At 36.3% G+C, this 72,089-nt stretch overlaps 2 protein-coding genes across 4 annotated transcripts; one reads left to right on the plus strand and one right to left on the minus strand.

Moving 5' to 3' along the window:
* The first annotated feature begins 20,056 nt into the window (after window positions 1-20,056).
* Window positions 20,057-59,041, plus strand: LOC132279460 (exocyst complex component SEC3A-like). Its single transcript, XM_059781442.1, has 25 exons — window positions 20,057-21,332; window positions 22,361-22,431; window positions 33,403-33,483; window positions 33,588-33,655; window positions 33,770-33,872; window positions 33,948-34,099; window positions 35,313-35,430; window positions 35,951-36,055; window positions 37,958-38,059; window positions 38,153-38,290; window positions 40,734-40,862; window positions 40,950-41,030; window positions 41,137-41,211; window positions 45,746-45,919; window positions 46,062-46,215; window positions 46,304-46,353; window positions 47,689-47,859; window positions 47,958-48,037; window positions 49,400-49,481; window positions 51,090-51,187; window positions 51,319-51,427; window positions 51,596-51,664; window positions 57,214-57,279; window positions 57,352-57,441; window positions 58,481-59,041. The coding sequence occupies exons 1-25, from the start codon at window positions 21,155-21,157 to the stop codon at window positions 58,589-58,591; spliced, it is 2,655 nt and encodes an 884-aa protein (XP_059637425.1). The 5' UTR covers window positions 20,057-21,154; the 3' UTR covers window positions 58,592-59,041.
* Window positions 59,042-62,653: 3,612 nt separating this feature from the next.
* LOC132276948 (mediator of RNA polymerase II transcription subunit 18) lies at window positions 62,654-68,516 on the minus strand. 3 transcript variants are annotated; one of them, XM_059778597.1, is made up of 6 exons: window positions 68,349-68,516; window positions 64,933-65,007; window positions 64,072-64,171; window positions 63,493-63,550; window positions 63,049-63,405; window positions 62,654-62,904 (listed from the first exon to the last, which is right to left on the minus strand). In XM_059778597.1, exons 2-6 carry the CDS (start codon window positions 64,966-64,968, stop codon window positions 62,802-62,804), a joined length of 654 nt encoding a protein of 217 aa, XP_059634580.1. In that variant the 5' UTR covers window positions 64,969-65,007; window positions 68,349-68,516; the 3' UTR covers window positions 62,654-62,801. The 3 variants fall into 3 exon arrangements, with proteins under 3 accessions (XP_059634580.1, XP_059634581.1, XP_059634582.1); XM_059778598.1 differs by lacking the exon at window positions 68,349-68,516 and adding an exon at window positions 67,953-68,261; XM_059778599.1 differs by lacking the exon at window positions 68,349-68,516 and adding an exon at window positions 65,716-67,919.
* Window positions 68,517-72,089: the final 3,573 nt, after the last annotated feature.

A 72,089-nucleotide genomic window follows, 5' to 3' on the forward strand; every position in this document is an offset into this window, starting at 1 on the left:
TTTGAAAAGTTGAAAAGTCAAACTAAAGTTAAAACAATGAAATGAAGATTTGTGATTGATCGAAACAAAAGTTCGATCAATCATATAGAGAGCAAAAATATGCAGGTTTTTGGTTCAAAAATTTGGCTTAGTGTTGGAACATGAGATTGATCGAACTTAGAAGTTGGATCGATCGAATGTCTCTTGATCGATCTGAGAATTAGTTCGAACGATGGTACAGAGAGGTGATTTGGATGCAGGTTCTGCAGGCTCAAAAATATTCTAAGTGTCAACACTCAAGATCGATCGAACAGGATAGTTGGATCGATTAAAGGTCCTATGATCGATCCAACTGAGAACTAAGATCGCAGATTTTTCTTGGATCGATGGGACAGAGAGCCTATTTGGATGCAGGCTTAAAAATTTTCTAAGTGTTGGATTCAGATGGAAGTTCGATCGATCGAACTCAGGTATAAGATCGATCGAACTTATGCAGAATGCTCAAAAATGACATGAAAGCTTATGCAATCCTCACCAAAGTTCCTTGAAATGCATATGAACCAAAAACAAGTATCTAGACTTCGCAAGAAATGAAATGAAAATAGAAATGGGGGAGGAATAGGGTTTTGACACCCTACGAATACCTTTTGCTAGTCTTTAACGTCTCTAGCAAGACATTGGGCTCCTTTAGCCCAGATCAAAGATTTTATAATGCATCCCCTCCTTGTTGGGGTGATGGATGCTTTAAACTCTACCCAACAAATGGTTCTTTGAAGAACTTGTTGGATCAAGCTCAAAAGAGGCTTTTGATCCTTTGTCTATGCCATCAAAACTTTTGGGCTTCCATGCCCTTTCAAAGCAAGAATTTGAAACAACACTTTGAGAATGCAAGGTTGAAGATGATTCTTTGGAAGTTTTGGTTTTACATAAAAGTTCATTTCCTTGACATTGAAGATCATGACACTTTTCTACAACATTGACCTCTCCTTCATATTTGTCAAATGAATTGGGTGTGGGATTAAAGATATTCAACTTCACCTTCATGTGGTCAAATGAAATCTTCATTATCCCCGTCCTATAATTTATGTTGGCATTAGCGGTTGCCAAGAAAGGACGGCCAAGGATAACGGGAATTTGGCTCTTAGGATTGGAAATCGGTTCCGTGTCTATGACAACGAAATCAAAGGGAAAGAAGAATTTATCAATCTTAACCAAAACATCTTCAATGACACCTCTAGGCTTTTTAATGGATCGGTCGGCAAGTTATAAAACTATCGACGTTGGTTTCAATTCACTTAAGCCTAGCTTGACATAAACTGAGTAAGGAAAAAGGTTAACACTTGCTCCCAAGTCAAGAAGTGCCCGATTAATGATATGTTCACCAATGATGCATGATGTAGTGGGTGAACCAGGGTCCTTAAACTTTGAAAGAGTGTTATGTTACAAAATTGAGCTTACTTGCTCGGTCAAAACCACCTTTTTTGGTGCTTGGCTTTTGTTCTTTCGCTTTTGGGTGCAAAGATCTTTTAAAAACTTGGCATAAGTCGGAATTTGCTTGATTGCATCCAAAAGTGGAAGATTAACTTTTACTTGCCTAAACATTTCCAAAATCTCATTGGTCTTGACTTTTTGTTTTTCTTTTGAAATGGACCCTTTCAAGGCGTTCGGAAATGGAGCTCTTGGCTCGAAAACATTTTGAGAAATTTCTTTTAAAGCCTCTTCAACACAAGAAGTTTTCAAATTAGGTTTCAATTCACTTTTCAACAAAATTTTCTCAACATCATTTTTCAAAACTTTCTTCAATGGATCATTTTCAAGATCGCTTTTCAAATCACATTTTCAGCTTTCTTATTTATAAGATCATGCACATGCAATGAAGGAGGAATAGAATGTGAAACGGGACGAGTGACAACTTGTGGTTGCACCGGTTCACTCTCTTCATTGGTCATTTCTATTTGATTATCTATAACTCTACTACTCCGCAAGGTGGTCACCACATTAACATGTTCTATGGTACACCCCTCCGATGAGGATTGGGTTTCCACAACACATTATTGCTTAGGCGGGGCATTAATAGGCATCTTTCCCTTCTCTCTAGCATTAAGAGTGCTAGCTATTTGCCCTACTTGGGTTTCTAGCTTTGCAATAGATTGAGAGTGAGAATGAAGCAATTGTGTGTTAGCCTCTAAAGTGCCCAAAGCATTTAAAACTTTCTCTTCAAAAGCAGGACTTCAAGAATTACCTTGGGAATATGATTGGTTGGGAAAATGATAATTAGAGAATTGATTCCCTTGTGATTGGTATGGCCTATAACCTTGGGATCCTTGATTTTGACGTGGAGGTGGAATGTATTTCCCTTAAAAACCGCTTTGGGGAGGGTTTGAGCCTTCCCCTTGGTTTTTCCATGCGAAGTTCGGATGATTTCTCTAACTTGGATTGTAATGAGTACTATAAGGATTGTTCCCTTGGTTCACAAAAGCCGCATTGACTTGTTCATTAGGTTCACTTTGCATTTGTCCATGAGGACACTGAGAAGTAGAATGAAGAACACTAGAACAAGTCATACATGTTTTATTTGATGCACGATGAGAATGGTTAGGGAAGGAAGTTACTTGGTTCGCCGAGTTTTGGTTAATCAAAAATTGATCAAACCTTTGAGACAAAGACTTCATTTCGGCGGCTATTTCATTTGAATGTCGACTTGATGTAAGCCAACACTCTTCCTACCTTATGTATTTCTACCATTCTTTGATGACAATATTCTATGCAATGAATTTTCACTCATGCTTTCATAGAGACATCATACGTCATCCTCATGCCTATCAATGTAAGAGCCACCCATAGAAGCATCAACCATGCCCTTATAATTATCCGATAAGCTTTCAAAAAAATATTGAACCAATTGCCATTTGGGCATGTCATGGTGTGGACACTTCCTTAGCAATTCATTTAAACGTTTCCATGCCTCATGGAATGTCTCCCCATCGCCATGTGTAAATTCTCGAATTGAGGACCTCATAGCATTGGTCTTAGAAACCGGATAGTACTTCTTCAAAAACTCTTGTTGCATTTCTACCCAAGAAGTGATTGAAAAAGGCCTAAGATTGTTAAACCAATATTTTGCCTTGTCCTTAAGGGTGAATGGAAAAAGTTAAGCCTTAAGACTTCTTCCGGCATGTTCGTATATTTTACGGTGGAACATACTTCAAGAAACTCATCCAAATGCTTATAGGGTTCTTCACTTGGAAGTCCATGAAAGTTAGGAAGCATTTGAATGGTTTGTGCTTTAATTTCATAATGGTGTGCTCGAAATGGTGGCAATTGAATGCATATGGGTGCATTATATTCATTTGGCACATAATGGTCTCTCAAAGCAAGTGGTGGGTTAGCAACTTGAGGTGCAACATGAACAACTTGATTTTGAATTCCTCAATTGACAATGGGAGGTTATGGAGCATACATGGGCCTTGGCATTCCGAATGGAACTTGGCCTTATTGTTGTGGTGGTGGGTGAATGCATGGCCTAGGCATGCCTAATGGTACTTGAATGTTCTCATTGTGCACATTTGGATGAAGGATGCCTTGTTGGTCTATATGACCAAGGTCCTCAACATGATCATCATTATGGTCATCCATTGATAGGCGGGTTCTATTTGAACTTCCCCTTCCCCTAGGATTTCTAACGATGGATTCGAGATGCAAATTAAAAGGGACAAGAGTTGGTCTCAATGAACGACGACCATGCATACACAATAACAAATAAGCAAGCACGACAAATGAACAAATACTTTGCCTTCACAACAATACAATTAAACTTCCTCCACAAACACAATTCCCATGTTTGAAACAATAATAATGCAATGACAAGAAAAATGCCTCCACGCGGGCTCACAATTTAACTAGCGAGATTGAGTCAAGAAAGTCTCACAAAGGTCCTATAGCACTTCAACTCCAAATTTAGCTTAGCTTAGCAATTTTTTTTTTAGAATTTTTAGCTTTTTCCCTTATTTTGCTTTGCTTTGCTTTGCTCCTTAGCTTGGATGCTCATTTGCTTGGCTGCTTTCCAACAATACACCTAGTCAAGCGAAAACAAACACAATAAGTAACCAAAAAAAAAGTGAAATCAAAGTAAAGAAAAGACACGATCAAAAGAATACTAATTCCTAATGAATTCCACAAATACAACGTTGCCTAATCCCCGGCAACGGCGCCAAAAACTTGTTGGTCCTTATATTGTAGGTCGCAGTGATCACAAGCTTGGAGAAGCAATCAATTTAGGCGAGGGCCAAGTTTTAAATTTGTAAAAGCCACTACTACCTTTCACTATAAATATAGCTAGGGTGAGTAGGGATCGTCCCAAGGGATTGGAGTCGTACTTGAATGTGGAATCGCTATTAGGGTCAATAGGTCGAGTGATCAAACAAGTGATTGGTTGGTTGTTTAAACTAGAGAGAAACTAAATTAAATTAAGTAAGAATGCAATGCTAAAGAGAGTAAGGGAGAGAGAGATCTTGAGGTTTAGAGATCACCACCAAGCAATGCATTTCTATATCATTGACAAGTGATTAATAAAGGCAAATAGTGGGTTGCAATAGTGGTGTGTATGTATTTGGTTGATTCAATAAGTAAGGATGACTAGTTAAGCATGCATTGTCTAAACATCATGTGAAAGGCACAATATATCTAAGCTATGAAGCATATATTGTCTAAACAACATGTTAAAGGCACAATAAATCAAAACAAGTTATTAATCATTTCATTAAGCTCATAATCCAAATACAACACAAGGATAGAGACATATGCTAATTGCATTCACAAGCTTGGATCATCAAACAACAAGCATAGATTGTCCTCCCATTTAACACTACACTACATCTACACTACTAGCATGAAAATAAACTAGGGGAGAGGCACAATCCATCAAGAGGTAAGCATGAACCATCAAGAGAATCACAAAAGCATTCCTTTAAGTACTATGTTTTGACAACCTCTAGATCTATGGCATCAATACACATAGACATGCATCAATAACACAAAATCTAAAGACAAGAACATGAACATCAATTCTAGCATACATAGACATATGGATAGAATGAAATGATAAATTGAAAGTATTAAACCACATAAATCATTGAATAAACAAGATCTATATACATCAAAGTGTCAAAATATCAATTACAACACTAATCCCTCAATAATACACAAGATTAAGATATAGAAAACATGTTTGGGGCTAACTCTAGCCCCAAGAGGATGTCTAGCCACTCATGGTGATGATGCTCCAACCCTCAAGGGCTAACTCCATGGAAGAGGTTTGCTCCTTGTTGATAAAGATCTCCAATGGTGTCTCTAGCCCCCTCTTTCTCTAAACTTCCTCTCCAATAGATGATATCAAAAATAATGTTGGCTCCTTTTTGAAAACTCAATCCTTATCCTTATATAGGTAGGTCAAAATGACACCCAAAATGAGCTGGGGTCGTGCACACAATATTCCCTAATGATTGGATAAAGGACAACTTTCAATGGGATGAAATTTTAACTTTTTCACACTGGAGGAAGTTCGATCGATCGAAAGGAAGTGAGATCGATAGAAAGTAAGTGAGATCGATCGAATTTAGGCTGGATCGATCCAACTGGCTGAGGTTTTTGGAAAAAGACAAATCCGAGATATTTATGGGAGATATTTATGGGAAAAGGACAAAAGTGGTTGGTGGGTGGTATAGCCGTGGATAGGATCAATCATTTGGATAAGGACAAAGGTGTTCGATAGATTGAAGAATGATGTTGGATCGATCGAACTTTTAGACTTAAGTGCTTTGGGTCAAGGCTTGGATCTATTTTGAAGTGCTGAGATCGATCAATATTCGATTGATTGAACCTTGGACTTAGATCGATCGAACTTGCTGCTTTGCTTCATTTTGCTTCTTTCTTCCTCCACTTTGCTCCTTTCTTTGTTCAATCCCAGAATTGTTTCAATTAAGCTCTTATTTGGCTGAGTTAGCTTATTTTCAGGATAAGTGCCTGAAAATGGAAATAATACGAAATTAATCTAAAACGGTAAAGTAAGATAGATAAAGGTACTAGAATGCCTAAACTTAAGGGGTTTAAATACGCACTTTTCAGTACTCATCAGTTAACATATATTAAATTGGAATTATTTGAATAAGAATTGCACTTTTTATTTAATAATTATCTTTTGTGAAAGTTTAATTATCATAGACATATCTTGCATGAAATTAACTTGTAGCATGCTTTTAAATTAAGTCTTGGCATGTTGGTTTAACATACTTAAATTTGAGAGCGTTTGGTTAAGTATGAAAATCTAGAGATTTTAATTAAAATGATTAATTAAAATCTATTAAAAGGTTCTGTTGGCTTAATTAAGTTTTTAACTTAATATTTGTGATGACTAGGACTTGTACACTAGCATATGTTAAATTGGGACCATTCGATATTGTTTTAGAATCTAGGAATTTAATTATCTTTTTTAATTAAATTCCATCATATTGTTTTAATGACCTAATTAAGTTTTCCATGTGGTATATGTAATGACCATGCTATATTGTCTAACATATGTTAATTAGGGATCATTAAATCGAGACTTGAAACTTACAAAAATTAATTAAGTTGTGTAATTAATTTCCGTCTCTATTGTGTTGAAGATTTAATCATGTATATAACAGTAGTAGTATGTTTGAAGCATGATTTTAGACTTGTAATGGATTCATAAGTTATGCTTTCAATATTGAATTATATTGTTATAGCGTGTAACGAATCGCACACTGAAGATTCAATATGTGATGTTATTATAGCGCGTAATGAATCGCGCTCTGAAGATTCGACGTTTTTCATCCTATAGTAGTTGTGGATTTAGAGCATGTATTGTGTGGTTTCAACCTAATTGTGCATGAAGGTAGTCTTGTGTACCATTTTATACATATATAAGTTGTTAACTTATTTATTTTGGAGTCACTTGGGACATGGTTACTATGACATGGCTAGAGTTTGGCTCTAGTGCGGGAGGTATGAGTTCTCCCCGTCGAGATAGTGCGTACTAGGGGTGGTATTACCAGCGGGTTAGTCCCCAGAATAGCCGTTGAGGTCTCAGCAGAATTCCGAGCTTAGATGTCCAAGTGTTCCACTAATTGATTTCGCACTTTTAGATTTCTAGTTGATAACCTAGAGAATCTATGTCTTGATGTGTGGTATTAGATATTCTAATTATACTAAATTGCTATATTTAGTTGATTTCGCACTTTTAGATTTCAAGTTGATGACTTTGAGAATCTATATCTTATTGTTTGGTATAGCATGCTTCTATATTGGTTAAATTGCATAGATATTGTGATTGTGTTTTGTTGTTCAAATGTAGCTTAGGAGTGATCCTATAGAGTCATTTGGAACATAGACGTTAGGTGGCATGACCCACTTTGGTTATTTTCGCACTTTAGATTTCAAGTTGGTAACTTTGAGAATCTATATCATATTGCTTTGTATAGCATACTCCTATGTGGTTTGAATTGCATGGATGATGTGATTGATGCTAGAAATGATCTAGGGTAGCTTAGGATGCTCCCTGAATCTCATCTTGACATAGACATTAGGTGGCATGAGCCCCTTTAGCATGTTTCACCTTAAGGTGATAAAATTGTAAAACGTTAGGTCGATGTATGCTCATTTCCTACGAGTAGCTTTATGTTGCTCACCCCAAAGTTACTGGGGCATATTTCAGGTACAGGATACAAGATTGGAGATTCGCACTTGCTTTGGTGATTTATAGAATTGAAGTTTCTTTAGAAGCATTCTTGTTCACATGCAAATGTTAGCATGTTTAAGTTTTGCCTATAAAATGTAATTTTTCTAACTTGGAGGTTTGACATGCCAAATGTTGTAAATGAATTATAATAAGGCCATAGGCCATTTCAACATGTTTAAAATGTTATTTTACACTTACGTGTATGTCCACATCATCACACACTTGCATACAATTCATTTTGATCATGCAATGGGGGATCCATTTGAGACTTAGGAATTTCTTTTCAGTTTTGGTGCTTAACAGGTTCATTCTTTACATTTCTACCTGTTTCGATCGACCAGTGGCTTGTTTCGGTCGACCGATGGCCTTTGAATTTCAATTGAATAGTAAAAGTCCAATTCCAGTAGCCATTTTTCACTTCGAGCCACAAACATGTCGACCGGTTTGTCATTTCAGTTGACCGAAATGAAGGCTCATTTCTCTTCTCTTCCTGGTCCATTTCGGCAGACCGAAGCTCCATTTCGGTCGACCGAAATGGAGCTGTTTTGTGGGTTTTGCTTGGTCAATTGTTTCAGCTGGTTGGCTTTATTTGTTTATTCCAACATAACCTTGTCGATCTCGTTTAAGCCATTTAATGGTGTACGTAGTCTAGTTTGAACTAGATCATATTCCTTTGGTCGTCATTGGTGCCATAGGGTATCATTTGACCTTTTTATTCTAATTCCGCTTCTGGTTATTTCTTTGAGTTTCATAACTTCATGGAAAGTCATTTGGGTGTCTTAGGGATAATTGATTTCTCTATAGGTCTTGTTTTTGGTTTCGCTTCTGCATTTCAGATCCTTTATCAGGTCAACTTTCGGTTCATCACTGATATACCGGGTTGAAAAACTTGGGCCGTCATAAGTGGTATCAGAGCTCCTCGGTTCAAAAACCTTAGGACGATGGGTTTTGGGTGCATATCATGCTTGTGTTGCCATGCTCTATGTATTTATATGCTTCATGATAACATGGTTTGGTCTGATAACATGTTTATGTGCTTATGTGTTACGTATGGTATGCCGTTTGTTTAGCATGATTTAAATTCTATGTAAAGAGCATGACATATGATGTATGCTAGATCTGATTTGTATATGCATGATTGTTTTGCATATTTGGCAAGACTTGGGATTAGTAATAGGATATTTGAGTTGAGATTGAGTCGTTTGGTGAGTTTTCACTTAGTACGATGGTTGATGTGTTTGGTTTTGTTTAGGCACTCTTCCTTGAGGTTGTTGGTGATTGTCCACATGGTTTTATGGTAGTGTAGGTGGTGAGACACCTTTTGTTTAGGCTCTCGTGAGGTGAGTCATTTGGCGTTGCCATAGTGCCGGATTTGTTGGTTTTGAGCCATGATGAGGTTATAGGCCTCTTAAGATCCTTGATTGTTTGGGATGATTCCTCTGGGATTGCAATTTTCGTGGGCGGGTACATTGTGGGCAGGTGCATGGCACTGTCATGCTACCGTACTGGCTAGCTACAAGTGCAATTCGGATGGAATCAGTGTTGGTTTTGTTTTGATCGGCGTTGTCCTTATGATCGATGATGATGATGGTTGTTTTGGGGGTCAGTCATAATGATTGATTTGGTTGTTGTTAATACGGTTATAGTTACCATTTCTTTGAGTTCTCCTTACATGATGACGCTTTTGGGATCAAGTCGATTAATTGATGCTTTGGGTAGAAAGAGCATTGCACTATTAGTATTACTTGTAGTGTCACCTTTAGATTCGGAGATGGATTGTTAGAGTCTTACCATTGTGATAAGGGCTCACATTTGTTTTAAGATAGGTTGTTGTCGCATTGGTTTTTGGAGTCAATTTATGGCTAGGACTGGTCCTTCCTTTCACCTAGACACTCTAGGACACGATGTTCATAGGGTTCATTGTTGCATCATTTTTATTTTCTGCAGTTTCGTTTACTACCATGTTAGTAGTTTGATATATGATATTGCGATGCATGAGTAGGTGCAGGTATGTCCACATTTGCTTTCTCGTTGCGTGACATTAGCATGCATTCCTTATATGCTTAGAGATGCCATATTGTTACTGTATTTTAGTGACATGATTTTGTGCTTACATGGAGACGTGCCGCATGTACCCTTAATTTTATCTATATGAGTAGATTTACTTTCTTGGTAGTTGCATTTCCTTGTTATTTGCATGACTTCCATGTTCAGTTTTTCCCTTTTGTTTCCCCCTCGGTCGCACGTAGTGTGTATGTGGGTTTCCGTAAGGGTTTCGTTGTGAGATTCCTTGTAGAGGAGTTGTCACACTTGTTTTATCTTGAGCTACCCACTTCTTTAAGGTGGGAAGAATGCTCCCATTTCTCATTTTTCGTGTTGACACTTGTGGGAGGGAATAGGGTTTCTCCCCTTTTCTTGGTTTGAGTAAGGGGCTTCACAAGGAGTGAGTCTCTTCTCTTCGTTACGTTGTGCACAGCTTTAGGGTTGGTTAGTCCGTAAGGACCACTATCGTTGTCTTGAGTCCTAAGTGAGGATTTGGTGGATTTTGGTCGACTTACTTCCATGTAGGGGGTGAAGTCTTTGACATTGTTGTCTTTCACTTCAGAGATGAAGTCTTGGTGTTGTCCTTCTTAGGACTGGTGGTTTCTTTTCCTTCGTGTCTTCCCTTGGGGAGTTTTTGCCGTAGTTGTTGATGGGTTGTGGTGCTTAGAGTAAGTGGGTTGGTGTGAGATCATTTTACGGGGACTTGTGTCCGTATCGTTAAGGATTTATTTGATTCGTGAGATAAGTTCGATGCTCTTTTGGGAATGTCTTTTAAAGACTTGTTTTCGTTTTGGAGACCTAGATGTGTTTGACTCTTAGGAGGAGTTTTGGAGGATCGCTATTGGATATGACTTGTTTACGAAGTTTTCTCGTCCTAGTTATGACTAGGCGTGGTCTTGAGGAATTATAGTTCCAGTGATTGTTCTTAGATTGAAATTGAGGGATTTTGATTTAGCTTGGTGTTGCCGAGCACGGTTTTGAGAGATTCACTTTGTAACCTTGGTTGTTGACATTTTGATATGTGCGCCACTTAGTGGACTTGTATTTTAAGGATTTAGTTATCCATGATAGGGATGTGGATCTGATGTTTGATCATGGTGATTGGTCTTGTAGTTGATTTGTTTCAGGGAGAAATGTAGGACTTTCGATGAAATGTCTTGTGGTGAGGTTCGTTTTAATTTTTTGAGGTTTTGATTTGCTTTTCAAGTTTTGGATTCTCGATCGATGTTGTTGGTAGTAGCATTTTGAGACATTAGAGATGTTGGTTTTGCTGTATTGAGGATTTGGGGCCTTAAGCATAATGGTGCCTATGACATTGTTGTTAGAGTTTAGGATTAATCGGGATGGTCCGGAACGTCCTTGGACCATATTTCAACTCTCACAGATGCTTAGTTCCCATATTGCCTTTGGCCATGATCATTTTACGACATTGATGTCATTTGAATCGAGAGTTTCATGGGTAGACCTAGTGGGGGGCAGGTTATGAACTAGTACTTTATACTGTCATGCTACCGTACAAAGTTGTGTATTGTGGGCGAGTGCTAGTTGCCATCGATGCTACTTTACTGACGAGTAAGTGTGGGCAGGCGTTATGCACTGTCTTTGCTACCGCACATTTAAGTACGCCGTGGGCGGGTTCTAGTCGTTATTCGTACTGCCATGTCATCTTTGTTCTGTACCCTGATTTGATATGTGGTTATCTTGGAGTTCCTTTGGTGGTTGTTTTTGAATTGGTATGATAGTTCAGCGGGAGGGATGGTTACGGTTGTTGTTTTCCATTCCTTTGTCTGGCCTTGGGTTCAATGTGTGAGTTCTGACTTGTCGTGTGGCCATGTGGTCACTTTTCTTTTGAGAGGTTGTCTTGTCATAAGCACGTGGGTGCAGATGACACTAGTTTATGTGTTCCTTTCAGCTTTGAGGTCGCTGGTGTGGCGTGTTGTGTGGGGTACTCGGAGATGTACTCCGTAGTTATTCTGGTTTCGCCTTTTGTTTTGTTTGGGGCTGGATTTTGGGGACGAAATCCCTTTAAGGTGGGAAGGTTGTAATGACCCGGTCATTTCCATTCCTTTCCCTTTCTCAGATTTTCACGGATATTTTTTTTCCGTTGATCTTTTCCTTTCTGAGTTCAGTTCCTCGTCACTTAGTGTCGTCTCGAGTGCTCTTGGGTGATTTCTGAGACTCTTTTCTTTGGATTGACAACATCCTTTGAGGGCCAAGTCATTTCCACATTTTTCATTTTTCGACACTATTCATTTTTCGTCCTTTTCGCTATTTCGTCTTTTTCCCTATTTTGTCTTTTCCCCGTTTGTCATTTTGTTTGCAAAGCCACACTTCTTACGTTCGGAGTTAGTTTTTGACTTCATGTATCTTCATTCTAAGTGGTTTTCACGAAATACGTATCTTTACTTTTGTAAGAAAGTACTCTGGTTGTTCCCGGTGTCCATAGGGGCATGGATGCATAATTTTTCAGAATCTTTTTCTTTTCTTGGTGTGTTTTTCGTAAATATCTTTTGAAGATATTTTATTTTAGGGGTTTTTAAGAAAATGTTTTTGGAAGATATTTTCATTCTGGGCCATTAGTGCAGTTTTCACTTTTTGGATGGGCCATTGTGCAATTAATGAAAGTTATTGCTAAATGCCTTGTTTTGAGCCTGGATCCTCGTAAGGGATTCATTTTTACTTTTCGTCGGGTCATGTACTCATAGAAATTCCTCCTGGTCGTTGTTTTCCAGTTTCAAGGTTTCTAGCCCCTATTGCCGCCGAACTTGTTTGGGGCATAACTTTCTGGTCAAGACTCAATTTTTGACGTCGTTTCTTCCGTTGTTCATCTATTCTCATTTTGAATCTTTTTCATTCATAAGGTTTTGCCATTTGAGTCCGTCTACTCAAATTTCACTTTTTCGGACCTGGAGGGGCCCGTTCGGGGCACTTTTTGAGATTTCTACAAAAAAGGGATGAGATATTTCATTTTTCATCTTCCCCACTCTCCTTGCACAACCAGTAGCTCCCATGCTAGCCCAAGGGAGGCTGCCACCTTCTCTTTCCTCTTTTGAGCTTCATTCCTTTGTCAAAACATAATAGGGTCTTTGTGTTTATTGCTCGTCTTGGCGATACGCATCTTTCACCCTTATTAGAACCCATTTCTGACCAAATTTCGAGTTTGGTTTTGAATTCAAGTTGTGATTTTGATGGAGCTTCTTGGGGGTTCATGTAGATCATGTTGTCCTCGACAAAACCCTTCGGTATCGTCGGATTTGGAGCACTTTTTTTTTTTTTTTTTTTGTGGGCTTTTGAGATTTTCATCTCAAATTGAGGTAGGAGGTGTTTTAGGATTTTATATGTGTTGTATGGAGTGTTTTCCATGATTATAAAACTTGTATGCATGCTTTTGTTCAAAATCTAAAATTTAATTTAATTAATTTCTATGGGTAAGATTTAATTCTCATGATGTTATATGAATTAGAAATAAATTGTGACATGTTAGAAAATTAAGTTTTGATATGTTTGTTAACATATATTAAATTGGAATTATTTGAATAAGAATTACACTTTTTATTTAATAATTATCTTTTGTGAAAGTTTAATTATCATGGACGTACCTTGCATGAAATTAACTTGTAACATGCTTTTAAATTAAGTCTTGGTATGTTGTTTAACATACTTGAATTTGAGAGCATTTGGTTAAATATGAAAATATAAAGATTTTAATTAAAATGATTAATTAAAGTCTATTTAAAGGTTCCATTGGCTTAATTAAGTTTTTAACTTAATATTTGTGATGACTAGGACTTGTACACTAGCATATGTTTAATTGGGACCATTCAATGTTGTTTTAGAATCTATGAATTTAATTATCTTGTTTTAATTAAATTCCATCATATTGTTTTAATGACCTAATTAAGTTTTTCATATGGTATATGTAATGACCATTCTATGTTGTATAATATGTGTTAATTAGGGATCATTAAATCGAGACTTGAAACTTACAGAAATTAATTTGGTTATGTAATTAATTTCCGTCTCTATTGCGTTGAAGATTTAATCATGTATATAACATTGGCAGTAAGTTTGAAGCATGATTTTAGACTTGTAATGAGTTTATAAGTTATGCTTTCAATATTGAATTATATTATTATAGCGTGTAACGAATCGCACACTGAAGATTCAACATGTGATGTTATTATAACGCATAACGAATCGCGCTCTGAAGATTCGACATTTGTCATCCTATAGTAGTTGTGGATTTAGAGCATGTATTGTGTGGTTTCAACCTACTTGTACATGAAGGTAGTCTTGTGTACCATTTTATACATATATAAGTTGTTAACTTATTTATTTCGAGATAGTGCGCACTAGGGGTGGTATTACCAGCGGGTTAGTCCCCGTAATAGCCGTTGAGGTCTCGACAGAATTCCGAGCTTAGATGTCAAGTGTTCCACTAATTGATTTCACACTTTTAGATTTCTAGTTGATAACCTAGAGAATCTATGTCTTGATGTGTGGCATTAGATATTCTAATTATACTAAATTGCTATATTTAGTTGATTTCGCATTTTTAGATTTCAAGTTGATGACTTTGAGAATCTATATCTTATTGCTGGTATCGCTTGCTTCTATGTTGGTTAAATTACATAGATATTGTGATTGTGTTTTGTTATTCAAATGTAGCTTAGGAGTGATCCTATAGAATCATTTGGAACATAGACGTTAGGTGGCATGACCCACTTTGGTTGTTTTCGCACTTTAGATTTCAAGTTGGTAACTTTGAGAATCTATATCATGTTGCTTTGTATAGCATGCTCCTATGTGGTTTGAATTGCATGGATGATGTGATTGATGCTAGAAATGGTCTAGGGTAGCTTAGGATGCTCCCTGAGTCTCATCTTGACATAGACGTTAGGTGGCATGAGCCCCTTTAGCATGTTTCACCTTAAGGTGATAAAATTGTAAAACGTTAGGTTGATGTATGCTCATTTCCTACGAGTAAATTTATGTTGCTCACCCCAAAGTTACTGGGGCATATTTCAGGTACAGGATACAAGATTGGAGATTCGCACTTGCTTTGGTGATTTGTAGAATTGAAGTTTCTTTAGAAGCATTCTTGTTCACATGCAAATGTTAGCATGTTTAAGTTTTGCCTATGAAATGTAATTTTTCTAACTTGGAGGTTTGACATGCCAAATGTTGTAAATGAATTATAATAAGGCCATAGGCCATTTCAACATGTTTAAAATGTTATTTTACACTTACGTGTATGTCCACATCATCACACACTTGCATACAATTCATTTTGATCATGCAATGGGGGATCCATTTGAGACTTAGGAATTTCTTTCAGTTTTGGTGCTTAATACCTGTTTCGGTCGATTAGTGGCTTGTTTCGGTCAACCGATGGCCTTTGAATTTCAATTGAACAGTAAAAGTCCAATTCCAGTAGCCATTTTTCACTTCGAGCCACAAACCGGTCAACCGGTGTGTCATTTTCGGTCGACCGAAATGAAGGCTCATTTCGGTCGACCGAAATGAAGGCTCATTTCGCTTCTCTTCCTGGTCCATTTCGGCAGACCGAAGCTCCATTTCGGTCTACCGAAATGGAGCTGTTTTGTGGGTTTTGCTTGGTCAGTTGTTTCGGCTAGTTGGCTTTATTTGTTTGTTCCAACATAACCTTATCGATCTTATTTAAGCCATTTAATGGTGTACGTAGTCTAGTTTGAACTAGATCACATTCCTTTGGTCGTCATTGATGCCATAGGGTATCATTTGACCTTTTTATTCTAGTTCCACTTCTGGTTATTTCTTTGAGTTTCATGACTTCATGGAAAGTCATTTGGGTGTCTTAGGGATGATTGATATCTCTACAGGTCTTGTTTTTGGTTTCGCTTCCGCATTTCGGATCCTTTATCGGGTCAACTTTCGATTCATCACTGACGCACCGGGTTGAAAAAGTTGGGCCGTCACAAAAAGCAAATGGTGTCACCATCATAACTCCTTTCTATGGAGACTCGAGAATCTAAGTGGAATGGCAATGAAATCAAGCCTATAAAGCTTGTAGAACAAAAAGAAAAAGAAAGAAAATAGGGAGAGAAGAGAGAGTCGGAAAGGGAGGACATAAATCTAAGGGTGGCAATTCGTGTTCGCGGGTCATAATTGTGTCATGTACAACTAAAGATATTCTACTAAATAGCTCAACCCTAACGCGACCCGTTTAATATTTGTGTCAGGAACCTTTAACACTAACACAACCTATTTATTAAATGGGTTAAATGTGTAACCCGTTTAACGACCTATTTACTAAAAATTAAAAATTATATTATTTAAATTATTAATAATACTCAATCAAACAATAAATACTAAAAAAATATAAGTTCAATCCAACTAAATTACTAAATTGTCTATAGTCTATAAAAGAGTAAATTATAAGAAACAAGTTTTGATTGTTATTTTAAAACTTAAATATAAATTTGTTTATGACACATATAGTTAAATAGGTATAAACGGGTTACACGGGTTGAATCACCTTAATCCAAATATGACACGATTAACTAAAGGGGTTCATCGTGTCAACCTGTTTACAACCCAAATCCATTTAAAGTCAAGCCAAACCTGTTTAACTCATGTTGCATTCGAATCGTATTAGCGGGTTATGTTAAACTTTGCCACCCCTACAAAAATATGATGTTTCTTTCCTTCAACACACAAATATGTGTGTGTGTGTGTGTATAACTATACAGAAATCCAAAAGTCTCCCGTGGATCCCGAAATTTTATAAAATTGCAAAAAAGCCCCAAAAATAAAATATCTTAGAAATAATAATGCCAATGCCTCAAAATAAAGAAAATAAGTCCAATGTGTCCCACATAAATAAATAAAAAGTGTTAGGAATAATTCCAGAATACTTGACCCGGCCCGGTCCCACTTAACTCGAAACTTGAAAATGTCAATATATATATATATATATATGGAAAAAAGGAAAAATGGGGACAGGTCCTCAGAACATGTAGTTGTCCACAATACAATAAGTGAGAAATCGTTTTTAATTTGAGATTGGCAAATTGAATTTGTGAATTGACTGAATTTGCAAATTATGAGAGAATTCGATCTCATAGTGCTAATTTGCGCCTGGAGCATGAAGAGCGACACACCTTTAGAAGGATTGTGTAACTTAGGTCTTTTCTTTTCTTCTTTTCTTTCTCTCTCTCTCTCAAATTAGTAGAAGAGGAGAGAGAGCGTCAGGAGTTATAAGTAGGGATGGCAATGGGTAGGTTTAGGGCGGGGAGCGACATTCCCATCCTTATCTCCGTTTAGAATAATTATCCCCATCCCTGTCCAAAACTGTTTATTAAACGGGGCGGGGTGGGGATGGGTTTTGAAAATTTTGTTCGTACTTTTATTACGAATTTAATAAAAGTAAATAATGAAAACAAAATTTCAAATATGGTAATAATCTTTTTTGTCTCATGCGAATAAAAATAAGATTTAACTTCTCAATTTGAACTTGATGCTCCATTTGGTTGGAATGATAGAAGAACGGATTGAAGGGACAGGGGAAGGCATGGATGCTACATCCCTAGGGAAGGGAAGGTATCTCCCTCAATTTTTTTTTATTATTATTATTATTATTATTATTTTTGTTGAATTGAATGGATAGTAGAAATGATGGATGTGTGACATTTTTTTTTTCTTTGGTTGAAAGGAAGGGAAATAGTGTTTTATATTTTTTTTACTAAGGCCTTATTATATAAAATTATAAAAATTAGATATCTATTCTAATTTTTTGGGAAGGTTAAAAATGAAAATTAGTAATTATTCCTTCTTTCTTTCTCCTCTTCCCCCAATTTTGGGCGGATAGAAAAATAAAAAGCAACTTCATCCCTCCTTGTTTCCTCCTTCTTGTTCCTTACTTCCAACCAAAATTAGAAAAACTCTTTTGTCCCCAATCTCATTCATGCCTCCTCAATCATTTCCTCCAACCAAATATAGCATGAGACTTAATATTATTGTAGGAAAATGTAACGACCCGAACCTGAGGATCCGAATCACTAATCGGGTCCTTACCCGAACCTAAGGTCGTCTAAGGGCATTATGGTTAATTCTAATGTCGATACATAATATACGGGCCACCCCAAGGCTTTTACCAAAAAAAAAAAAAAAAAAAAAAAAGAAAAAAAAAAAAAAAAAAAAAAGGGATCACAGCCACAAAAGATGTCAAAATAGTCCACTAACCCATCTAAACTTATGAAGAAGTGTCGTCCGCCACTTCCTTCCCATGACTTGAAAATAATAAAGAAATGGATAAGCACAATGGCTCAATAGGAGGTGCCTAAGACACACCTTTTAATGACCCTGTGAATCCACACAAAGCATAAAGTAAAGATATACAGGATCATGCCATAGGGGAAAACACAATAACCATAACAACAACAACAACACTAGAGGTCATCCAACTATATGTATACAATGCATGCCAATGTAATACAATGACATGCCAATGTCCCTCCCCATTTCCAAAACATTTCCGTTTCACCATTCCAAACCATTAATGCAATCTGACCCATGGCAACTCTATAGTGTCACGAGAGAAGGATTGGTTAGTTTTCCCTGACCACATGGCAACTCCAAGGTGTCATTTCAGGCCTAGGTAGCTCAACCACGCTAGAATATCTCCTTAGTTCCCTCTGGGCCACATTAACGTCACAGACCACTAGGCAACTTCTCGGCGCCTGGGTTTTCGCAAACCATTTCAAAACATTTCCCCAAAAATCAATTTCTCTTCTTTAAAAAAATAATTAAAAAAAACAACTTTTTCCTTTCTTTCCCAATGAAATGCGTGAATACTTCATACCATACAAAACCATGACAATATATATACATTTCCACAATTCACATTCGACCACAACAATATAGCATGCTTTAAAGAAAAACTCACAACGAATTACATCATGTCTTGACATAAAGAAATTTCAGCATTTATAATTATACAAGGCAAACAATAATTTCAGTTTAGCATGTTTCATCACATCATTTCAATTAACATACAATTTCAGCCAAATAGTCACATAAATCACATTGGTGCATAAAACCCTCAATCCCATGAGCAAAATAATCAAATAAAGCATACTTAAAATCAATTTAAAGAGAAAAATTCACTAAAATCAAAGAAATTGTGTATTAGAACACCCCTACCTCAAATAGAAGAGCAATTCAAGTAAACCCCCCAAACAACCCCAAATTCGAGTTCACCCAAGTGCTCCAAATGGTGTTTTCTTCCTATCAATACGAAGCCCTCAATGCGCTCATCAACTTTGCCTTTTATAACAAGATCAAATTCTTAATGGTTTACTCTAGATCTGAGTTTGTTTAAGGGAAGAAAAAGAAAATAAAGAAACTGAGAGTGAAGAGAGAAAATGGCATGAGAATTGAAGCTATAATGGTTATGTAATGACCGGCCCCTTGGTCATTATAAAAATCAAGTCACAAGTGGGCCCCATGTGATAAACTATTACCACCATTAATTATTAATATATATACATATGCACTAACTAAATCACGACCACATAATAAATAGATAACTAAGTAATTGTACACAAAATAAATATGCATGAAATGCAATGGACCCGAAACACAATCTCCGTATACGACAATCCCGATAGCGAGTCCCACTTGGGACCTTCAGGTTCAAAAAACGAAAAAATGCCGAAGTAGTAACTAATGTATTTCCAAGAGTCCTGAGCTCAAGAAAATGCCCCAACCAACTTTCAGAACACACCTGGCACACCTCACGGTGTTCGACACGCAAAACGAGACAAATCCAAAATAATCCCAAAAAATCAAAAAAATCCAGAAAATGAAAAAAGGAAAAAATCAAGATCATTACAAAAAATATCAAAATAATATAGAAGTTCTTAATATATAACTAATAGTATTGAATATAAAATATAGTATAAGAATAAAATTGTAATTTATTAGTATAAACACGTGGGCACGGAGTGACCTTTTCCCATCCCGACACAGTATTTGTAATTTATCATTATAAATAGGCCAGTACAGAGCGACATTCTCCCCCCCAAATTATTTTAATCAGTTCCATAATCGTTTAAAACTGGATGAGGTGGCGCAAATATCCATGGTTATAACTGGACAATGCTTGTGTCTAACCCAAGTTGGATGAAATTCATCCTATCCAGTGATGTGGCTCAATAGAATTGTGACAAGTGTCAAAAACTAAATATAAAATTAAGTTGGGCATTGCACATCTATATAAGGGTGTAACCATGTTTTTTTCATTTCTTTTTATGTTTTCCTTCTCATCTTTTCTAGTCCGCCTCCGCCGCCTTCTTCCTCTTCCCTGTAACAGACAAACTGTGGCCGATAACAACCTAAATACTCACTCTGGCCCTGCCGATGCTGAAGCTTCGACCTCTTGGATCGACCTCCGAAACCTGGCTCCACCTGTGCGACCCACTCCTTAAGCTCTTTTATTCAACGAACACGATCGAGTTTGCTCGCCGCCCACTCGCCGACGTCGGAGTGCGCTTGCCTCTCAAAATCCTCTTTAGCCTCGCCTCCAATTTCTTTCCCCAAGGCCTGGGATTCGTAAAGCTTGAGTTCAAGCTTCCGGTCCGACGATACGACCGCCATAACCTCTCCAACGCCAATTGATGCCGAGTCCGACTCAGTGTAGTTGTTGTGTTGCTGCTGCATCAACGTCCTCGTAGACGGATTGTAGTGCCAGTACGCTCCTGACGCCTTCAATGCCATATCCTTGATCTGAAAAACCAAACATTAGCCCTAATTCACGCAGACTACACACACACATAAAGTAATTAGGGTTTCAGAGGTCGATCCAAGAGGTCGAAGCTTCAGCATTGGCAAGGCCAGAGTGAGCATTTGGGTTGTCATCGGCCACAGTGGTCTAGTCGTCGGTGATGGGAGGAGGAGGAGGAGGAAAAAGAAGAAGGCGGCGAACTAGAAGAGATGAGAAGGAAAATAAATAAAAAGAAAAAGAAAGATGGGTTATACTCGCAAAATAGATGGGCAATTCCCAACTTAATTTTATATTAGTTTTAGACAGTTTTTGCAATTCTATTGGACCACGGCGAACTTCAACCAACCTGAGTCGGACACCAGCATTGCCGATTATAACCCATGTTAAAAAAATAAAATAAAAAATAAAAAATAAAATCATTTGATTTTGTGGACCCACATTAGACGGTCATGTCACACGACCCGCGTCCCAGCAATTTCGACGACGGTTACACATTTCTGTTGAAAAAAAAAAAAAAAATCTCTATATTTTTCTCGCTTATGAACTGATCAATATCACATTTCTGTTCAGAGTTGGACCTCTGCGAGTAACGCAGAGAGAGAGAGACAACAATGGCGAAATCGAGCGCAGACGATTCAGAGCTTCGTAGAGCCTGTGAGGCCGCGATTGAAGGCACCAAGCAGAGGATCGTAATGTCTATTCGCGTCGCCAAGAGCCGCGGGATCTGGGGGAAGACAGCCAAATTAAGCCGCGGTCATATGGCCAAAGCTAGGGTTCTCGCCATTTCCAGTACGCCATTTCTCTTTCTATCATTCTCTTAATACACATTTCACAATTTTCGTAATCTGTGTGACACAACCTTTTCATTTGATTATCTATATACAATTTCGGTTTGATATGCATTGTTAATCTTCGTTCTCATCGCTAATCAATAATCTCTTGTAAAATCTTGAATAACAAGTTCTGAAATTCATTCATTCCACATGAAAAGCGCGGGGAAGATTAAGCTCTTGGAAAGTGATGTTACTTTAATATTGAGTAATGGTTATATTGATTTCTGAACAGTCAAAAAATTGAAATGCACGATTCCAATGAGTGAAATTGGTGACCACTGTTCGCTTTCAAATGTTGATTATGCAAGAGTAGAGGAAAATGGTTGTTTGTTTTTTTTTAAAACAAAAAATAAAAATCAAAAATTAAAAAAATTTGCAAAAAAGCACTGGTAATTGATTGTTGGAAAAGGTTGTCCAAAAGGGGCATGAAATCCCAGTTTTTATGGTCAGTAACATATGAAAGTCACTCCCCATTATGGATTTCTGCAATGAGAGCCTAATGCCTTTTGGTTGTATCAATTGATGGAAGTGTCATGATTCAGTAAGCTATAGTATACCTCTACATTAGGATTTTGTTATAATGCCGACGAGATTTTTCCTGCGCTGGGAGAGTGAAGGGTCATATTGTGACTCCTTAAAGGGCCCGGTCCTGTCAAATTACGTTTATTACTGATGTTGGGCTTTACACTTCAATTATATTTAGGGTCAATGGTATTAGACAATCTCAATTCTAATTGAGTATATAACTTAACAAGACCACCCCCTCCATGTTGTTTGGTGTTGTGAGATTCATTTACTTACTTATCTCTTTAGGTGCTGTAGTAGCTGTGTGCAATCAAATATTGGAGATGGAGAAACATTAGCCTTTGGTTTGATTGAATCAAATAAAATTTGAATTTCACAACTCTGTTGGATGATTCTTCTGACTCCTTAGTTATTGTCCATTAGAGTGGGATTTTTGGTAACAGCCTGTGGTTTGTGCAGCGAAACAAAAAGCTAAGCGGACTAAAGCTTTTCTTCGTGTCTTAAAGTATTCAACTGGAGGAGTTCTCGAGGTGATTCACATATTTCATGTTTATTCTTTGATTCTTTATTTACTTTTATGAATTCCAATAAATCTTCATTTAGAAAGAAAATATTTGCAGTGCTACTTAGCTGGGTTAAAAAAATAGGTGAATTCTTCCATTGGAAAAATTTTGGACTTCACACAACCATGGGTTCTTTTGTATCTTCATAGGATACAACTGTTTTTGCTTTGTGTACAAGGTTTTCACCCCTGCTTAGCACCTTCTAGTGAATCGGTTAGTTTACTATCAAAAAAAAAAAAAAAAGAGAGTGAAAATCACAGCCACGTTATACCTGTATTGTAGCTTGAGTGCTATCATATTCAACAGGTTATTGGCAGCTGCAACTTCTTTCAGTGGGGAGATCAACTAATAAGTGGCTCTATTTGTGGACAGGGTCACAAATTCGGATAGAATATTAGTTTATGCAGGAAACTGAAATAATGCATCAGAACTTAAAAGAGTGAGTATGTTATATATTTTACTTTCAAAAGCATGAATGAAAAAAAAAAAAAAAGCAGCCTTATAGCCAATACTTGATGAATGCATAGTGAAGAATAGTATTTTTTTTTTTTTTTGGTAAGTACATAATGAAGAATAGTATTGTAATTTGTACTCATATCATCATCCTTGACTCATAGCAGTGTCGGCCATCTGTCCATTCTATTCTATTATACACCATGTCTCCTCTAATTTTTAATGTTTTAAAGTTAATTTTAACTACTTTAATCCATGTTGGCCATCCTCGCTTTCTTTTACCTTCTATGCAAACTACTCTTCCCTTTCCAACAGGTGCACCACCTAAGTCTATTTTTTCTTATTTTGTCAATAATAGACGCTATTCCTAGAATCTCCCTCACGCTTTGATTAGTAACTCTATCTTTCCTAGTCGCTCCTATCATCCACCTCAACATCCTTATTTTAGTTATGTGACTGCATTATTCTTGTTTCTTTTTGAACACCCAACACTCGGGCCCCACATAATATAACTGGCGTAATGACCGTCCTATAAAAATTTTCTTGTAACCTATTTGGTACTTTTTTATTACATAAAATACCACTAGTTTGTCTCCATTTAGTCCAACCAACTCCAATCCTACTAGTAATATCATCATCTATTTTCCCATTTTCTTGTATTAGTGAAGTGTTGAAAATGGTGATTTTTAGTGACCCTATGATCTTGAATTGCTATTGTTATATTATTACTTTCTGATTCTTGTATAAATTTAAATTCGACATATTCTATTTTAGTCTTACTTATTTTCAGACCTTTTGTTTCTAGTGCATTTCGCCACGTTTCTAATTTTATACTTAAGTTTTTCTTAGAGGTATCCACAAACACTGTGTCATCCGCAAACAAAATGCACCATGGGATGTCTTCTTGTATATCTTTTGTTATTTCATCTAAGACTAGTGTAAATAAGTATGGGCTAAATACTGAAACATGGTGTAAACCCAGTTTTGTAGAGAAATTGTTAGTTTCTCCACAAAAAGTACAGACCCTAGTCTTGGTACCCTCTTACGTATCCTTAATAATGTTAATAAGATTTAAAGGTACTCATTTTCTATGTAAGGTCCACCAAATTACATACATTGGAATTCTATCATATGCCTTCTCTAAGTTTAAACTACGTGCAAATCTGATTGCTTACTTCTTTTCTTCTAGCAACTGCCTAAGTAAGTAAATGGCCTCCATAGTAGATCTTCCTGGCATAAAACCAAATTGATTCTTGGACACTATAATTTCATTCCTTACGCTTTGTTCTACAACCTTTCCCTCATTTCATTGTATGGCTCATTAATTTTATTCCTCGATAGTTACCAGAATTTTGTATATGGCCTTTATTTTTTATATTGGGACAATCGTACTTTTACTCCATTCATTGTGTACCATTCTTCCTTTTAAAATTTTATTGAATAAATGTGTTAGCAATTCTGTTCCCACATTACTTAGAGTTCTCCAAACTTCTATTGGTATGTTGTTAGGTCCCACTGCTTTGTTATTTATTTATTTTTTTTGATAAGTACACTGCTTTGTTATTACCCATCTTTTTAAGTGCATCCTCTATTTCTCTCTTACTGATCCTATTTATCATCCCATATTATGTTCATCGTATATAATTTCTTCTTTAGAATGTTCCTCATTCAAGATTTGTTGAAAATATTCTTTTTATCTATTTAATATGTCCATCACTTTAACTAATATATTTTGATCCATATCCTTAATGCATCTAATTTAATCCATGTCCCTAGTCAACCTATCTCTACTTTTTGCTAATTTATAAATATCTTTGTCACCTTCCTTGCACCCAATTTTTCACACACACTTTAGCTTCACCTTTTTATTATTATTATTATTAGTTTTTTTTGGTGCCATTGTTTAAAGTTCTTTCTCTTATTTTGAACATTTTGTTGTATCCCTTCCACCACCATATTCCCTTTTTAATAAATTTCTTACTTTTTTTTCTCTCCTAGAGTCTCCTAAGCTACCTTCTTAATACGATTTTAGACCATAAATTATTTATATTTTCATTCCAATTCCATTGTTTTCTTCGTCCAAATTGCTCTCCAAACGCCATCTTTTTATCTCCTTTCAACTCTTTCCACTTTATGGTTTTGTTGGCCACTTATGCTTTTCGACTTCAAAGTCCTTTGATCAACAAAGTCTAATACTAATAGGGTATGCTGGTTTGTTAGGCTCTCACCAGGACAATTTTTATTGTTAGTAATCTATCTCCTTGTCTTCTAACTTTTGCATTGTTACCTCTTATATAATGATTAACCTCTATGCCTACCCCATTCCTATGATCATATTTTCCACCTGAATAATAAAGTTTCCTCCACCAATTTCTTTAGCCTTTTCACCTTTCCATTTGATCTCTTGACGACAAGCTATGTTGATTTTTCTCCTTTTTAATGTATCTAAAAGTTCATTACATCTTCCCATTAAGGTCCCTATATTCCATGTAGTAGAAATATAAAAAGAAGAAAAATGAGAGAATTGTGTAAAGGCTTGAAATGAGATGAATCACTCATTCACAGCTCTAGTATTTATAGATAAAAGGAGCACATGCTCATATTACAAGAAAGGAAACTAAATCAAATCTAAATCAAATCACAACATATTCTAAAGCATATTCTATGGCATATTCTATAGCATAATCAAAACTCTGCTATTATGGTAAGTCATTCCATAAATCGTGGATATCATATATGCTAACACTCCCCCTCAAGTTGGTATGTGGATATCTGAAACAACCAACTTGGACAATGCATTCTCAAACACAATTTTGCTGACACCCTTTGTAAGAATGTCTACAAGCTGCTGAGAGCTTGTGACAAATGGAGTGCAAATTTAACCAGAGATGATCTTCTCTCGAATGAAGTGACGGTTCACCTCTATATGCTTAGTCTTGTTATACTGAATAGGATTTGTTGCTATGCTAATTGCAGACTTGTTGTTGCAGTAGAGTGAGAATGGAAGCGACATTGGAAGTCATCAAGGTTTTCAGCCATAGCAACTCACATACCCCAAGAGCTATAGCCCTATACTCTGCCTCTGCACTAGATCAAAAGACAACATCCTGCTTCTTACTGCACCAAGTAACCAAGTTACCACCAATAGTGGTACAATAACCCGGAGTTGACCTCCTATCTGAAATTGATCTTGCATAATCAGCATTTGTCCAAGTCTCAACACGTAAGTGACCATGATTGGCAAACAAAATACCACAACCTGGACACCTTTTTAAGTAGCGAAGGATCCAAATAGCTGCATCAAGGTGAGGGGCACGTGGAGAGTGCATGAATTGGCTCACGACACTCACGGCATAAGCAATGTCAGGTCGAGTCATGGATAAATAGATGAGCTTCCCCATAAGTCGTTGATACTAACCAACATCTGGCAACAACTCCCCCTCAGAATCAGCCAACCGATGATTCTGCTCAATTGGAGTATCAGCACGACGACCGCAAAGCTAACTAGAAGCAAAAAGCAAGTCAAGAACATACTTGCGTTGAGAGATGAAAATGCCAGCCTTGGAGCGAGCCACCTCAATACCCAAGAAGTACCGTAGGGGACCAAGATCCTTAATCTCAAACTGTAATGGCCCGAATTTCAAAGAACCCGGTACATCAGCGAGTAACTCGAAAACTGACCCGATAACGAGTCTGAAACGCGGAAGCAACAAAAGAGAAAAGTTCTCTAGAGATGGATACCACCTCTAAGACGGCAAAGTGACCTCCTAAGAGATCACGAGACTAATAAAGAAGCAAATGCAGAAGCTAGGGTTTAAAACGGTTAAAGATGCCATTAGGGGTAAAATGGTCATTTCAAACAGAAATGGATGCTACCGTGCATACCATTGGATAGAGAACGAAAAATTAATAAACTTTGACTCAAAAATCACTTGATTTGGAGTTAGAACGAAGAAGATATGAATTTATGAAGTTTTACAAAAACGTTGCCAAAATGTGCCCGGTACAATCGATTTGGCTACGAGCAGTCATTTTTTCGAAAACACGTGATTTTCAAGGCTAAAATGGGACTTTTTGGAAAAAGTTTGTGAAGAAACCCCCCCTAAAAATGAGTCCTCTGATCAACCAAGGTCCAAACCAAGAATGAAAAGCAATATAAAATGACCTAAATGCCCCCGAGTGCAAGGTATGTCAAGAAGATAAAAACATGCTGAAAAATGACATCCTTTACATACATAGAAAGTTCTTGGCCCTTGGCCTCATTATATACAAATTAAAGTAGCATCAAAATAGAGTACTTAAGTTCATATTACATATCCAAAAGGAAGCAAGGAATGCTTCTAAACAAGTTATACATTAAGAACTTCAAAAGAGCAAAATCATGCCAACACTTGCATGTCAAAAATATACAAAAGGTATCCAAATGAAACTCAAGCCAAGCTAGGGATGTTGTGCATCCAAAAAGAGAGTCTCCTTGCCTGAAAAACAAATATCAACTAGGGTGAGTAAACAAGTTATAGATGAAGCGTATGCGTATACCCTAAAGTTTCAATGGTTTTTATAAGTGTAATATAAACCAAACATATGTGGATCATGCCTCCTAATGTCTAGTTTCAATGGGGGAGCTAAGGGATCATCCTAAGATATATTTGAAACATTTTGAAAGCAATCCACAATAGGTAATGTACTTAATAATATTGGAATCTCCAATGAAATACAAGTTACAAATTCAAAGTAATGTCAACTTGTAAATTAAAATGCGAAATCAACAATAGGGAAAACTTGGAAATGGCGTCTGGTTATGAACTTCACAATGCAAGACAATTAGTTGTTTTGGGCTACTCGCCCTTAAGGAACCACCCAAGTGCGCACTATATTGGGGAGAACTCGTACCTCCCGCACTAGGGCCTTCCCTAGCCATGTCAATGTTTCATTGCCCCAAGTATTTCCAAAATGAACAATAGTGTCACAACAATTACATAGTTATACAATGCATTTAACCACCTTCCATGCACACCCAAATTCGAAATCCACACAAGTCATGCCCTAAGTCCTCAAGCTACAATGGCATTTGCAATATCAAGTTTACAATGTGGATACAACTACACTACTACAAGGTTGTCAACATAGGCAATTTATTCATGCTATCAAAGTATGCTTAAACCCATAATTTTAGACAACAACATATTTTAATTTCACACATAATCAATGACAAGAATAATCCTATAATATTGTAGTTATAACAACAAAATAATACTAGAATTTAATTCTCTACTAAATGAAACAACAACTACATAAGAGATTAATAATATACAAGTCTTGCACAAAACGAAACCCTAGGTTAGATATAACAACATTCATCTAAATACAACCCTAGAACTTCATATAACATGCATACAATGTATATCAACCTCAAAGAACACAAGATACACAAAGAATAAAAACATAAGGCAACCCCTACCTCACTAGAGAAATGTATCTCTAGAAACCTCAAGGAAATGGATGCAAAATGGGAAACCAAGCAAAGGTGTGGTAGAGATGGATGTGAGCAAGCTTTTGTCTTCAAGGTGGAAGACCAAAAGCCAATGGGAAGAGGCTTGAAAATGAGCTACAAGGTCTAGGTTCTATGTCATCAATGGAGCTTTGGTGAAGAAGACAACAACTTTTCTTTAACTTTTCCACTTACTAAACACATTGTTAGTCACATATACAACACCAACACTACCTCTCTTTCACACACACACATCCACCGTCCACTTGTCACCATCCTAGGCCTCCTCACATGGCTAAATCTAAGCCTTACACTTGTCATCATCCTAGGCTAACAAGTGTCCCAATGAAAAGTCAACAAGTGAACCAATCTTGTCACACTTTCTCAAAATTGCAAAAGAGTCCTCCTTCAAAATATCTCAAAGAATAATTGCAAAAAGGTACCTAAGACAAAATATCTCAAAAACTTAATTACGCAAATAACCCCGAAAAACGAAAATGTTTCCAAAAAAACTATGCATCCATACCCCCAGAATTTAAAACTAAACGAGCATGCTTTTCTGTGAAATTAAATCATGTTTTGACAATAAAAGGTAAAATAATGCAATACGCGTGGTGTCAGAAATCGGTTCCGGACACCGTACCCTACCTCGGTTTCGACAAAACCCTAAGGCGACGCGAAAAAGAATTAAACAATTAAATAAATAAAAAAATAAAAAAATGAATGTCGGAAAATGGGAAAAAAGAAAAAAAAAGAAAAGGAAGACATGGTCTTCACACAAACTGAGGCCAAGATAACTCTTAACCTCAGCAATTTCGGTAGTATCATCTCCGGTAAGAACAATATCATCAACATACACAATGAGAGCAACTGTCTTACTCCCTGAATGACGTAAAAACAAGGTATAATCAGCTACACTTTGATGGAAACCAAAATTGAGCATGGCAGTGTTAAAGCGATCAGACCAAGCTCGAGGAGACTGCTTGAGGCCATACAGAGAATGACGAAGACGACATACCATACCAAAATGAGCAGGAGAACGAAAGCCTGGAAGAGGAACTATGTACACCTCCTCCTACAAATCACCATTGAGAAAGGCATTCTTGACATCTAACTGAAATAGAGGCTAAGATCGAATCGCAACAACGAAAAATAATACATGGATGGTATTCATCTTGGCAACAGGGGCAAAATTCTCCTAATAATCTATGCCATAAGTCTGAGCATAACCCTTGGCAACCAACCGGTTCTTGTAACGAGCGACTGACCCATTTGGATTATGCTTAATTGTAAACACCCAACGACAACCCACAGCCTTTCGTCCAAGAGGAAGCGGAACCATGCCTCAAGTCTGATTTTTCTCAAGTGCTTGTAGTTCTTTTGTCATAGCATCACGCCATTGAGGTTGTGCTAGTGCATTTGCAACACTAAAAGGAAGAGGAACCGAGGCAACAGAAACAAGAAAACTCTGATAGGAGGGTGAAAGAGCATAATCAGAAACGAAATTAGAAATAGGGTATGTACAAGAACGTTTACCCTTTCGAAGAGCAATGGGGCGATCATTAAGCGAAACAATAGCTTGAGAAGGAGGTGCTGGTGCCGAAGGAACAGGGCAATCGATCGTGGGAGTAGAAGCTTGTACCTGTTGTCTTCAACTATAAACCTATGAAAAAGGAACAAATCCCCCTGGTGGAGGGGTATCACGAGAAGGAATTATTGAAGACGAAACAGGTAACGGTAGAGGCGTTGAAGACGGAAGAAAGTGATCATCCATTATATTCAATGGGAACCATTCACTTTGAGAACCAACTGAACCACTATAGTATAATGTATGTTCAAAGAAAGAAACATCCATGGATATAAACCGCCGACGACTGGGAGGATGGTAACACCTATAACCTTTTTGAGAGTGAGAATAGCCCAAAAACACACACTTCAAAGCCTTAGGGTCAAGCTTTGTTTGGATCTGCCCCAACTGCTGAACAAAGCACACACACCCGAAGACTCGCAAAGGAATCAAAAAAAGAGATGAATTGGGGTGTATGATTGAGAGTGGGGCTATAATGTTAAGAACCCTAGAAGCAGTCCTATTAATGATGTAAATAGCTGTAAGAACTGCATCTCCCCGAAATGACTGGGGAACATTCATGCCAATGCAGATTGCTCTGGCTAAGTCAAGGATGGGCGATTCTTTCTCTCAGAACGACCATTTTGTTTAGGAGTTTTAACATTAGCCATCTGATGCTCAATCCCAAATTCTATACATAACCGTTGTACCTCCCCATAAGTGTACTCCGTACCCTGGTCAGATCTGAATTTTTTAATGGTACGACCATATTAAGTCTAAACCATTCTCATAATGTTTTTTTAAATGGTGTATACCTCATTTTTGGCTTTCATAGTATAAACCCATGTAACACGACTATGATCATTAATGAACAACACGAAATATCGAAATCCAAGACTTGAAGTAACTCGGCAAGGACCCCACACATCTGAATGAACAAGTTCAAAAGATGTTAAAGCAGATTTATTACTACTAGCAGGATAATTGGAACAAACATGTTTAGTCATATGACATATCTCACAGGATAAATCTGATACTGCCATGTTACAAAATAAGGGAGGAAATAAATGTTATAAATAACCAAAAGAAATATGTCCTAAACGCATGTGCCAACGCATAAGTTGGGCTTTATTAGTTGAAACAATATTAGAAAATGAAGCTGAATGTACTTAAGGTGACAAAGGAGCATCCAACAGGTATAGACCATCCATTTCACGCCCACTGCCAATCGTCCGTTTTGACACCAGATCCTGAAAACTACAATGAGAAGGAAAGAATGTTACCCTACAATTTAATTGTTTGGTAACACTACTAACAGAAATAAGATTTGTAGTCAACTGTAGAAGACAAAGTTAATGAAGGAGTAACTGATATGTGACCCTTCCGAGCAATGGAAGATGGAGAGCCATCTGCAAGGCGTACCTTGCGATGGCCAAAGCAGATACTATAAGATTGGAAGAGTGAGGACATACCAGTCATATTATCTGAAGCACCAAAATCAATGATCCATGGTATCGAAGATGTAGATACGCTATATGCAGACGCAATAGTACCTGAGTGGGCATAAGTGGAGGTTGGTTGAGATGATGCCTCCATTTGGTTGAAGAATTGCTTGAACTTGTCCACATCAGCTTGAGTCATTGTGGCAGAAGATGTAGAGGCAGAGTTGTTAAGAGTTGACAACGAGACTGGTTGTGTAACAGAATGTGCTGAGGATCGAGGCTGTTGTTTCTGTTGCGGTGGGCGTCCATGTAGAGCATAACAACGAGATTTGATGTGACCAATTTTTCCGCAATGGTCACACCGTCCGCATTATCGTCTCAGAGGAGGACTGGTGGTAGAGCTCTGGATTGATTGGGATGGTACAGTTCCTGAAAAGTTGGGAACCAAACTTCCATAGCAGAACGATCAACAAAAGCAACACCTAACGGTCAACAGAAGCAACACATAGGAGTATGCATCCTCAAGAGTAGGGAATGAAGATAAGCCCAATAAATGAACACGAGCATCCTCAAACTCGTCGTTCAACCCGGCAAGAAACTGAAACACTCGATTCTTTTCCACAATCCTTGCAAATAAAACTGCATCATCTAGATCCTTCCAAGAGTGGAAGGAATCATAATATGACATCTCCTCTCAAATAGCACGAAGCTTGGCAATGTAACCTGAAACTGTCAAGTCACCTTGAGAAATCCTAGTGATATCTCGCCCCAACTGGAAAATTCGTGCATTATTCTGCTTCTAAGAATAAGTGCGTTGAACTGAATCCCAAATCTGCTTAGCAGTCTTCATAAATATATAGCCAACAGCTATGTTTGGTTGCATTGAATTGACTAGCCAAGACATAACCATAGCGTTATTTGCAAACCACTGTGGATATGCTTTCTCTGACTCAGCTGGTTTTTTCTCAGAACCAGTAATATAGTCAATCTTGCCTTTGCCACCAATGAACATCTTGGCAGACTGTGCCCAAATCAAATAGTTGGAACCATCTAACTTTACTGTGGTGATTTGAAGTCCTGGATTTTCTGATGAGTTGGTGGGAAAAATGGCACCACCACCCACAGAACTTGAGCCAAGAGAATTAATAGTCAAGGACCCTGAATCTGCCATAATCTGTCACACAACAATAAAAAACTCCAAAAACACCACAAATTCTGTTAATAAATCAAAGGGTCTCCTCAGACTATAAACAATAACAATGTCTCCTCAGACCATTCCCGAAAAATCCAATTACAAACCTTTTTTAAGGAGCGCTTCCCGCTTACATATAGCCAGACAGCCTCCTTCTTAATATCCGGAACCTCTTTGTAGACTAATTTTTTTTACCCAAGCCCTTCTAGGTATTGGAGACCATCTATCCCAATTTATCCAACCCTAGAAGAGTAAAAAAGAAATTGTAAAACTTAAAAATACCTATTTTCGATCACAAAACAACAACATAGCAAAACATGTGTAGGCAACGTCACAAGATGTCACAAACAGCCTAAGGTGGTTGTCACACAAGTAGCAAGGCTGCTGAAAGGTGTGGAAAGGTGTTGGCTCTGATACCAAGTAGAAATATAAAAAGAAGAAAAAGGAGAGAATTGTGTAAAGGCTTGAAATGAAATGACTCACTTATTCACAGCTCTAGTATTTATAGATAAAAAGAGTACATGCTCATATTACAAGAAAGGAAACCACATCAAATCTAAATCAAATCACAACATATTCTAAAGCATATTCTATGGCATATTCTATAGTATAATCCAAAATCTGCTATTATGGTAAGTCATTCCATAAATCGTGGATATCATGTATGCTAACACATGTTAATCTTATTTTTTGTCTTTTATTATTTTTATTTTTACTATTATAAGATCACTATAGCTTGCCTTTAAGGTCATGTTTTTAGCTGATATGTTCTTAGTATTCCTTGCTCCTGTAGCCTGCTAAATTATACAAACTGAAGCATCTTTCAAAAGTGGAGGTTGTAACTAATGACCCTAGTGGATGTACATTTATGCTGGTAATCTTCTTCTTTCTAAGTGCTACATTCAATGTGAGTTTTGATGGTTAAATATAGTTTAGTGACGGCCTATATATCTTTGCTTCTAACTGAACTGCCTATAGGGATTTGATAACCTTAGAAGCCAGAGTGTTGCCCCACCTCAGTGGACCATGCGCAACATTGATGACAGGTAATAATATAGGATAGCTCACACACTTGCATATAACTTTCATACTGTGAAATTCATTATATCTTTCTTTTTAATCTAAAATAAAATTTCTTTATTAAATTTGTCATGTTGTAGGAACCGCCTTCTGCTTTGCATCTTAAACATCTGCAAAGACGTACTGGGTCATCTTCCCAAAGTTGTTGGTATAGATGTTGTGGAGATGGCTCTTTGGGCTAAGGTGTGTGTGATTATATTCTAGTACTACAGACTGATCATTATTTTCATTCTGTTAATTTAAATGTATCTATTGTAGGAGAATACACCCACGATCACTAAGCAAAGAACTGTTCAAGACGGTGATGGGCCTGTTGTAGCTACAATGACAGAAAGTGACTTGAAAGTGACTGTTGAAAAGGAACTTGTGTCCCAAGCTGAGGAAGAGGATATGGAGGCTCTTTTAGGCACGTATGTATTATTTGTCCTTGTCTAGCTGAAAAATGTATTTTTTATATGTAATATGATAAGAAAATACACAACCACTTACACGCACACATCTATATATATATTTTATACGGTTTATTTATTTATTTTTTATTTTTTATTTTTTTTGACTTATGTTATATGGCAGGTAAATGTATTATGTGTGAATATGTGTATCTGAATCCCAAATCTTAGGATAGAACTTACATTTATGTCCTGATGTTGGGATTCCTTGGTGGCATTGTCAGGAACATAGGCATGACATGACATGGATATGCAAACAAGCCAAACCATGTAAAAAGTAGGACATGGACAAGGCATCAACAAGGCAATATCTAAATATATTTCCTTATGGAACAGGATCAACTTACCCCTATCCTTGCGTGTCTCAATAATTTGTAGAATTTGTATTTTATTAAACTGTTGGATTACATAGTGTTATAGTGTCAATCATGTATGACGAACAATATACACTAATGTCATGTCAATGAACTCATATTGATTAGTGAAATATTAAATAGAACTCTTTCTTCTTCTTTTTTTTTTTTTTTTGGTCTAGAATATTAGATAGAACTCTTATTAAGCATTATATAGATGAAACAGTTCCGAATCTCCAATTAATTTGATTTTCAGATTACATGATAAAATATGAGAGGACATTCAATTCAGCGGTTGGATGGCCAAAATAATTAATTTTACAGATTATTGGCAGGTGCAAGTTTAGTTGTAGGTGTAAGATTGATTGGATATAGATGGACCTGTCCACTTCCCTATATTATACTAAAAGGTTCTTGGGATAAATTGATAGTTTGAAAGTTCATGGGAAAAATATATTAGTTTGGTTACTTTGTATGACTTCTAAATTAGTAGTTCCATGACTTGGAAAATGATGCCCTCTTTAAGCTTATGTATGTATATTTCTTTCGAACGAATTTGATTCTAATTATTCTCTCCCAGCATAATAGGAAAATAAGATGTTGAGGTTGCTGTTGACTGGAATGGATTAAACCCATTAAATCATGGTTGTTGGTCCTATTTGCCACACCTCATTTGCCAAAATTTCCCCCTGTTTTGGCTGTTTTTTGAATCACACAGATGCAACTTGATAAATCAATCATCAAGCATCAGTCTCTTATTTTACTACTTGTTGGAACTATCTTACTCCAGTTCTGATGGTTCATGAATGCACTGCTTGCAGTTATGTCATGGGTATTGGCGAAGCAGAGGCATTTTCTGAGCGGTTGAAGCGAGAACTTCAAGCTTTGGAAGCAGCAAATGTGCACGCCATCTTGGAAAATGAACCTTTGATAGATGATGTAACCCTTTTATTTTGCAAGAACATGCTTATGAATCTTATTTTATATCTGGAAAATTTTTTGTTCATTATATTTTTGTTTCTTACGTTTTCTTTCACTCAATGAGGCTTCTACTTGTAAATAGGAGTCACAAAAGTATGAGAATCTGACTGACCTATTTTCATTCTGGCCCTTCCCTCATTATATGGAATCCCTAATTTGCATTTGCACAGAAAAGAATTTGTTAATGATCTTTTGATTTAACACACCATGGCCAATCTTTTGATTTAAGACACCATGGCCAACTCCACTATGTAATGTCCCTTGGCGGTACACACAATTCACGTAGGGGGATCAGCTATATTCCTGAAACTGAGCCAATGTTTGGTTTGTGTTCTGGATCAATAAAATTTTAACAATTTTTATTTTTCTGCTTAGAAACAATTCTTGATGAATTACCAAGTTTTATTTTTATTATCTGAAGTCTTTTAAGGTGATAGCTATGCTTGGCTCTTGTATTGATAGTTTGTGGGTTGAGCAGGTATTGCAGGGGCTAGAGTCTGCCACAAACTGTGTTGAGGATATGGATGAATGGTTAGGAATTTTCAATGTAAAACTTAGACACATGAGAGAGGACATCGAGTCGGTAGGGATTTCATCATCTAATACTGTGATTATTAAGTGTTTCTGTCGTTTTGCCATATGGATTGAGTTTTATTGCATTTCTTATCATTCATTCTACATGAATGCATATATATACAGCTATGCTGCTTCCCTCTGCTTATGTTTCAGCTATGATAATTTGGAAATTTAACAGGAATTTCAATGTTACTTATTCAAATTATTTTAAGTTATCTAAGATTTAATTAGTGCACATAATTCTGTTTTGTTCAGACCTTCTGATGGATTTGGTCCTCAGAAAAGCACTTATTCTTATTACCTGAAAAAGTAGCTTGTTTGCTTGCCGCTAACAGATTAAGAAGCACTGAAACAGAACCGGCAACTGCTTACATAATATACGACAAGCATTTAACTTTAGTTTTATATGATTCTACAGAAACAATTAAATAATGTACAAAGACGAAACTCCACAAATATAATATATATAATTATATTATGTATACTACTAAGTAAATATTTTATTTCTTTCTTTACAAGTTTATTCCTTTCCTACATTAGAAATTGTCTAATACATGCTTGATTTATGATGCCAAGTTTTTTTTTTTTATTATTCTTTTTCTCCAAAACAGTTGAAAATTCCAGGTGTGTTCTCTTCATATCCGAGAGTGTGTACAAGCCTCCTATTAAGAAGTGTTGAATCGTAAGATCTTTACCCAAGGTTCTAATGTGAGAGTGTGAGCAGTGAGTTAGACCCAGAGAGGGGAGAGGGGGAGAGATGGGCCCGCGGGGGGGCGGGCGGCGGGGGGGGGGGGGGGGGGGGGGGTGGGTGTTGGGAGTGGTGGTTTGTTGGATTTAATATTAGTTTTATATAGTTATTCTTAGTTAGATTAGATAGTTATGTTGATTATAATTTTCACATATATTGGTGTCTATGGGAACCCTAGATTGAATAATTTGGAATTTAATCTCTCAAGGATTTTCGCTCTCTAGATGATTCGAGGATTCAAATCATAATGTAGATGGACTATAATCCCATATTTATAGCCAACAAAGGTAGCGCTTATGTTTTGGTAAGTTAAATCCTCATAGAATACTTTGGAAGAGTTTCCAAAAATAGATCAATGCCCTCAAGAGTTGCTTTGATCGATGCTCTCAGACTTTCAATCTTGCAGTCCAGGCTTCCCATCAATCAATCGACACTTTTGGACTTTGTTCGATTGACCATTCAATTGATGCATCCTGTTTTTCAGTAATAATGCAATTTTGAAAAATGTATAATTTTTTTCTTTGAAAAGCCATTTTTCAAAAGCACATTTGAAACAAAAATTTGAGACTTTTCAAGATCAATTTAGGTCATTTAAGATATTTCTGAGGTCAATTTACCTCTGCTTCTAGTTTGAGGTCAAGTATTTTTTGCCATGTTTTTTTCAAATCACTCTCTGCCTTGTCTTCAGTGGTTGTAGTCAAATGACTCAAGACATTTTGAAACACTAGAACCCAACTTTTCAGTAGAAATTGCCAACACATGACTCTTATGTCTAACAAGAAGTGTTTGCACTAAACTGGTCATTTGTTAGGCACTCACTCTTTAAGAAGCATCGAATAAGTGTCTGAAATTGATTCAAGTCCATGAAGTGTTGGGTACGTGTTTAGGAGTGTCAAGAAGTGCCGGTGTCCAATATATGTTCTTCAGAGGTGTTCTTGCTATTTGTCTAGTGACTAACTGATTTGGATTTCCATTTGATCCTTCTAAAAGGGAATTTTTTGATATTTATAGTTCTAGTTGCTATTTTTCCGTGTGGTTTTATACTTTATATTAGATGAGAGGATTTCTTACAGTAAGGCAATTAAAATTTGTCACAGATTAGCACATTACCTTTTTAACTTTTTTTGTTGACCTGCACTATATTTCTGCTGTGATATGCAGATAGAAACCCGCAATAACAAGCTGGAAATGCAGTTTGTGAATACCAAAACATTAAGTGAGGAACTTGATAAGCTTCTTGAAAGATTGCGTGTCCCTTCTGAGGTTTCCTGCATCAGTTCCATTGTGGAATTTTATTTATGGTTGGTTAACTTGTTTATTCTTTGTACCTTCTAATCATTTTTTTGTTTGTTGCAGTATGCAGCATGTCTGACAGGAGGTTCATTTGATGAGGGACGCATGGTTAAAAATATTGAGGCAGGCGAATGGTTAAATGGTGCTTTACGAAGTCTTGAAGTACCTAATTTGGATCAGAGCTATGCAAATACCCGAGCTGTATGTGCCCGTCTGTATTTCTAGTTTCTGACTGCAATATGATTAGGCGAATTCTTAATATAGGAAATGTGGGACGTGACAGGGATATGCATCTATTCCTCTACCAAATATGTAATTGATGAAGACTAGAGGTTGACCGTGACTAGGGATTGGGTCCAAATATTAATTGCACTATGAAATACATAAATACTATATTCTTAATATTACTGCATGCTGTGTTCTTAAATATGCATAGTTTCTTGGTATGCCTTAATGGCCATTTTTTGTTTAGTGTAAAACTTTGGGCTGCCATGTGTAAGAACATAGAAATCTTGTCTAATGGCCCAAAGGGTCACTTTGTGCAAATAATAGTAAATGTTAGATCTGTATTTAATTCGCCCCTCCCAGCACCCTAGTTTAACGGGGACCAGGATAATAGTCTTATGTATTGGTTTGTATGCACATCTTTGGATTTTTTAATTTATTTTTTGTTATGGTTTAGAAGATAAAATGTTATCTACACAAACGAATATACATGTTTGTTTATCCATACGTGTTTATATATATTTTCTTTTAATATATTTAATATTTTCTGGATATAATTAATGATTAGTTATACAAGTGACTAAGTTACAGCATAGCATACAATTGCAGCTCAGCTATAGTAAGAGTTTGTTTTGAAGAGTAAATGAGTGCACTTCTTACCAATCTTGTGCACGTGTAGGAATTAGTTTCGACTCAAAATTGATTGGGCGTGAGGTAATTTAAAAAAAAAAAAAAAAAAAGAGAGTTCAATTGCTACCCTTTACACAATTATGCCCTTGTGGAAGGATCTAGTGAAACAAATTGACCACGCTTGAGTCTGTTATGAACATCCAGGTTGTTCGAGTTAGTGAAAATTAGGCAAGATGTAAGGTTTCTGCGTTTTACAACCTTGTATGGCTTGACAGACTTAAACATAAGCAACCAATTCTCATGTTGCCTAGGATCAAACCAACGGGTCGGTGGCCTAGAGGTATTACGGTCCTACTTTCCAAAGGGAGGTCAGGGGTTCAAGTCTCAGTGGAGGCATGTGTGTGTGAATACCAACTAAGAAAAAAAAAAAAATTATCTCTGGTTTACCAGATTTAAATGTTATACGGGTGATTTCATACATAAATAGGAACTAATTTTGGCTCAAAATAGGTTAGGAGCATGAGGTAATTAAAAGAAAGAGTACAATCGCACTTCAAGATTGGCACGGAATATGGATCATACTAGTTAGATGGAGATCTCCCATTTGCTTTTTCACGGACGACACCATTATGATTTGTGATGCAATCAAGCGTCAGTTGAGGTATTTGAGAGGAGTCTTGGTGTGTTTTCAGGCAGTCTGGTAGAAAATTAATATTGGGAAGAGTGAGATAGTTCCAGTGGGGGAGGTGCAGGAGATGGATCATTTGGCCAATATCTTGGGTTGCAGAGTTGGGGCCTTTCTGATGACTTACTTGGCTTACTGTTGGGTGCGCAGTTGAGGAGAGTTGCATATTGGGATCCAGTGGTGCAGCAGTTTGAGAGGTGGTCAGCGGGTTGGAAGAAGCAGCATCTTTCGAAAGGAGGGAGGTTAACTCTGCTAAAGAGCTCCCTTTTGAGTCTTCCTACCTACTTATGTTGTTATTCTCTATTTCGGCCGCTATTGCGAGAAGGATCAGGAGATTACATAGAAACTTCTTCTGGGGTGGCATGGGAGAGGGATTCAAGTACCATCTTTTGGGATGAGAGAAAATTTGTGGGCCCATTCAAGCTGGAGGGTTGAGTGTGAGGAGATTGGACTTGTTCAACAAAGCTTTGTTGGACTTCCCATTTTCTCTTCTCTCTTCATGTCACCGAAGCAATTTAAAAAATCATTAATCTATTTGACAATAGAAAATTTAATCCTGTAAATTTTGAGAATAAGAAAATCATATGATCATGCAGGCAGACCACCCACCAAAGATTTTTTAAATGTTGAATTGCTTCTACAAGATGGATGTGTTGTGGTTCTTCAGTGTCCTTATAAATGGCATTTTTTCTACTTCAGTATAGCACACAGTTCCCGTGGGTTGAGGTACCTGAATTTTGATTTTTATTTCCAACTATATCTTTAATAACCAGAGGGATCTACTTTTTTTCCGATCCCAGCATGCAGCTTTCTGATGCTGAACTTACCCGTTTCAGTTAATGGTTTAGAAGTCAACCTGAACGTGCTATCACATGCCTCAATGTTCTTTTGCTTGTTAAGGGTCAGGAACCTTGTTCTGTACATATTGATTTAGTAATATGCAATCTTGGAATACCAATTGAAGGTCCCTTTTTATTCACTAGGATTTTCTTGCTTAATCATGAGAATTTAGCTATTGCCATTGAAGCAGATTGCAAATTGGCATAAAGTGTGAAAATTATGAGAAAACATCTCTTCTTAAAAGTGGCAGATGAACTCTTACAGGTTAAAGAGAAGCGGGCAGAACTTGAAAAGTTAAAAAGTACTTTTGCCCGAAGAGCATCTGAATTTTTGAGGAACTACTTTTCTAGTTTGGTGGATTTCATGATAAGTGACAAGAGTTACTTCTCTCAGGTATTTCCGCATGATGTTTTATTCTTTATAATTGTCAGTCTTATGGAATGAGAATGCTGAATTTTGCTCATCTTTTGGATTAAACAGCGGGGACAATTGAAGAGGCCCGATCATGCTGATCTGCGTTATAAATGCAGGACCTATGCTCGCCTTTTGCAACACTTGAAGGTCAAATTATTTAGAAACCGCCACAATTATCAATACTCGTCATCGTTAGGCCTTTCTTTACTTCATTGTTCTCTTAATTCCTTTGCCTTTGCCTTTGCCTTTGCAGAGTCTTGATAAGAACTGCTTGGGTCCAATGAGAAAAGCTTACTGTAGTTCCCTTAATTTGCTTCTACGTCGGGAGGTCTGGGGATAACAAAAACCTCTATTTAATTGTCTTGCAGTTTATTTTTCTCATTATGTTCATGTTCCATTGTTAATTTGAGTTATTGCTTGTCCTGAATTATATTTCATTAAATGTATTAATTGTTATGTGATGGTTTGCTGGAGTTTGTCATACATTTGACCATCTCATCGTCATTATCATCCTTGCCTTAATCCCATACGAATGGGGTCGTCCACATGAAGTTTCTCTCTCCAATCTTTTCTATTACATGTCATTTCTTTATTATATTTAACTTTTAAAGTCATTTTTTATAACCTCATTCCATGTTTTTTTTGGTCATCCTCTCCATCTCTTACATTCTATTACAACTAGTCTTCCTCTTTTGACTGTTGCATCTCTAGGTTTCTGATCTTTGTGTCCAAACCACCTAAGTTTACTCTCTCTAATTTTCTCACCAAGGGGTGCTACACCTAATTTTTCTCTCACACTTCCATTAGCGATCCTATCTCTCCTAGTCACTCCACACATCTATCTTAGCACTCTCATTTCCTCACATTAAGGCGTTGTTCTTGTTTCCTTTTTAAGGCGCAACACTCCTCTCCATGCATCATAGTTGGTCGAATAATGGTCCTATAGAAATTTTCTTTTAGCCTATGTATTATTTCTTTATCACATAAAATCCCACTAGTTTGTCTCCATTTTATCCAACTAGCTCCAATCCTACTAGTTATTTCGCTATCTAACTCTCCATCTTTTGTATTATCGATCCTAGATCGCAAAAGTGTTTGTTTTGAGTAATTTCTTGGTTTTTAAGAGTTATCAATATATTATCAATGTATGAATCTTTATTAAATTTACACTCTATATACCCGATTTTAGTTCGACTAATTCTCAATCTTTCGATTCTAAGGCATTTCTCCACATTTCTAGTTTTATTGCTAAGTTCTATTTTGAGATATCTAAGAGCACGATATCATATGCAAATATCATGTGCCAAGGTATCTTGTTTTAGAATTCCTTTGTTGTCTCGTCTAGGATTCTTGCAAATAGATATGGACTTAGCATCAATCTTTGGTGCAATCTCACGTTTATGGACAACTCACTAGTGTCTTTACACGTTGTACGAACTTTAGTTTGTGTATTCATATACATATCTTGGATACTCTATGATTTGTAAGGGAATTTGTTTTCTTTGTAGGGCCCACCAAATTATATCTCATGGGACCCTATCATATGCTTTTTCTAAGTCTATAAAAGCCCTGTGTAAGTCTTGTTGTTTACTCCTACATTCTTCAACTAGTTGGCTAAGTATATAGCCTCCATTGTTGATCTCCCTAATATGAATCCGAATTGGTTATCGGATGTCATGGATTCCTTTCTTAGTCTATGTTCTATTACCCTTGGCGATATTTTCATTGTATGGTCATTGCTTTAATTCCTCTATAGTTGCCACAATTTTGTATATCCCTTTTATTTTTGTAAATAGACTATTGTACTTTTTCTTCACTCATTTGACATCATGCCTTGTGTTAGGATGTTGTTAAACAACTTATTTAGCCACTCAATTCCTACATTTTCTAATGTTCGCCAAGCCTCTATGGGTATATTATCCAGGCCTACCACTTTGGTACTCCCCATCTTCTTAAGTGTGTCCTCTACCTCCTTAGTGGTGATTCTGTTTGACATTATATTAAATTCAAGTCCTTCTACTATTTCTCTAGGGTATTCCTCATTTAATATTTTTTGAAAATAATTCTTCCATTTAGTTAATTTTTGCATTCTTTGATAAATATTGTGTTATCTTTGTCCTTAATACATCCAGTGTTATCAAAGGCCCAATGTGCCCCAAGGCGCTAGAGGTCCTTTGGAGCCTAGGCGCAAGGTGAGGGGCATGCTTGAGTGAAGCAAAGCGCACAATTGAAAATTTAAATTACTATTACAGCCTATTCATATTCCATATTAAAGGCGCACATGTCGTCAAAGGTGCACATGGGCACACAACAGGCGCAAGTGTTGCGTCTGTATGAGCCTAGAGCCTAAATACATCTAATGTGGTTTAAGTCTTTAGTTGATCTATCTCGTTTTTTTGCTAATTTATAAATGTTTTTTCGCCTTCTTTTGTGCCTAATTTTTCATATAGGAAATTTAATAAGCTTTGTTTAGCTTTACTTACTATCTTCTTTGTTTGACTTTTGAGTTAATTATGTGTGTCTTGGTCTTCTTGTAGCTTACTTTTTTGTCATGCTTTAAAAAAAATTTCTCTTTTGTTTAATCGTTTGTTGCACTTCCTCACTCCACCACCATGTCTCTTTTTTAATGAATTTCTCCCCCTTAGTTTCGGCCAAAACTTCTTTTGTCTTATCCTTAATATAATTTGCCATTTTGAGCCACAAGTTATTTAAATCATCATTCTAATCCCATTGCTTATCCTTTAGTATTTGTTCTTTAAAAGCGGTTGCTTGACAACTACCATTTAATTTTTTCCACTTAATGTTTTTGTGTCCCTTTTCGCTTTTTTATACTTAAACCCTTTGATTAATATGTCTAAAATTTGTATGCGATGTTGGTTTGTGAGGCTCTCCTTGGGAATCACCTTACAATATTTACATTGAGGCCCATTTTCTCCTATGTAAGCATTAATTAATTTGTGTTTTATTTATTCCACTTTTAAATATTTTTAGATTCTCCTCTCTTTTGTTTAAAAAAAAAAAAAAAGAAGAGAAGTGTTAGCAATAGCCAAGTCATATGCTTTTGCAAATAAGTGTTTCTCCTATCTCATTTCAGTCTCCAAAACCGTATCCCATGGATTTGTGTATATCCTATCCTATCAACACCTACATGTCCATTAAAATCACTGCCTACAAAAATGTTCCTTGAGGAGCATATTCAAGATATGCTCATCATGGACAATTTTACTAATCAAAAAAAAAAAAAAAAAAAAATCTAGGACAATCTTAATAAATATTAAGCTATCTCCTTCTCTTCTCACCTCTACTACCTTATCCCTCATGTAGTGATCTATGATTCTCTAACTATGCCCACTCCATTTCGTGGGTTGTCGTTCCCTCTTGAGTAAAAAAGTTTATATTTTCCCCCAATATTGTAGGCAAATTATATTCATTTTTCATTGTTTTAACCATCTGAAGAACCTTTTGTCTTCAGAATCTCTCTGTTATGAACATCAACTTGGTAATTCTCAGTTTAGCATCAACCTACAGTTGAACCAACACTAGCTGGTTTACTTTGGGTGAAGGGCCAATTAGCACCTGTATGTTGTCATATATGCTTAAAATTTCGTCATACTATCAGTTGGAACTGTGTTGTTACCTAAATATATTACTGATTTTATGTTTTTATATAGTCTGCAAACTAGTAATACAATCCTCTCTAGTTTAGTTACTTGACTACATTTAACTTTACTATGACAAACATTCTACCTGCTAGTCCCTTGCTTTAAAGATTGAAACCACGGTATACAACTTAATGCTATGTTAAATAGACTGAATGGCCAATTTAATAAAATTTATTGCAATCATATATTTTTCTAATCATGGGTGATGCTATCAATACCGGGTCATAATTAAGGATGCATTATCACAGGCAGTCATGGTTATTACTTATTACACTAGATCTGGAAACTGAATTGATTCTAGGGGAAAGGTTTCTCAAGTTTGGTTGACAAAGTGGGCTGTTATTTGTGTTCTTTTTTTTTTTTCTTTCCCTTCCCCACACACCCACCCCTCCCCCCCCCCCCCCCCCGCCCCCCCCCCCCCCCCCCCCCCCCCCCAGGCGGGGGTTCCCTCCAAGGAATTGTTTGCACCCAAGAGGATTCGAACCGTATTTGTGTTCATTCTCTCCCCACATGCAGAAATTTATGTGTTTTCACTATTTTTTTTATGTGAATGTGATGTGTGTATGCATGGGTAAGTGTCCTAACTTGGTCAGGCTGTGCAGTCTTCTTTTTGGCTAGTTGGTAATGCACACACATCTGCACACGTCAAATGGCTCATTAATGAAAATTATAACTCCATATACATCGTAAAATTTAGTCGTATAAATCTTTTGACCATTTGATTCATATGGATTGCAATAACAGTTGTGCCCATGTTTGTGGCTTTTCTGGTAACTATTGCAACTTACATGTACTGATACTCTACTAAATTTTAAGCTGAAAATGTGGAACTTTGACACCCTCTGCCCCCCAACCCCTCCCTTCCTCCTCCCTCTTCCTTGCAAAGATTCATCTGAAATATGGTGTGTTTAAACCTAGCTTCATCGAGCCACCATATTTCGTATCTGGTTTCTTCTTACTGCACTAACTGTAAAGAATATCCGGTCATGTTATTTGCTCAACATGCACTGAGGTAACTTTTTTTCATTTCATTTCTATATATGACTTGGTGAGACACTAGTTGTAATGCTTTCTGAAATTTTGCAGTATTTTATTATCTAATACCTGGAAAATCCATTGGAGGTTGTAGAACTTCTGACATTTTATGAATATCACAAGTTCGAATTTGTGGCAACTGAACATTCCCTTAATCGTCTACAGGCTCGTGAGTTTGCAAATGAGCTTCGTTCTAGTACTAAAGCATCAAGAAATTCAACTGTATGGCTTGAAGCTTTCACAGGTTCCAGTCAAAATATGAGCAATGCAGACACTTCTACAGTTTCAGAGGCCTACGCCAAAATGCTTACAATATTTATACCACTCCTTGTAGATGAGGTTACAAACTAATTATCTGCTCCTTTTGTTTTTGAAACAAAATCTAATGTTATCCCAAACACCCTTCACTCCCCCCTCCCGCATGGCATCCCTCTTCTCCATCTTGTAACAAAATTCAGTTCTTCCATTTCTCAAACTGCAGAGCTCTTTTCTTGCACACTTCATGTGCTTTGAAGTTCCTGCACTTGTCCCACCAGGAGGTCCTGCCAATGGTAACAAAACTGGAACCAACGATGATGACACCAATGATGATAATTTGGGCATCATGGAAATTGATGAGAATGAAAAAAAAAAGGGTAATCCTTTTCCCAATGGTAATCTGGTTCAGCCTGTTAAAGTTGACTCATCACTGTATAATTAATTATGTTGGTAAAAATTCTGCAGAGCTGGGAATACTAAATGAGTCACTTCAGGATCTGCTGAATGGAATACAAGTAATATACACAATATTTTGCGAATTTTATTATTTCAGTTACTGGACTTCTAGTACTGGATTTTTTTATGTAATGACCAAGTGCCTCTTTAATGCCCTACTCCCCTCCTGGCTAGGTAGGCTAAAAATGGTCCTCATGAGTTGGAATCAATCAGGCTGAGATTACTATGAAAAATTACATTTGATTGTTAATTTTCTCCAAGTTTGGATGATAATTGCAAGCCAATAATTGTACCTTTTCTTTTTAGGAAAAAAGTGATTTAAGTTCATATCATGATTTGAATGGATGACTACATCTAGTGAAGCGTAGAGTGCTAAAATTTAGTACTCGGGGTGAATAAGTTTTGAGTGTAGTACTAGAGTCATCATTCCCTAAAATGTTTTATATAGACTCCATCAATGAGTTTTTAATTGACGACCATGTCAGGCAGAACCGTTTGTGTTAGGTTGGAGATTTTACATCCCAATAGATGGTTTTGGGATAAAAATCAAGATTGAACTGCAATCTATTATATATGCGATGATGCATGGTTTGTTATACCCAAAAAAATACCCAGATTGATCTAGAAGCACCTTAGTCTCCAAGGTCTGCTCAAGGATTCAGAAGCTTTAACTCTGGGTTCTTCTCTGGAGGTAGAGTAAGCTGCCTTGTCAAACCAGAAAGAATGGAGGGAAGGGTAGAGGAACTACAAGTATAATTCCTTCAAAATGCACCACAAATGAATAATGAAGAAAACTAATAAAAGCGACACACACACCCAGCCTTTTGAGAACTAATCTGCGAATGGGTGTTTATTGCCCTCATCAAATCAAAGACTCAGGATGAAGGCCAAGCACACGTGGGTAGAAGGAGGCCAGAGAATGTTAAAATTAAGCTTAACAATCCAAAAAAATTCTTCTGTTCTGCTGCTTCGCACCTAATGTGGCATATGTCGCATATGGGCAGCTTTTGAAATTATTTTGTTGCTTCTATAATTCCATTGCCTTATTACACCACCAATTTCAACAACTCTGCCACTGAATTAAACTTGGAGAAGTACCAAGTATAGAGTATAAAAATTCCTAAAGCTACATCGTATCATCCCAGTGGTCTCTTTTGATTATTAGATTGCTATTCAAAGAAGTTAACTCACTTTTTTTTTACCTAATCTTCTTGGTGCTTCTGAGTTTTATTTATGGATTGGTTTCATTTTTTCAGTATATCATTTTATTTTTCAATTGCAATTTCTTTTTATATTTTTTCTTTCTTTCTTTTAAACTGTTGCAAAACAGTCGGCATTGCTGTTTGACTAACTTTGATTAGTACAACCTTTTCTTTCTTTTCTTAAATATTTAGGAAGACTTCTATGCTGTGGTGGATTGGGCATACAAGATTGATCCACTGCGCTGCATATCAATGTACGGGATTACAGAGCGGTATCTTTCTGGTCAGAAAGCTGATGCAGCAGGATTTGTGCGTGTCTTGCTCGATGACCTGGAATCTAGAATTACTATGCAGTTTGGCCGTGTGAGTTATAGACTTATAACTTCTGTTCCAAACAATTTATTGCAATTTGCATTCTTATGATGATGACATTCACCACCCACTTTACGTTGATATTGCAGTTTGTTGATGAAGCTTGTCACCAGATTGAAAGAAATGAGCGAAACGTTCGGCAAACAGGGGTCTTGTTGTATATACCAAGGTGAACTGGATCTCACAGGTTTATTCTTCGTAAATTGATAGACTTGCATTCTTTTTGTGGTCTTGGCAATTGTCGGATTGAAGCGATCCAGTTTTTTTTTTTTTTTTGCAATGAATAAGGGGCAGATATACTTAGGGTGTGCAACAACAAACTATTAATTTATATATTAACAGTGCCAAAAAAAATAAAAGCATTATTTGAGACCTCAGAAATCAATGACTGACATTTTGAATCGGCAAGTTTCTTAGATAAGTAGTAAGCTGTACCTGGAGATGTGGTAGTTCACTTTGATGTTTTATATATGCATGTGCTTTGAAATATCTAGACTACCAAATTCTTATTGAAGGTCTTACAAAAACTTTTGACTGCTATATGAAGCCAAGCTAAATCCCTTGCCTTACATGGAGATCTCGCCTCTTTTATTGAATACATATGCTTTTATTACTCTTTTCCGTTTATTTATTATTGATCAGTAAAGTGTCTGAGAGCCATGGTTAGTTTAATGTTAAAATAAGATCTTGGAGACAACTCTTTTTAGAGAAGGAAGTTGGAGGTGAGTGTTAAAGAAAAGGCTAGTCTGGCCCATGGATCATATAAAGATGATCTTAAATTTGGATGCAGAGAGGTTTGTTACTTAGCTCTAAAGTCATACACAGTTCCTTTTTTTTTTTTTTTTATGTATATATATAGCAAAGATGGGTTACTCGGGCAATGCTGCAATTTGATAGGAAATCATAGAACACATTTTTCCAAGTTCATTAGTAACACTTGCAGAAAAAACAAGAAGTTTAATGTAATAGAAGTCTAGTTCTAGGATGTTTGACTATTTATAATCCAACAAATTCAATAGACTTTGTTGGAAGCTCATATATATGACTTAAACTTGGCAATGGATGAAAACACTATACAAGGGAAAGTGCTACCAGCGATTATTGGAGCATTGCTAGAATGCTTTGATTGAGGGACATAAATGTTGTCAAAACACTCTTGTGCTGCTTCCTTATGGTAGTTCCTTGCAAATGATGTTTTCTTACTTTGAGTTATTATTCGTTCCAGCTTATAATTTATTGTTTTTGAAATTTTGTTAAAAATAAAATATTTATTCATATATATATATTTATATGCCTTTTATAAAAGAAAGAAATGAATTGACCAAACTATGCCATCTTGCAATAGTGTTTTCTTACAGTTTTATTTCATAACGGTATCCCATGAGCGTGACATGGAAAATGGTTTCTAAGTAGATTTATTAATCAAGTCCTTTTCTATCGTGCTTTACTACAATTTTATCTTTCTCTATCAAGTACTCCATTTTTTGGTTATAAATCATTTCAAAATGTTGTTTATAACACTTCCACGTAGATTTGCAACTCTTGCAACCCGAATGGAGCAGTACATCCATGGACAATCAAGGGATTTGGCTGATCAGGCATACACTAAACTTGTGAGTACTCTTGTCCCATAAACATGTTGTTATTGTTGTGTTGAGCAGTGCAGTGCATGAAGCTGGGAACATGAGTTGAGTTGAGTTGATTTTATTCTTATCATATTGATCGAAATAGAACTCAAGCATTGTGAGATGATTTAATATGTGTGCCTGAACTCTCTAACACATACTCCTTGTGCAATGATTTGTACCTAAACACACAAGGGATGGAAAAACTTATTTTGAATCCTGAAATCTTCCCAAGGACTTCTGTATACCTCATCTTGGTTATAGATATTGTTGCAATATAAATATAAAAGTAAACAAAGAAATCCGAAACTTCTGGAATCTGATGGAGATTTAAACCCCATGAAATCTGCTTTGAAGTTCTTCCAAGTAAAAGCCTATTAAAGAGATGACCTTCTGCAATGGTGATTAGTATACAGCATTGGTCTATATATTTAAATTTTTACCCGTCCATTTAGAAAATCTACATGGACAAATAAGGGGGTCCTCAACGTCTCAATCTGGATCTGTCAGAACTACCAGAATGTTGTTCCACAGATAGTACAATGACCAGTAGTTTATTGTGTTCTAAACCATCTGTCTTCTTGTCCAACCTGTTCCTGTAATATAGACATCACTTCTACAGTAGAATAGTGGGAGGATGACTTCTAGTAACATGATTAGGCTTCTGAACAAACCGCCAAGCCACCTGATTTCAGTACAATCTTCAACTAGTACAAATGGCTATTGTGACAACAGTCAATGATACATATTATGCTTTACTATGATTTTGTATTTCTATAGAAATTTTGCAATTGTTATTACTGGATATAGTTATTCATTTGAGGTATTTACTCTCTTCCTTCTATAATTTTTTTTTTTTTTTTTCAAAGTATGTCAAAGAATATATGCCTATGAATTTAAACCGTGTAATGGTAATATGTTTTCATTTATTATAATTTTTAATACCAATTATGATGTTTTGGCCCGAATTTGGTGCCGGGTCACATCCATGTACGACCCGACGACCCAATATATAAGGGCATTTAGGGTTTGGAGTGGGTTATGAGAGAGAGACTGAAATTCGTACATAGTTGAGAGTGGGGCTGAAAATTGTAATCTCTGATTTTACACATAGTGAAGACTTTCGCCGGATCTCCACTGTGGACGTAGGCTTTGCTGAACCACGTATAAATCTTTGTGTGATGTGTTTATTTTTCTGTCGTGTTTCGTAATTGTTGCTTGGTTCGTTGTATTTGTCGTAACACCAATATATGTCATTCATAAGTACTTAGTTTTGATCAAGGATGGACATCCTCACAAGTAAAGAATCAAGGATTTAGAAGTTTTCCATTGAACTTTGCATGCTTTTTAATAAAAGGTGACCTTTTAACTTTTTCAATGACTAGTGTCGGGGTGGGTGTCTCCCTCTACTAACGTCTGGGTTGTCCACTTGGCATCCTTATGCTGAGACATTTATAATCAGCCTGTGAACAGTAACATATTTATCTTTTTTTTAACTTTTCTGTACTGGTTACTGTATGTTATAAGATTGTAGATCTCTTGTTGTTTATCTAGTGTATGGTTTAAGCTTAAAACATGTGGATGGTTGTTTGACAGGTTAGCATAATGTTTGCAACTTTGGATAATATTGCTAACACAGATCCAAAATATGCTGATATTTTGCTAATAGAGAACTATGCTGCATTTCAGAACAGGTATACGTGGATATGGGTTACATCATATGCTTTTATAAGTTAGTCTTCATATCTATGTTTGTTAGAACAGCACATTTGAGTTATCAACAATTATCACCTTCAACATGCTGACTAGGAGCAGTTGCATGCAGTATGTATGACCTAGCCAATGTTGTGCCCACTTTAGCAAAATTTTACCACCAGGCAAGTGAAAAATATGAACAAGCTTGCACACGTCTTATCAGCATGATCATATACTATGTAAGTTATCCATCTATAAAGCTTAGCGTTCTCATTTCCTGTTGATTCGATTAATTACTTGAAACTTCTATTTTGTTTTTGCTAAAAGTTTATCAAGTTTTTCCTCATAATGTATTGTTCGAAAGTATGTCCTGAAAGTGTACGTTGTTACTAAATTTGTTTTTCCAGCAATTTGAACGACTTTTCCAATTTGCTCGAAGAATTGAGGATTTGATGTTCACAATCACACCAGAAGAGGTTTGTGTTTGAATGATAGCTGATTGCATATAGTCTCTTATTCTTTACAGAATCTTTGCATATCTTTTCAAATAGATGCTCAGAATGTCTAAGCATTCGTCAGTGATTATATAACGGCATTGCACACCATGGGTCCAAAATTAGCATCTATGCGTGTGGAACTATCTTTGGGGTGCTGACTCTTGTTGCTGTGACTCAGGGCACTCTTCCTGTTTTATGTAGTTAAATCCACATTAAAACCCTTTAAATGTGTTTGAGGAACAATTTTTGCATTACCACATGCTTTTAACCATGACCAAAGTGCTGGACAGGAAAGAACATTGCTAGAACTATGCATAGTTAACATGCTCCCTGAAGCTTATGGTAGGGACTTCTTTAGAGAACTTACACCTTGGTTTCCATCGAATCGGATATCTGATGCATTGTGATCCTTGAAACTATGTCAATTGTCGTGGTAGTGTGTCTAACAATCTCCGAGATCATGTCCACCATCCTTGTTTGCCTGGGATCTTTAGCAGAAATTCCCTATTTGATGTGGAACTTGAGATTTTATTTAAAATAGGGTTAATTGCAAAACATTCCCCTGAACTATGCCCAAACCAGCAAATAGCCCCCTTGAACTACATTTGAGACACAAAACCCCCTAAATTATAACATTTTGTTTCAAAATGCCCATACCGTCTATGTGTTGTTGAGGTGTTGACGATATGTTATCCCGTGACTGTCATGTGATGGGCTTAATTTTATTAGATGACGAAAACACCCTTCTAAACATGAAAATACAAAGATGCCCTTGTTGACCATTATAAATTCAAGATACCACATTTATATGCATTGACTGTGTACATGTATATGTATACACTGTATAAAAAATGAATCCAAATTGTTGTTCAAATGTTCACCGTCTCCTCTCTTTATAGTCTCTTTCTAGAGATCATTCTGATGGATCCAAACCCTAAAACCTTCCCAAATCTCTCCTATGTCTTGTCCAAACTCCCCTGTATCGGACCCAAGCACTCCACCAATTCACCTGACTTCGAAAAGTTGATGCTCTACTTAGGTTATTCAATAGTTGCTGCTCTCAATCTTGCAATCCTTTTTTTTTTTTTTTTTTGATAAATAAATAATTCATTAAAAAAAAAGCGTTCAAAAGGGGAACAGAGCTGAGTGTAACTTGTAAAGTGTAGTGTATATTGAGAGAGAGAGAATTAGATATCTATCATTCCCAACTTGTTACGTAATTCTGAAAATTGAGACTTTCCCAATGCCTTGGTAAATACATCTCATAGCTGGTCTTTGGATCTCACATAAGTGGTAGCTATCCTTTTACTCATCACCAAGTCTCTCACAAAGTGACAATCTACCTCTATATGTTTAGTTCTCTCATGAAACACTGGATTACTAGCAATGTACATATTAGCCTGATTATCACAATTCATTCTCATAGGCTTGTCATTGGAAAACCCCCTCTCTTGTAAAAGAGATTTTACCCACATCATTTCACAAGTTAGATGGAAAAACCCATCACTTGCAAAATTCTGTGGGGTTCTCTATGTTGAGAATACCCCCAAATATTACATCTCTCTCTCTCTCTCTCTCTCTAATTCTCTCTCTCTCAACGTGGTATCAGAGCATTGATCATAACCTCGTATTGTTCCTGTTCATCGTCTCAAAGCGAATGTTGTCATCGTGCCTGTGAATCCTTCGTTGCCACCGAGAGATTGTTAGATCGTTTTCTCAGATCGTTCACCATCGCTGTCTTTAATCGTACGACCAGTGAAGAGCCACTGTGTGTTCATCGTCGTTGTCCTCGTCTTGTGGCCGTCGGTGTGATATTGTAATCGTGGGTTAATTGCTGTCACGTTGTAGTTAGGGTTTTCTTTCTGAATTGGTACAAGTGCAGGTGGTACTGTCATCTACCCATCTGCAGAAATATGCTCCCCCTAGATTGTGGATTCGGACCGAACACCTATTTGAACTGATTGTGAATCCGATTTGATTTTACAAACTGGATTTTCGGATCAATCCAGCACGTGTAACCTGTTGGAATCTGGTTTGGGTTGTTTTCTTTGCTGTGTGCAGTTCTGTGGTTCTCAATTTTGTGATTTTCTATTTTCTCTATTTTAATTCTTCTTCCAGCAAGCTACTGGACTCATGGCAGATTCCAGTGACAATAAATTAAGCTATGATGCCATGTTTAGAGAGAGAATTACAGAGAGAGAGAGACATAATATATGGGGGTATTCTCAATACAAAGAACCCTACAGAAGTTTATATATATATATATATATATATATATATATATATTTACAAGTATTGAGTATTTACAAGTAGACCCCAAACTCTGTGACTAATTATAATATTACCCAATAGTGTATATTTGTGGAAATTACATTTTGAAAATTGTGTTCGCTTGCCCCTATTGTCATATTCCAATTCCTTTATCTTCATTTGATAGGGTTTCTATAATTATTTCCACTTTTCAACAACTAAAAAATTGCTTAAACACTGCAAAGGCCTATGCCTTTCTCCCATATGGATGCGGTCCACCACATGAATTCTCTCTTTCCATTCTTTCCTATTATATGACGACCTCCGTTGGCGGGTGGGAGACACTGGTGACCTACCACACTGGCAGGCTATGGGTGTCATGATCCCACATCGCCTGGGAAAGGTGAAGGTGAAGTACTATATGTAGGTTTAACACCCTTCTATACACAATACGTTTTAAAGTCATGATGGCCGTGAACCCATCAGAACTCCGCAGTTAAGCGTGCTTATGGTAGAGTAGTACCAGGATGGGTAACCTCCCCAGAAGTCTATTCTGGGGGAGCCAAAAGCGGACAATATTATGTTAGGTAGGGTGTGGCAAACGAGGACATTGGGTCCCATGCAGGCTAATTGTGACAACCTCTGTGGGGTGGGGGGGGGGGGGGGTGCGAGACGCTGGGTGAGCTACCACACTCATAGGCTACGGGTGTTATGATCCCACATCGCCCGAGGAAGGCGAAGGTAAAGTGCTATATGTAGATTCAACACTCTTCTATAACAACACATATTAAAGCCGTGATGGCCGTGAACCCATCAAAACTCAGCAGTTAAGTATGTTTATTCTAGAGTAGTATCAGGATGGGTGACCTCCCCAGAAGTCTAGTCCGAGGGAGCCAAAAGCAGACACTTGTCAAGTAGGGTGAGGGTTGTAACATATTATAAACCATGTCTCTTACAAAAAGCATCTTGATATAATCCATAATTTTCCATTAAATAATTTCAATTTTAACTCACACAAAATCCATGGACATATTGAAGTTAACCCAAGATCTATCCCCATTATCAATCATGGCATTACAAGAAGATCAAAACCCCAAATCCCATATTGACCTCTCCAAATCCCATATTGACCTCTCTCTCTCTCCTAAATATCAAGAAGATCAGAACCCCCAATCCTATATAGACCTCTCTCTCTTTCCTAAATTTATATCACTTACCTTTTAATATTTAGCTAGCGCTTTGCAATTGCTCACCCAAATCGTTTAGAATCTCTCGAAGCAATATGAAGTATTGTGTTGTTTCCGCAGCCAGCGATGGTCAACAGTCTCAGGTGGCAGTACCTATTATGTCACTAGACCTTTTTTAATGTATCGCACTTGGCGGACAAGGAGAGCTCCAGCAAGCCACAGAGAGAGAGAAGCAACTCGTTTGGTTTTGAGAGCTTTGTAAAAATAACTCAGTTTTACAGATGGATTTCATTTCGTTTGTAAAATGAGGTAGCTGTGTGTTAATAAGGTTGTCAATTTTTTATTGATTCTTTGGATTTTTTATTCATTATCAACTTAAGTGAATAATTTTCCAGACGGCATTTTTGAAGATGGGTAAAATTGTTAATTTCAATTAAATTAAGGGGGTAGTTGTAGTTTACGGGTTTAGTTGCAAAAGGGTCAGTTTTTTTTTCTTTTCAATTAACCCTTAAAAATATGGGAAGTGTATCCTCCCTCCCATGAAAAACAATATCAATTTATATTTAAATTTTTTAACAAGACCCAGCTGCACTGTATGTTTTTTTCTTTCTTGTGACTGCATTTTTTTCTGGTGCTTTTATGTTGATCTTAGGTATCGCCAAGTATCTTGCAATTTTAACATATTTGTCAGCTTGTAACTTCAGTCATGTAGGAGATAATTGACAAAATGATTAATATAACTAGCATGCTTGAAATATTGGAAATAGAAGAAATATTATATTTTAGAGCATATTCTATGGCGTATTTTATAGCATAATCAAATCTCTGCTAATATGGTAAGTCATTCCATAAATCGTGACTATCATATATGCTAACACTCCCCCTCAAGTTGGGGCGTGGATATTTGAGACGCCCAACTTGGATAATGCATCTTTAAACACGGTCTTGCTAGCACCCTTCTTCAAAATCTACAAGTTGCAAAGTGCAAATCTAACTAGCAATGATTTTCTCTCAAATGAAGTGCCGATCAACAAATCAAAAATGTCTCCTCAGACCATAAACAACCAACAATGTCTTCTCAAACCGTAAACAACCAACAATGTCTTCTCAGACCGTAAACAACTAACAATGTCTCCTCAGACCGTTTCCCTTCACATTTTTAAAACATGTAGATGGAAGAATCAACAATGTCTCCTCAGACCATTCTCCTTCGTACATATGTTTAAACAATGTCTCCTCAGACCATTCTCCTTTGTACATATGTTTAAACAATGTCTCCTCAGACCAGGAAAAAACAAAGCAAACAAAAAAAACAAAACAAACAAACAAACAACTATGTCTCCTTAGACCGTTTCTGAATGAGTGGGCCCTCATTGAGATCGGACCACCCTGCCTACCCAACACCTCCCGGATGGGCGATCTCACCTTAGATCATTCCCTAATGGGTGGTGCCGAACTCGCAATGTCCTCATTGCAGTTACCACCTTGACTCTGATACCAAGTAGAAATATTATATTTTAAAACATATTCTATAGCATATTCTATAGCATAATCAAATCTCTGCTAATATGGTAAGTCATTCCATAAATCATGGCTATCATATATGCTAACAGAAACATTAGCAATTTTTATTGTAGAGATACATAAAATTTTAGAACTGTTTATTATAATTACTAATTTCTGTTTTTTTGTAATAAATTTTATTTGTTATTTTTACCATTAGTGTCAAATTGATAAAAAAAATATGGACTTGTAGAAAATTGAATATTAAATGAAAAAAAAAAAAAAAAAAAAAAAAAGGAACAATGCTTGTGTGATCAAAGTTCGTCTCAGTGACAACCTAGGTGGCTTGGTATCAGTCTGACCACTGCCCTATTCTTGCCTGGGATTAGTTGTGTTTGGAAAAGAACTTTTTGGAGATTTATTTGGTATAGCAATTATTAGATATTGAACTGGCTACAAGTAGTTCAGATACTGATTTTATCACATAACTTCCAATATCTGAGATTCATTCAGTTACTATATACCATCTTCACAGTAACTAAGTTGCCCAATGTTTCGCTGAGAATAATTTTTTTTTGACAATTTCAGATACCATTTCAAATTGGATTGTCAAAAGTGGATCTTCGGAAGGTGGTGAAATCCAGTTTATCTGGGGTAAGTTGGTTTTGGAATCTTGTGTTTTTAGTTGTAAAGGTACTTCAGTAACACAATCTTATTTTTGTACAGGTGGACAAGTCCATCAGTTCAATGTATAAGAAATTGCAGAAGAATATAAGCGCAGATGAATTGTTGCCTTCATTATGGGATAAATGCAAGGTATGTAAGGTCTTCTCTAATAGCATGTTTGTGGTTATTTGAAGTACAAAACGTAAATGGCTTATGACATGACAATTTGAAAGTTTTATGGTTATAATCTTCTTTTTCTGTGGAAAGAGGCAGAAAATTCAAGTTGGAAATCTATAAAATAATTGTAATAATATAAAAGAAAATCTCAAAATACACCAAGACCTAACTGAGGTTTTACCCTTGTACCAAACCAGGATGATCTTGACCACTCCAAGAAAATCCTGAACTCTAAACCTATTAAATTAAAGTGAAAATAAGAAATCTCCAGTAGTTTTGCAACACCGCAAATTGTCTGTAAATCAACATATTGTAATTATGCAGTCGTGTTTCTCATGGTAAGTGGTGACGTCACTTTTTTTTTTCTTTTTTCTGTTTTTGTGGCCTTGTGATGTATAATTTTATTTAAAGGACATTTACAGGTGTAGTTTCCATCACACCTGTTAATCAACAGAATGTACAGGTGTGATGGAAACTACACCTGTATATTCTACTTGGATCCAACTCCATTATTTCGAACATTTTGAACAAAGTTCTTGATTGGAATTGCGTCTCAATGTGGAGAGAGATTCTTGATTTTTAGGATTAGAAATAGATGGAGAGAGGAGAATATCATAATCTCAAATGACTAGAACTGCTGGTCACTTTTCACTTTGTGAGAAAAATGTGAATAGTTTGGTAAATACATCAGGACTCTATGACATGAATGACAAGTAAAATGGAAACCCTAGCATAGATTGTGCTTGCATCAAATGTTTTGTCTCCACTCAATGTAATTTTTTTCAAGTTAAATCTTTATATAATAGCTTGTGAGAGTTTATTTTTGGCTCAGCTGGATCTGATTCCATGGTGCAGAATTCTCTGGTATAATAAATAAAGGCGTTTTTTCTTATCGAAAAGTAGAAACTAAAAATGAGAAAATGGACATGTTACTTGTTGATGCAAATGCACGTAGTTGAAGGATTAGTTGTTTACATCGAATGATGCTGTTTTCTGTTTTCGTTATTGGCAGAAGGAGTTTCTGGACAAATATGACAGCTTTGCACAACTTGTTGCCAAGATTTACCCCTCTGAAAACATCCCATCTGTAGGAGAAATGAGAGATATTTTGGCATCCATGTAAGGAAGAAGACGGTTGCCATTGAATCTCGAAGAGTTTCTTTTTCGGAGTTTTACTACAATCAATTTTTCATTACTTACAACCACCACCCAGAAAAAATAAAAATAAAAAAATTTGATCCATTGGTGGAAACATTTTTAGGTGCATTAAAATGCGTCAAGTGAATTACGTTCCATTTAGTAAAATTTTTTGAGTTTTGAGGTTAGCTAGCCATTGATTTTTTGACTCAGAAAAAAATTAATAACATATAGTAACTGCAAGTATTATATTTTTACTATCATGGCACTTCTTGTTCCCTCTTTTTCTTCAACCTTACTTTGCTTCTATTTACATATCATCTGAGTGAGAAATTGGTGGTCAAAAAATTGCCAACCAAACTATACTAGTGACTATTGTATGGTTCGTGTGCCATTTATGCAAAATGGGTGTTTTTTTTTTTTTTTTTTTTTTTTTTTTGGCGAGAAATTCACACCCACTTTATTCTTTTAGAGACTCGAACCTTCACTGTCTATTTTGGAAAATAATGAACATTGTTGCAAAGTGGTTGATTGAACCACTCACGGTAAATTCACTTTGATAATCTTTACAATTTGTTTGGGAGCATTAATGGTTACTTATGACAATGCCATAGTGAATCAAAACATTGGCCAAATTTTGTTGGGACAAAAATACAATATATATGAAAGCATTACAAAATGTTTCCATTATTAACCTAGACCTGACAAATATGTATGTATACTATAGGGCAAATTGCATCAAATCCCTCTATTTTTTATTTTTAGCGTGAAACCTCCTCCAAAATTTTCTTAACGTAAAACCCCCTAACATTTTTTATTGTTGCAACACTGCACCCTAATGACGAAAATGCCCCTTAGAGTTTTTTAAATGAGTTTCATTTTTGGTTTTCTTTTCCATTTTAATTTTTAAAAATAGAACTTTAAGAAAATTTAAAAAATTACACACCATTTAAGTGATATTATAATGACAAAAATGCCCCTTAATATAAATTTAAGAAAATTTAGGTTTCTTTAAAATAATTTTCATCTTAGGTTTTCTTTTTTCCTTTTTTATTTTTAAGAAATAAAAATTTAAGAAAATTTTCAAAATCCAAGGTATTTTTTTTAGATGCGCCATTGATTTTATTTTTCGGAATTAATTTTTTAATAACACTGTTGAAAGAGCTATTTGTATTAATTTTAATGTTATATTAAGCGGTAACCCTTTTCTCAAATACATGTATAGTATATTAAGGGCCATTTTCATCATTAGGGGGTAGTGTTGCAACGAAGAAAGAACTTGGGTTTGTTTTATGTAATGATTCTAATTTTCGTCATTTTTCATTTTTGGAATTCTATGATTTTTCGAGGGTATTTTCGTTGGTTGGGACATTTCATTGAGTCCATAACTCTTTGAAATGCAAGGTTTGTTATTTTTGCATTTTTCTGTTTTTCGGGTTGGACGGTCCCGTGCGGTACCCGCTAACGGAATTGTCGTGTACGGGGGTGTTGTTTAGGTCCATTTGCATCACATTTATTTTATTTATTATGTTATATGAAGTTGTGAATTATTACATGTGTATATATATATATTTGTGTGGTGTAAAAAGGAATTAAAAATAAAACGAAAAGAAATTAATTTTTAGAGGGGGACCCACCACCACTTTAAGTGGTCATGAGACTACATTCTTGGTCTCCATTTTTTCTTCCTCTCCCACTGGTCTCTCTCTCACCCTCTTAATTTTTTTTTCTTTTTCTTTTTACTTTAAAACTTTAATCCTTGATTTCTCCGTTCATCATTTGGAGTTTTTAGATGCCATTTGCGGCAAATTAAAGAGCTTGCCGAGATTTACGATTTGATCGGAGCAATTTCTTGTTTGAAGCACTCTAGGAAATTCGTGATCTAGGGCTCAAATTAGGGGTTTTTGCTTATTTTGAGGTAGGGGATCCTAATTCCTAATTTCTTGTTTCTTTGTGAACTTTCTCTCAATAATTGTTGTCAAGCATGCTTAATTTGGGTTGAATGCCTTGAAAATGATATTATTGTTATAGATGAAATCTATGATTATGTGTATTATTTGAATTGTATGAAAAGCATACCTAAATGTTAATTTCCATGCCATGGTGTTTATTGTCTTGCTAGAAATTACTATGTGGAAGTATGTTAAATTGTGCAGTAAAACTTCTTTCATTTTTATAGTAATGTCAAAGTATGTGACATGCATTCATAGCATTGGCCATGGAAAAGGGCAAAATGATTTGAAGTAAATGAAAAGTGATTTTTGGAGCAAAGTTTTAATTAAAGTGATTTTATAAAAACCCGGTCGTCGCGGAGTCACCAAAGGGCCGTGGTGTTAATATAACCTATAGGGAACTAAGCATGGTTGACTGGACCTCAAATGATGCTGCAGAGGTACCAAGGGTCAGGGACAGTAGCCAATCCTTCTCTCGTGTCGCTGCGGAGTCACCAACGGACGGGTTATATTAACAGTTTGAAAAGCGATGGATTTGGATTTTGAAAATGGAGAGCGACATACACGACATTGCATTTCATGGCATGAGTTTGTTTTATTATGACTTGAGCTTATATTGTATTTTTCCCCGCCACAATGTGATACCGTTGCCTTATTTCTATTCATTGCTTGGGTTTACGAAATCACAAGAGATGTGTCTTAGGCACCACCTACTGAGTTTTATACTCACCCTATTACTTAACATTTTTCAGGGTGGGGAAAGGAAGTAGTTGACGCCGACCCTTCACAAGCATGAGGAGAACTAGAGAATTTATTTTGTTACCTTTTGTATATTTGCCATCCCTTTTGTAAAGTCTCACACCATAGTAAAGTGTATATATTTTGTGAACCATATTTTGTAATTATAACTCTTGGCGGTATTTTGAAGTGAGGTGAGACTATGTAGATATTTTCATGATGAATGGGATATGATGATGTATTTTAAAGCAAACTAATTATGTTTATGATCTTATAATGTTGTATACTTTTGCCGTGAATTCGGAACTTGATCACATAACAGGTCCAGTATAAGGTTGGCTCACAACTAGCACAGTTAGAGGCCATTCCACAGAGTTAGGGTGTGAGGGGCCTTGTTTCGGCCGGCTGACCCTCATCATCAGCCGATCGAAACCCTAAGGTCGGCCGACCGAACCCCCTTCACCAGCCGACCGACAAGCTACTTTGGAAAGTCCCGAGAACAACCATTTTTCACATTCGTTTCAACCAGCTGACCATGTAGGTAAGCCGACCAACCAAGGGCCACCAGCCGACTGACCCTTCTCTTTTGACGTGTACCTTGACCTTTGTGATAGTAGAGCATATAAATTGTGTTCCCGAAGTATTTTGGACCCTTGACTGACGTGTGGGGCGTGTCTTGAGGTAGTAAAAGATGGTGTTGTCTTTAGTCGACCTCGGGTTCGGTTAAGGACAAGGTTAACAATTCGGACCCCCGAATTCAGGTCGTTATATTTTATGTCAAATTAAAAATAAAAATAAAAAAAAATTGGAGAGGGTTTTATGCAGTTTGACAAATACTATAGGACCAGTCACTCTTCAGAATTTATCAGTCATGGACGAAGTGTCCAATTCTTTAAAGATCAAATACTGGTACTCATCTTTTTCAGCGTTTCAAAATAAACACCTGAGGTTTTTAAATGGAACATGTTTATGCAACAAGAGGTAGCTCAAATTGTGTACGTGCGCGTGGGAGAGAGAGCTAACAGAAATGATCGAGTAATGCTCTTAAGAGGACCTCTCATCAGAAAACGTATGAGCTCTTCTCATGAAAGGGTCCTCTCAGGAGCATTACTCGTCTAGAAAAGCCCGGATTTCTTGACATGTAATTTCTTCTGATTTTATATACTTAGTTAGACATTCTTTATTTAAGTTAATTTGTACACCCAAAAGATGTCCATGCGCCTTCCAACTTTTCACAGACATCCATGAATGGAATCACGAGGGGATAACTGTTCTCAATTTAGAGGTCACTGCAAACCAGTTCATCTTGATGTACCTTTGTTAGAGGCTTCAGCCCTCCAATTCAAGGTAACAAAATATAAACCTTCAAATGAAACTTTCACATTATAGGGAATGAAAAAGTCATTCATATTGTCTCCAAAATTGCACCACTTTTGTGGAGGCTTCAAGCAGTCAAAAACATAATCTCGCCTCTAATTCAGTAAAAGCTAGCATTTTACAACCCCGTTATAAGGTCGTACCTCCACCATCTGACATGAGAGATGCAGCGGCAGCAGCAGCTGTTGGGACAACCCCGGTTGAATTCCCCGGTTTTGATAAATGGAGAAGCCTGCAAAATAAATGCCGAAAACCATAATTATCTCTAAGACACGGTGCAAGCTAACGATTTAATGAACAATATTATATGAGTTTTATTTATTATCAATCCAAGAATTTTATGAAAAGAGAAGAAAAATCGTATTAAAACCCTTACGGTGCAAGATATTCACAGAAAGACGACATGGAAGCGACAACTTCAGTGTAGTTTTCAGATGATGCCGGGGCTGTCACTTCAACCAGCTGTATGCCCGGCGTCACAGGCACAGCTTCATCAGTTGCATGGAGTTTTAGCATCTTATTAACTGAAGAGACAGTGACAGTTATCTGAGCACCCCTATGGAATTGGAATGCAAATCCCACTCTCAGCACCTCATGGTCTAACTTGTACCCGAGAGCGTAAAACAAGCGGAGCACATTCTTGCTTACTTTGCTTTCGATCACACTCCTCACCAAAACTGAAATTTGTTCAGCACCAGCACCTCTCATTGCGCCCCCAACATGTCGAACAGTCCTGTAAGTTTAATATTTCCATAAATACATGCATGCAAACAATTACCAAAAACAATAATGCATATCTCAGGAAGATTCCTCTCTCTACCAAGTGGGTTCAGGCTGTTCAAGATCGCATAAGAGACGAACCTCCGAAGCTACAACCCCTGAAAACAAGATAGAATGAACCAGATAGCCACCATACAAACAAATAATCACCATTGCACTTTTAGTATTAATATGTTCACGTCATGGGCCAGCCAATGCAGTAATTAGGCCATGTTATTTTTTATAGAAATAGGTCATATTCAAATAAGTTATTTGTATCCATATGTATTTAGGTCTTCGATAATCTCAACTGTCACAATCTTCACTTCAAGTCACCCATAGGCAAATCCTAACACACCAATTAAAGTGGACTTTCAGTAAAGTGAAAAGGTAACAATAGCACCAAGGGCTTAGCCCGAGTAACATCTCCTACTGCTCCTTCCAAATAGAATGCTGACGATTCGAGCCCCCTCCACCACTCCAAAAGAATAAATAAATAAAAGATTATCAATGTGGCAAACAATCACATCAAACACCAGGGAAAGTATTATAGAGTTTACTAGATACATGTATGCACGCACTGGCATGCTCCTATGGTTCATCCTTGCATGAGTAGAATAAAAGCACAATAATCCCTTACCAAGGCTTGGGCCGCTTTTTAGGCATAATTCATGGATTCTTAAACGTTCTCTATGAACACCACAAAGACCTTGAAGAAGAATCTCGAGGGCCTCAACATGCTGCAAGAAAGACTTCACAATGGTTAAGACAGAGGAGTTGGAATTTGATGCAGTAAAAACTTGAGCATAAAATTTGAACACTGTAATTAGAAAAAAAAAATTGTGCATGTAAAGGCAGATGGAATCTATGTTATATTTTTGTTTATTTTGGACAATCGAGAGTTAAAGCGCCATGGGAACATAGATGAGAGCAAATTTAAGACAAAAATCATCTTTACTAACCAAAACATATATGTGTGTGTGCGCGCATATTTTTACCACTTTCCAGCTAATAATTTTCTTTTTCTTTTTTTTTTCTTTTTTTTTATTTTTTATTAAGTAGTTAATAATAATTGTATATTTCACTAAAAGTGTAAATTGTAAAAAGCCACCCAGATTTGGGAACAACCGTAAGACAGGTTGGGGTAAAGACCATCCTGTTTTCACCATGCTCAACACTGAAATGCTTTTAACTTTTCAAAACTAACGGCTACCATAGCACAGCAACTACCACTTCACTGTGTTTCAATTATTCTGAACAAGAGACGTTTGATGCTTCTTCATACATTTTAATAATTCAAGATCTTAAACCGTTGAGTAAATGGACTTTTGCACAGGACAACAATTTTTTTTTTTTTTTTTTTTTGGTTGGAGGATAAAGCAAAAGTACAAAACAGTTGGTGTACAGAATACAGTTCTCAACATCACTAAATATTAAGCGAACATTAGAAGCATTACATATAATAGAGGAGATAGAAACAATCTAGTCGTGTGTAAGTTACCTGTGTCTCTATAATTCCCTGAACCACACACTCCATCAAAATTTAATTTAGTTCATGTGCAACACATAACCATACCTGGAAGATTAATAAAACAGAAAAACTTGATACAGCGTACACATGAATACAAAAAACAAAAAAGAAAAAGAAAAGAAAAGAAATGACACCCTAAGGTTAGGGTCTGATTGATGTATGGAATTAGAAATGGAGTCGAAAAGAGTAAAAAAAACAACATCATCATTTGTGCAATGAAAATTAACTGAAAAAATTATTAGATATCTAATCCTCGATTGCATTTTTTATTTTTTACTATTTTTTTCCTTTTTCTGGACATGCTACTGTAGTTAGGAAATCTAAAAATATCTCTATTGTTTAAGAAGATCCTTGATAGATGAGGGCTCAACACCACCAGCAAATATTCATTTTTAACGGAATGAAGATGCAGATCCACCATGAAAATAAATACAAATTATTTTAACGCTATAAATAAAAAGAAACTATGCTAACTTGTTTTCATTCAACATTATTGTCAAGTAAAAAATATAGATAATAAAGAGACAGAAATTAAAACATATATATATATATGATAGTTCCAAATAGAAACCTTTTTTTGCAAAAAAATCCATTATAAATTCATTGAAACAATCCTAAAAAACGTGTAAAAAGAACCTAACAAGATTGAAGAGGGAGAAACGGACTGATGTAGATGGAGAAACCCCAATAAATGAAAGAGAGAGTTGTGATATTATGTAGGACAGTAGCACTGGTGTGCAGAAGAAAACTTACTGCATGGAAAATTGGAGAGCAAAGGAAGCATTAACTTCATAGCATCGGTGGACATCGCTGCTTGATTTCCATTTTTCTTAAGCCTTGACATGTGAAAAATTTCAAATATGACCAAAATATTGTCTTGGATTTGCTTTCATGGGACAATTAAGACCTTCATGCAGCTATTGATTACTTGGGATATAATCTTGCATGGAAAATAATGATTGTGGGGAACTGTCAATGGTCTATGAAGCTGAGATTTTAGGGAGCTTGATGTTGGTTTGGGTTGACTTCTTTGAACAGAATTTCCAAGCGGAAAAAACTTTGATAGTTAAAGTATCTCTTTGCCAGGCAAATCCCAATGCTTGTGGTAAAATAACCTATTGAAACAATCGAGCATTACTGCCTTAAGGCACCCAGCCCCCTAAAACACAGCTGAAAAGCCGCAAACTTCACTTCTCAAGAGATGTCCCAGTGTCCCACTGCAGAGATCCATTGTTTTTTCAAGGCAGTAGCTGCTGAATAGACTGAAGGTTTTTCTTCAAAGGTCTTGGACTTGAAGAGGCAAACAAGGAACGGAAAAGATTTTGAATTTCTCACCCTGTTGATCTTTCATTGTTGACAGCCTTTCATCCCTAATCCATTTCTTCTTTTGTATTGTAGTTGGGTGAATGAAAGAAGTTTTCTAATCCCCCTAAATTGACTTGGCACAATTTGATTTGTTTACAATATAAGAATGTAAAATACCGATCCAAACTTAGTTGTCTGAATGGCTGAACATTGTTATAAAAGCTTCCCCAAAATTGGATTCCTTTTGAAAAATCTTACTTTAGCCTTTTGGTTCAATAACCAACATTTCATTTATAACCCACATGATTAACTAAATGGAAGACACTAGCCGCCACTTGGGATGCTTACTAATATTTGTTTTCTTTTTTTTTTTTTTCAAAACTAACATGGTAGGATTTTAACATTTCATCATGCTTGCTATTGTAGGCTTACTTATGTTATGATTTTAGCGTTTGATCAGTCAGCGTATTATGAATTCAGATTTCTCTAGCAAACATATAGACAGTTAAAGAATCAACAACAATTGATACAGATGCTTACATTGATTCTAACATTAAGAGATTACTAATTTTACTACTGCTATTTATTCCCTAACTACAACAGCTATTTCACTTTTACTTCTCCTATCACTACTTGCACTCACTACTACTTTATCTATAAATAATGTCATTTTCAAAAGACAAAAATAGCAATTTAAGTTGTCAAAATCAAGGGCAAGAGACAATTATAATTTTGAAAGACATTTTGTTAAAAATATGTTACAACCAGCAATTTCTCCATGTAAGGAATCATTATAACCCAATGAATCACTTCAAGAAAACATTTTGTTTTATAAACAGGTTATATTTTACAGCATTATCTGCATCAAAAGGGAAAATATTAAAAAAACAAGTAGCAGCTATTTACTAATCTTGTGGACATTTTCTATCGAAGATGTGTTATACTCTACATTGCATAGATGTTGACAAATGACAATCACAAATCAATGTATCAATGTTATAATTAGAGTGATATAGTCATCAAAGCCGAAGAAAATCCAAAGATTTGTTCGACAACATTCCACAATGCATTTAAAGGTACTCATGTAAAATCAAGCTGATGGACAAATCTAAGTAACTAATACACATGGTAATTTATGACACCATTAATTGCAGACGTCAGTCAACAAAAGCACATTAGTACAATAGAGACAACAATAACAACAGAACTTCATCGCTATGCAATTTTACAAGCAATTTCTGTGCAAAAAAATGAAAAGAAAAATACAGAGTAATTGAAGCAACTATATGTTAAATTATAGAGGAAGTTTGAGATACAAACAGAAAATAGCTGACAAATACTTAGTTTATAATAAGCGTAGCCGATCAACAACACACCATTAACTAAACTCCGTGAGCTACAAAAAGAGGGGTTGTCTTCTTCACATAATGTCACATTCAAACCCTACCTCTAAAATCTAAAATCTCCAAGTGTTTTAGTATTGCAAATACACATAATACATACACAAACTTGTACATAAATTAGCTAGGGTTTTGGAATCAAGCATGTAGAAACATATATACACGTTTGGATATTAAAGAAAATATTGAAAGATGTAAAGAGAATGGAGCTATGCAATTGTAGCCAGAATCAATGAGTAAAACATGGACAGAGAGAGAGAAATCAAGTGCGTGAGAGAGGCAAACCTGATGATGATCAAGAAAGAGTAGAGTCGTAAATTATGGTTTGTACATGTGACTATATAGATATATGTGTGTGTGTGTGTGTGTGTGTGTGTGTGTGTATTGATGGAGATGGTGTTTGTTTGCGGAGAAGAGTGGGAGGGAATAGATGACTCCAAGAAGTCAAAAAAATTGAGGAGAAAATTGGGTAAGTTTCTAATTTGTGTTTTATGAAACTGAATTTGGAAGCACGGGTTGGGAATCCCAGATGAAGGTGAGAGCGAGAATATATAATAAATAGACAGACCCCTATATAAATAGAGAGAGAGAGAAGAAATATAAAAGACTTACAAGAAAACAAATTCAAGAGATAAGTAAAATATATATATATATATATATAGCAATGTTAACAAAGAATACCTCTAAATTGATCAAAGATGTTCTGGAGGGTCTCTGGAGTTCGAATCAAAGCTCAAATGAATTCTGGAGAGAGAAAATTTATAGGGTTTCTTGGGTGATGAAGATGAAATGGATTTGATTTGATCGATTCACGAGACGCTGTGTTTCACTTGAAAGACACCCCCTGAGAGAGTAACGTTGACTTAACCTCGCAAACTAACCCAGTTTGGTTGGTAAAAAATGGAAAAGATAAAAGGAAAAATTAATAAATAAATAAATAAGGCAAAAGTGCACAATAAAGACCTTGAAAAATTAAGAAAATTAAAAATAGTACTATTTCGGGTTACAAATCAAATCCACATTTATACAAAAAAATTACATATAAGCCCTCCTGATCATTGGATGTCATTTTTTGGCGTCCTCAAAATTGCCAAAATACCTCCAGTTATTAATTAATATGAAATATTATAAATGTACAATACTCCATACCCTTTAAGGCCATCTTGCAACTAACTAATAGTTCAAGCTTTTTTATTTTGTAATTTTGCCTAATAATAATAAACAATATCAATAATAATAATAATAATAATAATAATAGTGTTTGTTAGTTGCAAGATGCCCCTAGAGGATATTATTATTATTAGGCAAAATTGCAGAAAAAATCATGAACTATTGTTAGTTGCAAGATGCCCCTAAAGGATATTATGGGTATTTTATATTTATGATCTTTTATCAGTTTTAAATAAATTAATAAATGGGGGTATTTAGGTAATTTTGACCCTTCTGAATGCCAAAAAATGACATCTGGTATCCAAGAGGGGGCAATTTACATTCGGCAAAAGTGTAGGGGCTTTTATTGCAATTTTAAAATAGTTCAGGGAGATTTTTCGTACTTTTGCCAAGAAAATATATATATATATTGGAGGATGTTCTCTTTTTATGTTTGGAAGGAAAAGAAAGAAAATGAAATGATTTAGTAAGTTTTACTCTAATGCATGTACTTAAGTAATTTAATTAGTCTCTATGAAAAAAAAAAAAAATGAAAAAAAAAGGGCCTCTATGAAAAATCTAAATTTCCACCAAAGAAGAAATATACAAAATGAAGAAGTAAAAACACGTAAGATTGTAGCTCTTGTCAAGCTCTATCGCTTCTCTAACTATGGCCCCTTCAAACTCTACGAGAAAGGTGATGAAAATTGGGCTTGAACAAATGAATCTAGAAATGAAAGTGAAGGAAAAGGGGAAAGGGCAGCAACTAGCAGAAAAGAGAGCAAAAATCTGCTTTTTTTTCTCTCATCTAACTCTTATATACTAGGTACTTTATGTATTAAAGATTACTATGCCCCTCATCGTTATAACTTATTACAAGTATTTATAACTTACTACAAGTATGCCATGAAACAATATATCTAAATGAATAAATACACATGTGCCCACAACAACTCAATGAATGACCAACCTGTCCCCACATGAAACTAACAAATACCCAACATGTCCTCAAAGCACCTATCTGTAACGACCCTCACCCTAGGCAATCACAATATTGTCCGCTTTTGGCTCCCCTGGACAGAGATCGACTTCCTAGAGGTTCATTCATCCTGGTACTACTCCAAGTTAAACACGTTTAACTCCAGAGTTTTGATGGGTTCACGGTCATCACGGCTTTAAAACGTGTTGTGTCATAAAAGGGTGTTGAATCTACATATAACACTTGTCTTTTCCACACCCAGCCGAAGTGGGATTATGCACCTGTAGCTCACTCAATGTGGTAGCCTACCAGTGGCTCGCACCCGCCCACATAGGTCGCCACAATCACCCCCCTTTTGGGGCCAACGTCCTCGTTGACTGGTGGTTGTTATCAAGCACACCAAAGCTTGTGCAAAAGGGTGATGTTGGACTAAGATGAGTGCGGCCAAGTTTTACATTTATAATTTGCCACTACTACCTTTCACTAAAAATATAGTTAGGGCGAGTATGGATCGTCCCAAGGGATTGGTGGGTTGTATTAGATTGTGGAATTAAGATTATGGTTAGTAGGTCGAGTGATCAAAAGATTGATTGGTGATTGAATTATACTAAGATGTAATTTAAACTAAAGTAAACAATTAAATGTAATGGAGAGAAAATGAGAGAGAGAGAGAACTTGGGGTTTAGAGATTACCACTAAGTATAGCTTTTCTATACCCTTAATGAATGATTAATGATGTGGAAAACATGTATTGCAACAATAGTGTGTATGTGTGGTTGTTTCAACAAGCATGGATGACTAATTAAGTATATATTATCTAAGCAACATGGTGGATAGCACAATATATCAAACTAAGCCATTAATCCTTTCTTTAAGCTCATAATCCAAACACATCACAAGGTTAGAGACATATGCTACTTGTTTTCATAAGTATGGAACATCAAACAACAAGCATGGATTGTCCTCCCATTTAACATCTAAATTACAAGTACACTACAATTAAGCTAATGACATGGAATTAAACTAATTAAACTAAGGGAGAGGCACAATCCATCAAGAAATGAGTATGAACCATTAAATAAACCACAAGAGCATTCTATTAAGCACTATGTCTTGACAATCTCTAGATCCATAACATCAATACACATAGACATGCATCAAAAACACAAAATCTAGAGACAAACACATGAACATCTATTCTAGCATACATAGACATATAGATAGAATGAAATGATCAATTGGAAGCATTAAACCACACAAATCATTGAATAAACAAGATCTATGTATATAAATATGTCAAAACATGTATCACAACACAAATCCCCTCAAAAATACATAAATTAAGATGTAGAAAGCATGCTTAGGGCTAACTCTAGCCCCAAGAGGATATCTAGCCACTCATGGATGGTGTCCTCCAACCCTCAAGGGCTAACTCCATGGTAGAGATTGCTCATCTTTTTGGTTGATGGAAGAACTCCAAGCTTGTGTCTCTAGCCTCCTCTCTTCTTTTCTTCCTCACTAAGAATATGATATGGAAATTGTTTCTCTAGTGTATGTATGTCTTTTCTTCAAAGAATGGCTCATATTCCTTATATAGGTAGGTTAAAATGTCACCCCTAATGACCTGGCTCGTACACCAATATTCCTTCCAATGATTGGGTATGAGATAACTTTTAATGAGTTGAAAATTGAATTTTCTTGTACTTGGGAAAGTTCGATCGATCGAACTTAAGGTTTGATTGATCGAACATGGCTGAGATCTATCGAACTTAAGCTAGATCGATCCTCTATGGTGGCACCTTTTTGGATAAAGACAAATCTGAGATATTTTGGGGAATGAGACAAAAGTGGTAGGTGTGATAGTATAACGATGGAATCTTTTCGATCGATCGAAAAAAAGTTGGATCGATAGAACTTTGTGGAATCTTGGATAAGGACAAAATAGCTTGGATCTATCTTAAAATGTCTAGATCGATGAACTTTCGATTGATCGAATATTTCCTGAGATCGATCGAACTTGTTGAATTTCCACCAGTTGCTTCCTTTTGCTCCCACTTTGCTCCTTACTTTGATTCATCTCAAGATTGCTTCAATTATGCTTTTATTTAGCTGAGTTAGCCTATTTTGGGGATAAGTACTTGAAAATGGAAATAATACAAAATCAATCTAAAACGAAAAAATAAGATAGATAAAGGTTCTAGAATACCTAAGCTTAAGGGGTTTAAATGCTCACTTTTCAGCGCTCATCATTGACCACACTTTCGGATGGATCAGGCTCTGATACCATTTGTAAT

This window comes from Cornus florida, unplaced genomic scaffold (assembly GCF_030987335.1).
Source record: "Cornus florida cultivar Cherokee Brave unplaced genomic scaffold, ASM3098733v1 CherokeeBrave_3.0.0_Hap2_Chr10, whole genome shotgun sequence".
Taxonomy (NCBI): Eukaryota; Viridiplantae; Streptophyta; class Magnoliopsida; order Cornales; family Cornaceae; genus Cornus; species Cornus florida.

What these genes read in the sequence shown, in the direction of transcription:
- LOC132279460 (XM_059781442.1), top strand. Translation starts at nt 21,155, where the DNA reads ATGGCGAAATCGAGCGCAGACGATTCAGAGCTTCGTAGAGCCTGTGAG. An exon ending in ATGCGCAACATTGATGACAG is followed by an intron (nt 33,656 to 33,769) that starts GTAATAATATAG and finishes GTCATGTTGTAG; the next exon opens with GAACCGCCTTCTGCTTTGCA. An exon ending in ATGGAGGCTCTTTTAGGCAC is followed by an intron (nt 34,100 to 35,312) that starts GTATGTATTATT and finishes CACTGCTTGCAG; the next exon opens with TTATGTCATGGGTATTGGCG.
- LOC132276948 (XM_059778597.1), bottom strand. Translation starts at nt 64,968, where the DNA reads ATGGAGTGTGTGGTTCAGGGAATTATAGAGACACAG. An exon ending in AAAAAGCGGCCCAAGCCTTG is followed by an intron (nt 63,551 to 64,071) that starts GTAAGGGATTAT and finishes TCTTGTTTTCAG; the next exon opens with GGGTTGTAGCTTCGGAGGTT. An exon ending in GAACAGCCTGAACCCACTTG is followed by an intron (nt 63,406 to 63,492) that starts GTAGAGAGAGGA and finishes TTAAACTTACAG; the next exon opens with GACTGTTCGACATGTTGGGG.